Source organism: Rhinoderma darwinii, chromosome 4, assembly GCF_050947455.1.
Source record: "Rhinoderma darwinii isolate aRhiDar2 chromosome 4, aRhiDar2.hap1, whole genome shotgun sequence".
In the NCBI taxonomy this organism is placed as follows: domain Eukaryota; kingdom Metazoa; phylum Chordata; class Amphibia; order Anura; family Rhinodermatidae; genus Rhinoderma; species Rhinoderma darwinii.
In genome coordinates this window covers 48973749-49045837 of record NC_134690.1, presented here as the reverse complement: position 1 = coordinate 49045837, position 72089 = coordinate 48973749, and positions in this window count along the sequence as shown.

Here is a 72089-nt window from a genome sequence, read left to right as displayed (position 1 = left end):
AGAGGAGATGTGCCTTTGTGTACCTTGGTACACTGTTTCTGGGGTTGATAACTTCACTCAGAATGCTAGTCTCTATATCGATCGGATCCTTAGTCCATTTGTATTGGCCCTCCCATCGTACGTTCGCGATACGATGGATGTACTTAGACGCCTAGAGGGCATCAAATGTGACCCTGATGTACATCTGGCCTCACTGGATGTGCAGGCCCTCTACAGCTCTATACCCCACGCCACGGGATGTAGGGCTGTGGAGGATTTTTTGAAGGAAAGGGGAACACATTTCCAGGCTCATAACGAGTTTGTGGTCAGCCTCCTTCATTTTGTTCTCAAACAGAATTTCTTTTTGTTCGATGGCAAATTCTTCCACCAGCTAAGGGGGGTAGCAATGGGGACCCTCTGTGCACCCTCCTATGCTAACTTGTATCTGGGCTGGTGGGAGAAGATGATTGTATTTGGGGAGGAGATGGATCGATGGACATCTATGATCATCCTCTGGCTAAGATTTATTGATGACATCATGATTTTGTGGTCTGGAACTAAAGAGGAGTTCAGCGAATTTGTGAGCATCCTTAATGTCAACGAAATGGGGCTCTTTTTTACGTCTGTTATCCATGAGAGCAAAATAACCTTTTTGGATATTAATATACTTAAAGAGGCTCTGTCACCAGATTTTGCAACCCCTATCTGCTATTGCAGCAGATAGGCGCTGCAATGTAGATTACAGTAACGTTTTTATTTTTTATAAACGAGCATTTTTGGCCAGGTTATGACTATTTTTGTATTTATGCAAATGAGGCTTGCAAAAGTCCAAGTGGGTGTGTTTAAAGTAAAAGTCCAAGTGGGCGTGTATTATGTGCGTACATCGGGGCGTTTTTACTACTTTTACTAGCTGGGCGTTCTGACGAGAAGTATCATCCACTTCTCTTCAGAACGCCCAGCTTCTGGCAGTGCAGACACAGAGCGTGTTCTCGAGAGATCACGCTGTGACGTCACTCACAGGTCCTGCATCGTGTCGGACGAGCGAGGACACATCGGCACCAGAGGCTACAGTTGATTCTGCAGCAGCATCGGCGTTTGCAGGTAAGTCGATGTAGCTACTTACCTGCAAACGCTGATGCTGCTGCAGAATCAACTGTAGCCTCTGGTGCCGATGTGGCCGACACGATGCAGGACCTGGGGCAGGAAGTGAGTGCCGTCACAGCGTGATCTCTCGAGAACACGGCTGTGTCTGCACTGCCAGAAGCTGGGCGTTCTGAAGAGAAGTGGATGATACTTCTCGTCAAAACGCCCAGCTAGTAAAAGTAGTAAAAACGCCCCGATGTACGCACATAATACACGCCCACTTGCACTTTTACTTTAAACACGCCCACTTGGACTTTTGCAAGCCTCATTTGCATAAATACAAAAATGGTCATAACTTGGCCAAAAATGCTCGTTTTTTAAAAATAAAAACGTTACTGTAATTTACATTGCAGCGCCTATCTGCTGCAATAGCAGATAGGGGTTGCAAAATCTGGTGACAGAGCCTCTTTAAGACTGAACAGGGATACATACAAACCAATATCTTCAGGACGGAGACAGCAACCAACAGTCTCCTTCGATGGGAAAGTTGGCATCCCGCACCCCTGAGAAAAGGCATACCCAAGGGTCAATACCTGAGGGCACGTAGGAATTGCTCCACCATGACTGACTTAAAATTAGCTGCCTCGGACCTAAAGAATAGATTTTGCCGGAGGGGTTATCCACATGATGTCCTTGGATCGGCCTATCGCAATGCATTTCATCGTAATAGAAGTGAACTCCTTAATCCCAAAAAACGTACGACGATTAGAATCCTACAGACCTATTGGGGGATTCTGAGGACTGACCCAGATGTAGGGGACCTTGTAGGCGACAGACCCTCTGTCACCTACGGGAGGGGTAGGAACATTAGGGATCGTGTAGTTCATAGCCACATGCTATCTATTCGCCCCACAACATGGCTCACACACAACATTAAGGGCACATTTAGATGTGGGTCCTGCAAAGCTTGCGAATCCATTTCGTATGGCAAGAATTTCAACAGCCATGCGACTGGTCGGACATATGACAACAGATCCTTTATTAATTGCAAAACGAAGGGCATCGTCTACCTGATCTCATGTGTCTGCGGACTGCAATATGTCGGCAAGACAATTAGAGAATTCAGGAGACGAATAAGGGACCATATAGGCGACATTCGTCGTAATGTGGATACTTCGGTGGCCCGACACGTTTGGGAACAGCATGGTGGTGACACCCATGTTATTAAATTTCAGGGGATCGAGCATATAAGGCCATCTGCCAGGGGCGGCAATTGGGATAAGAGGATTTTACAAAAAGAGGCCCAATGGATTTTCCGCATGCATACCATGAAACCGGCGGGTCTCAATGAACAAATATCGTTCAATTGCTTCCTCTGAATTAATTGCTGTGACCCTGACTGGGTGAATCCCTGTGTGTACACCGTACATATTATCTCTATCTGCATCCATTGCACTTCTGTCACTCTAATACATCCATCCTCAAATTCTGCCTTTCCCCTTGCGAGACCCTTCATGGTGACCTATACCGCTAGACTATATGGTGAATGGGCAGTACCCTCCCCCCTCACCTTGGCTTCCCCGGAGACACACACTTCGATCGAGGGTGCCGTTTGTATCGGTTCAAGGACTGCTGTGTCTCCCGTTTATCGGATGGCGATCGCTGTGTTCCTGTCTTGGGTCCTCTCCCCAGCCACTTATCGTAGGTCAGTGAGACATGGCCGCCTTGTGATCCCTGGTTACTAGGGACGCTTCTGTGTTCCTCCCCCCTTTGGTGACAGCGAACGCCCAGGGGCCGGCCCTGTTCGGGCCGCGTCATGCACGCGGCTCGCCACGGGTTGGCCGCCTGGCCGCCGCGTCACTCCGGGGTGGGAGGGGCTAGTACTACTTATGTCCGGCATCTCACTCGGCTCGTGTTCGACCAGCTGACTAGTGTCGTGCACGAGCCGGGTGAATGTTATGAGACACGCAATAGGTGTCTCCCGGCCATACAATTGAATTAGATGTGTTGAAATCACATCAGTGTACCCCTGATGAAGCACTGTGACCAATAACGGTGCGGAAACGCGTAGGAACACGTGTTAGTGGCACGGATTGACCAGGTGTTATATTATAATACAGATAGGGGGGATCGTTGTTTGGCAGCAATGGTGCTAACAACAGTACCATAACCGCTCCTCCTCTGTATGGTCTACCGTGCTTAAAGGGAATGTGTTGCCAGAAAAACATGTTTTTTTTTTTTAAATTAAACATTTAGTGTGTGGGTGATTAAACATTGTTCAAATTTTTTTTATTTTTTTCACGAGTCAGGAAATATAAATTAATTCTAATTTATAATACTACCCATTTTTGGTCACTAGATGGAGCTATTCCCAAAATTGCAGCATTGCAACATTGGGTTAAAAGCCCTCGCTCTAGTGAGCTCTCAGCATCCCCCCCTCCTTTATCCTGGCTAGTGCCGGGATAAACGAGGGGTTTGAACGGTGTAACCTCCTACACTGTGTGTCGCCATTTTTTGAGCTAACACACAGTGTAGTAGGTTTACATACAGTAGTAAACACACACAAACACGAACATACATTGAAATCTCTTACCTGCTCCTGCCGCCGCGGCTCCCTCCGGCCCGTCCGCTCCGTTTGCTGCCGCTGGTCCAAGTGCACAAATCCGGAAGCCGCGACCGGAAGTAGTAATATTACTGTCCGGCCGCGACTTCCGGTCCACAGGAAAATGGCGCCGGACGGCGCCAATTTCGAATTGGACTGTGTGGGAGCGGCGCATGCGCAGTTCCCACACAGACGCCGTACACGGAAGTCAATGGGACGGGAGCCGTTCGCAGTCCCTATGGGACTGTGGCTGCCGTATTCCATGTCTGTATGTGTCGTTAATCGACACAGACAGAAATGGAACAAAAAATGGCAGCCCCCATAGGGAAGAAAAAGTGTAAAAATAAGAAAAAGTAAAACACAAACACACAAATGAATATAAACGTTTTTAATAAAGCACTAACATCTTTAACATATAAAAAAATAATTTGTGATGACACTGTTCCTTTAAGCCTTTATAGTACAATTGGCTATTTAGCCCTATTTTTAGTAAGGTTTTCTACAATAAAAATCGTATTTTAATCGTTCATTCAGGCAGTGATACTAAATATCCCATAAATTCATTTGTGAATGCCAGGAGTAGTGTAAAGGATCTGCCAGACACAACTTCTGTGTCGACGCCCATAGGTAATCAGTCTGCACCTGCTTCTATGTCTGTGAGACTGACTCCATCTTCCCCACCCAGGATGGCAGGCTTAGGAGTGGGAGAGCCTATCACAGCCTGGCCAGACGGCGCTAGCTCCCGCCCTCTGTCTATTTATACCTGCCTTTCCTGTTCCTCCTTTGCTTGTGATTCTTCTCTGTTTGTTTCCTGGCCCTGCTGCAGCTTCTTGTACTACTGATCCTCTGCTTGTGATTGACCTTGGCTTTTCTGACGACTCTTCTGCTCTGCGTTTTTGTACCTCGCTCATCTCCTGGTTTGACTCGGCTCGTTCACCTCGCTTGTTGCTCACGGTGTTCCCGATGGCAACTTCCCCATTTCCCTGGCTTCTTTGTACCCTTGTCTGTTTGTATGTCGTGCACCTATTGAGTGTAGGGACCGTCGCCCAGTTGTATCCCGTCGCCTAGGGCGGGTCGTTGCAAGTAGGCAGGGACTGAGTGGCGGGTAGATTAGTCCTCACTTGTCTGTTTCCCTACCCCGACATTACATAATCACAAGCCCATATATCTACCCTGGTCCCTGACACTACTATGGACCCCCTTGAGACCCTGGCTCAGCAAATGCAGGGCCTCTCCCTACAGGTCCAGGCCCTGGCTCAGAGGGACAACCATCCTGATGCTACCCTGGTAGTGCCCCTCACCTCACCTCTTGAACCCCACCTCAAGTTGCCTGACCGGTTCTCAGGGGACCGGAAGACTTTTTTCTCCTTTCGGGAGAGTTGTAGGCTCTATTTTCGCTTAAAGCCCCACTCCTCTGGTTCTGAGAGCCAGCGGGTGGGTATAATTATGTCCCGGCTCCAGGACGGGCCCCAAGAATGGGCCTTCTCCTTGGCTCCTGACGCCCCTGAACTTTCCTCCGTTGATCTTTTCTTTTCTGCTCTCGGGCTCATTTATGACGAGACTGACAAGACTGCCTTTGCCGAGAGTCAGCTGGTGACCTTATGTCAGGGTAAGAGACCTGTTGAGGAGTATTGTTCTGACTTTAGGAAGTGGTGCGTAGCTTATCCGTGGAATGACCCTGCCTTAAGGTGCCAGTTTAGATTGGGTCTGTCGAACGCCCTGAAAGACCTGCTAGTTAGCTATCCCTCTTCTGACTCCCTAGATCAGATTATGGCTTTAGCGGTACGACTTGACCGACGTCTCAGGGAACGACGACTTGAACATGTTTGTGTTTTCTCCTCTGACTCCCCCATGATGCCTCCCGAGGTTCCGTTGCTTCATTCTTCCACGGAAAACTCGGAGGTACCTATGCAACTCGGGGCCTCCGTGTCCCCCCAACAGCGTAGAGAGTTCCGCAGGAAGAATGGTCTCTGCTTCTACTGTGGGGATGACAAGCATCAAGTGAACAACTGTCCTAGGTGTAAGAATAAGCAGGCGGAAGAACTTCCGCGCCTAAGTGACCATCGGGGAGGTCACTTGGGCGCACAGGTATTTCCCGTAAATATGAAACATAATAAAATCTTGCTTCCCTTTCAGGTCTCTTTTGGTGGTAGGTCTGCTACCGGCAGTTCCTTCGTGGATTCAGGGTCTTCTGCTAATATTATGTCAGTGGAATTTGCTATGTCTCTAGCTATGCCATTGATTGATTTGCCTAAACCTGTCCCGGTAGTGGGTATCGACTCCACTCCTCTTGCTAATGGTTATTTTACACAGCATACCCCTGTTTTTGAACTCCTTATGGGCTCCATGCATTTGGAGCAGTGCTCTGTACTGGTGATGCAGGGATTATCGTCCGATTTGGTTTTAGGCCTTCCCTGGCTGCAGTTGCATAATCCCACTTTTGACTGGAATACTGGGGATCTTACCAAATGGGGTAATGAATGCATGACATCATGTTTTCCTGTTAATTCTATTTCTCTCCCTGAGGAGGTGAACACTCTACCTGAGTTTGTTCAGGACTTTGCTGATGTTTTCTCTAAAGAGGCCTCCGAAGTGTTACCACCTCATAGAGAATATGATTGCGCAATTGAATTGGTACCAGGAACTAAGCTCCCTAAGGGTAGGATATTTAATCTCTCTTGTCCCGAATGTGAAGCCATGAGAGAGTATATCCAGGAATGCCTGGCCAAGGGTTACATTTGCCCCTCTACTTCTCCGGTAGGTGCTGGCTTCTTCTTCGTAGGGAAGAAGGATGGTGGTCTTAGGCCATGCATTGACTACCGAAACTTGAATAAGGTCACTGTAAGGAACCAGTATCCCCTTCCTTTGATTCCTGATCTCTTCAATCAGGTTCAGGGGGCCCAATGGTTCTCTAAGTTTGATCTACGGGGGGCTTATAACCTTATCCGCATCAAAGAGGGGGATGAGTGGAAGACTGCGTTTAACATGCCCGAAGGTCATTTCAAATACCTCGTCATACCCTTTGGGTTGTGTAATGCTCCCGCGGTCTTCCAGAATTTCATAAATGAGGTTTTAAGAGACTACCTGGCGGTATTTCTTGTAGTGTACCTTGATGACATACTTGTGTTTTCCAAGGACTGGTCCTGCCACATTGAGCATATCAGGAAGGTGCTCCAGGCCCTTCGGGAAAACAAACTGTTTGCTAAGACCGAAAAATGTGTGTTTGGGGTGCAGGAGATACCGTTTTTGGGTCAAATCCTCACTCCTCATGAATTCCGCATGGGCCCCGCCAAGGTCCAGGCTGTGACAGAATGGGTCCAACCTGCCTCCTTGAAGGTGTTACAGTGCTTCTTGGGGTTCGCTAATTATTACAGGAGATTTATTGCTAACTTCTCGGTCATCGCTAAGCCTCTTACGGATCTCACTCGCAAAGGTGCTGATCTCCTCCACTGGCCTCCTGAGGCTGTCCAGGCTTTTGAAGTCCTTAAGAAGTGCTTTATCTCGGCCCCAGTGCTGGTTCAGCCCAACCAAATGGAGCCATTTATCGTGGAGGTTGACGCGTCCGAGGTGGGAGTGGGGGCTGTCTTGTCCCAGGGTACCAGGTCCCTCACCCATCTCCGCCCCTGTGCCTACTTCTCCAGGAAGTTTTTGCCCACTGAGAGTAACTATGATATTGGCAACGGCAAACTCTTTGTAAAGGATCTGCCAGGCACAGCTTCGGGGTTAACTCCCTTAATTAATCAGTCAGCACCTGAATCTACATCCCTGAGACTGACTCCAGCTTCCACCACTCAGGCTGGCAGGCTTAGGAGTGGGAGAGCCTATCGCAGCCTGGCCAGACTCAGCTAGCTCCTGCCCTCTGTCTATTTATACCTGCATTTCCTGTTCCTCCTTGCTTGTTATTCTTTTTCGTGTGGTTTCCTGGCCCAGCTACAGCTCCTTCTATTTTGTTCCTGCTCCATACAGACCCTGGCTTACTGACTACTCTTCTGCTCTTCGTTTGGTACCTCGCACACTCCTGGCTTGACTCGGCTCGTTCACCACTCTGGTTGCTCACGGTGTTGCCGTGGGCAACTGCCCCTTTCCCTTGCTTGTATTCCCTTGTATGTTTGTCGTGCACTTACTGAGTGCAGGGACCGCCGCCCAGTTGTACCCCGTCGCCTAGGGCGGGTCGTTGCAAGTAGGCAGGGACAGAGTGGCGGGTAGATTAGGGCTCACTTGTCCGTTTCCCTACCCCCGGTCATTACACTCTTAGCCATTAAATGGGCATTTGAAGAGTGGCGCCACTTCCTGGTGGGGACTAGGCACCAGGTTACGGTCCTTACCGACCACAAGAATCTGGTTTTCCTAGAATCTGCCCGGAGGCTAAACCCGAGACAAGCTCGATGGGTGTTATTTTTTACCAGATTCAACTTTTTGGTCACCTATAGGGCTGGGTCTAAAAATATTAAGGCTGATGCACTGTCGCGTAGCTTCATGGCCAGCCCTCCTTCGGAGGAAGATCCTGCTTGTGCTTTGCCTCCAGGTATAATCATTTCCTCTATTGATTCTGATTTAGTCTCTGAAATTGCGGCTGATCAAGGTTCAGCTCCCGGGAACCTTCCTGAGAACAAGCTGTTTGTTCCCCTGCAATTCCGGCTAAGGGTACTTAGGGAAAATCATGACTCTGCACTATCTGGCCATCCAGGCATCCTGGGTACCAAGCACCTCATTGCCAGAAACTATTGGTGGCCTGGGTTGCTCAAAGACGTTAAGGCCTACGTCGTGAAGTTTGTGCTAGGTCCAAGACTCCCAGGTCCCGACCAGCGGGCCTACTATGTTCTTTGCCCGTTCCCCAGATACCTTGGACCCATATCTCCATGGATTTCATCACCGATTTGCCTCCATCTCAAGGCAAGTCGGTGGTGTGGGTTGTAGTAGACCGCCTCAGTAAGATGTGCCACTTTGTGCCCCTCAAGAAACTAACCAATGCTAAGACGTTAGCTACCTTGTTTGTCAAACACATCCTGCATCTCCATGGGGTCCCTGTCAATATTGTTTCTGACAGAGGGGTACAATTTGTTTCATTGTTTTGGAGAGCCTTCTGTAAAAAGTTGGAGATTGATCTGTCCTTCTCCTCTGCCTTCCATCCTGAAACTAATGGTCAAACTGAGAGGACTAATCAGTCTCTAGAACAATATTTAAGGTGTTTTATCCATGACTGTCAATATGATTGGGTCTCATTCATTCCCCTCGCCGAATTTTCCCTTAATAACCGGGTCAGTAACTCGTCAGGGGTCTCCCCCTTTTTCTGTAATTTTGGGTGTAATCCACGGTTCTCCTCCGTTTCACCTGGTAGTTCCAACAATCCTGAGGTAGATGTCGTTCATCGGGAACTGTGCACAGTCTGGGCCCAGGTTCAGAAGAACCTAGAGGAGTGCCAGAGCATACAAAAAACTCAGGCAGATAGAAGACGTTCTGCTAACCCCTTGTTTGTAGTCGGGGATCTGGTGTGGCTATCGTCAAAGAATTTGCACCTTAAAGTCCCGTCCAAGAAGTTTGCTCCCCGGTTTATAGGGCCATACAAGGTCATTGAAGTCCTTAACCCTGTATCCTTCCGACTGGAGTTGCCCCCGTCTTTTCGAGTACACGACGTGTTTCATGCCTCCCTCCTTAAACGCTGCTCCCCGTCCTTGGTTCCCTCGAGGAAACCTCCGGTCCCTGTTCTCACCCCTGAGGGGGTAGAATTCGAGGTGGCCAAGATTGTGGACAGCAGGATGGTCCAAGGCTCCCACCTGTACCTGGTCCATTGGAGGGGATACGGGCCTGAGGAGAGGACTTGGGTACCTGCCTGGAATGTTCACGCTGGGGTATTGCTCAGGAAGTTCCCCCTTCTTTACCCCAATAAACCAGGTCCACCTAGAAAGGGTCCGGTGGCCCCTCATAAAAGGGGGGTACTGTAAAGGATCTGCCAGACACAACTTCTGTGTCGACGCCCATAGGTAATCAGTCTGCATCTGCTTCTATGTCTGTGAGACTGACTCCATCTTCCACCATCGAGCAGGCTTAGGAGTGGGAGAGCCTATCACAGCCTGGCCAGACGGAGCTAGCTCCCGCCCTCTGTCTATTTATACCTGCCTTTCCTGTTGTTCCTTTGCTTGTGATTCTTCTCTGTTTGTTTCCTGGCCCTGCTGCAGCTTCTTGAACTACTGATCCTCTGCTTGTGATTGACCTTGGCTTTTCTGACCACTCTTCTGCTCTGCATTTTTGTACCTCGCTCATCTCCTGGTTTGACTCGGCTCGTTCACCTCGCTTGTTGCTCACGGTGTTCCCATGGGCAACTTCCCCATGTCCCTGGCTTCCTTGTACCCTTGTCTGTTTGTCTGTCATGCACCTATTGAGTGTAGGGACCGTCGCCCTGTTGTACCCCGTCGCCTAGGGCGGGTCGTTGCAAGTAGGCAGGGACTGAGTGGCGGGTAGATTAGGGCTCACTTGTCTGTTTCCCTACCCCGACATTACAAGTAGACTGCCCATTCGGGCAAAGACGCATAGCCAGAAGGCCACCAAAGCCCTTAAGTCATATTAATTTATGTTTACGGTCTGAATAAAAAATAAAATTTAGTTAGTAAGGGGCCATAAACTTTTTTGCAGGGGCCCAGACCACTCTAGCCAAAGATAAAAGTGAGCTCCTAAACAGTGCACGTTGGATAAACAAAGTCTACAAAATTGCTATTTGACATCCCCTGCTAAATCAGAACAGTATGTATTGTGTCCTATATTGGGCCTATGAGACGGGTATGCTCAATAGTAAGATGGCAAGGAAGCAGAACAGACTTTGACCTCATTTCCAGGGAATCATTAGAATTTGCATTCTTGATCTTACTTTTGAGTATTATTTTCAAATCTTTTTCCAGGTTTAAGATTTACAAAAAATGTTCAGTAACCAAATATTTCACTTTACATATACTTTTACCAGTTTTGTTTTACATTGTGTTGTCTTCTTTATTTTAATACGAAGCTAAATTAAAAATTCTATTACCGGAGTGCAATGTATTTTTGAAGCTGGGATGACAGCTATATTATATTCAGAAATAAAGAGTTTACAAAGAAAACAGAACTCTTCTTCAATTGAAGCTGGCCCCGTGATTAGCCAACCTCCGCAAGCCCAGATTTCAGAATCCCTTGGCGATGAGCTGTAGGGTATAATATACAGAAGTAGTACATGATAATCTATCACATCCATGAAATGGGTTGTTAAGATGAAATAACCCCTTCTAAATATTATGCAACATGACAAACCACAAACACTTTATATATAGCATTTAACATTTCTATTTTTCTATCTTTGATTTGAATGTAACAGGAGAAGAAACATTATGTAACTTACTGTATGTAAAGTAGATGATATGCAAAGTTACTCAACTTTGTATGTAGACTTAAACTGTGAAATATTCAAGCAAAGGGAGATACACTTTAAACAATAAAGGTTTGTGACCATAAATGATTGTATTATGGATCCATGTTGTGCAGATTTGTAATTTTGCACCTAGAAATCTGTGGACATCTGTGTTCCTCTGATTTAATATCACGCAGATTCCACATGAGACAGAGGAAATAAATGGCGGTGGTGCCATATGGTAACACACGGGATGCCTATGGGTGTTCCACCTTTCATAAAGCAGGTGCCCCTACAGTAGTCAAACCATGCTTTAGAATGTATGAAATTGGTATTCTTGATGGTAAATCCTCTATCAGAAAAATAAGATGTGGAATCATCTTATTCCAAGGGATTAAGCAAATCCCTAAACTAATTATGAGCATCAATTAAAAAAAAATCTTGCTGCTTAGGTTATTGAATATTTTCATGTACCTAACATATAAAGTAATTATAAAATAATACTTCAAAGCGTATAAAGCAGACACATTTGTATCACTACTAGATAGGAAGATCCAAGAAAAAGAAAAAGCCCTTTGACAAAACAGGGCAAGTAATCTTCACAAGCAATCAAAGGATTTATAAATGTCACTGCACTTTCTCATATTCTTTCAGCTGGCAGCACAACGGTAAACCGCTGCTTTGCTGCTAAGATTTTCTATGGCTGACCTCTAAAAGTTACAGAAGGAAGATAAAAGGAAGCTTAAAATTGTCACTATACCCTGAACATGTTTATTCAAGCTTATCAGATGTGTCCTTTATTGGGAACACCATTCTAGAATAATGTGCTCCTTTTCATTATGGTCATTAATGTTTGCTGTTTATAAAATTGTTCACAGCTTTTGACGCAACAACAAAGGCTCAGATAAGGCTTCAAAACCAATGAGGCATATTTATATATTCATGGGTATATTTTGTCATTTTACTGCTGGAGGAGCTCTTAGGGCACACGTCTCCTTCCTTACACAATCTAAAGTGTGATCCCAATGCATTACATAAACATTTATATTTAAATAATTGTTACTACTTAAAGAGGCTCTGTCACCAGTTTCATACTTCTCTATCTCCTACTGTCAGGGATCATTACCATGTATATTGTTTGCAAAAATATTATCCTCACACATATGTATATACATTTCAGTTCTTTGTGTAATATACTGATATATAATAAGTTCTTTGTTCATGTCGGACACACCTATGGAAGACACCGCCCCCTGGAATGCAAGAAGAGTGAGTCTGAGAACTTGCAGCTGAGAAGCCGGTGGGGGCTGGGGCACTCCCACATCTCTAGGGAGGAGGAATATGTATTTTCCTGTGTTTCTTTGTTCTGAATAAAGTTTCAGTGCTCCTCTTGTCTGATGAAGGGAAAGCTGTGTACCAACATCTTTGGCTGGTTTACTTCTTTCCAGGCATGCCTTCAGCTTTCAATTTACAGAGGTGGTTATTCGGTGTGAAATAACAGAGAGAAGGAAGACACCCTGAAATACAGACCTGACACTACCTAATCTAATAAATGCTTTGATGCTGATAACTACTGTGTTTTTTATTTAGAAAAAAACATTTATTATTGACAAAGTTCTGATCATTTTTACATTTATGCAAGTTTTTTCTAAATGCCCAACTGGCATTTCTAAAGTATAGAGTTAAAAGATAAAACTTTAGCTTCCTGCAGTCACCAATAGGGGGCACTAACTGTATATGGATGTATACAGCTACTACTGAGCTCAAAAGTTTTCTATGCAATAACTTCTCCTTAGTGGTGGCTGCTGGAATATACAAATGTAGCCGTCTTTATCTTGACTCTTAGCGCATTAAATACACAGTGGCGAGGAACTTCGAATTTACTTTTTCAATGCCTTTTCAATGGATTTTGTTGTGTGATATCACGCTGCAGCAAGTTATCAGAGTCAAGATAAACTGCGCTACATCTGTAATAAGGCTGTGTTTTCAGTAAGTCGGCAAAGCAGTTCAGTGCCAAACCCCCTCTCAACATTGGCACAATACTGTAGCAGTCAATGGATCTGCCTCTTAGAAGGTGCACCACTGGTTATAACACGAGTTAATACTTTGCCTTAACAGTTTACGAAAATTTCAAAACAATATAGGCTATAAAGTGTGACATTCTTGAGGCAGAACGTTTTCCAGGAGTGGAAATACTGCTTGTGTAGCTTGTGCAGCTGCACAGGGGCCAGAGGGAAAGTCCTCTGTCTGATACAAAGGAGCTTGTACAGGTTGTCACAGAACATTCTGTGGCCTTCATGGGTGTGTGGCTTAAATCAAAATGTGCACGTGGCGTTCTGATATCAGTGAGTGTGGCCACGCAATAATGGTTGCCGTGGTTTGATGCCAGCCAGAGATGTCTCTCTTAGTTATAGCTTGACAAAAGCTATGTGAGTTTCAGTGACTGGTGTGTAATGTGAGAGCATGTGATTGGAATATGTGTGGCATGGGTCCTTGGGGATGTGTGGCATGTGTCATATGTGTGATTGGTGCGATTGAGGCTTCTACCCTATGTGTGAAGCACATGGACGGCTTGTTTCCAGCATGTGAGTGGAGCAGGTGTGGCACCGCTCCGACACATGAGTGGTCCCTGTTTGCAAGTTTCCTATGTGTAAATGATGTGTGTGTGTGTGTGTGTGTGTGTGTGTGTGTGTGGCATGTATCTAGCATGTGAATTATTTGAGTGTGTGGCATGTGTCTTATGTGTGAATGGCAAGTGTGTGGCATGAGTCCTGCGTGTAAATGGAAAGTGTGTAGCATGTATCCTCTATGTGAGTAGTCAGTGTGCGGCATGTGTCCTATGTGTGACTGGGCATGTGTCCAGTTTGTGAGTTATACATATATATTTACAACACACTGGACAACACATTACTGGACCACCAAACATAGATCTGAACTGCTAAGTAACCAGGGATTGTCAGTTGTCACCTCTAGAATACTGGATGGTCACCACTGGATTACCAAGAACACAATGCTATTCGGTGGCTAGGTTCTAGGACAGACATGGGCAAACTACGGCCCGCGGGCCACATACGGCCCGTTAGGCTTTTTAATCCGGCCCGCCGAACTTGTCCAAATTATAGTAAAAACCTCCTTTTTTTTTCCCCTTTCCCTGCAATGCCCACGTTTTCCCAATAGATGGCGCACTCAAAACACATTGACCGTTGTTAATGTGGCGCGTATTTCTCTTTATTTCACTTTAATTTTCACTTCGTTTCACGTCACCATTAAGCCCTTCTGTGAAAATGAGCGGACCAAAGAGAAGGAAAGTGGACAGCGAATGCCGAGTGTTTAATAAGGAGTGAACAACAAAATACTTCTTCACTGAAGTCCGATCAACGGCTGTATGTCTGATATGCCAAGAAGATGTTGCGGTTTTCAAAGAGTACAATATCAGCCGTCACTTTGCCACGAAGCATGCAAACTATGCTAGCAAGCAGTCAACACAAGAACGGGCGGCTACTGCTCAGAGGTTGGCAGCTAATTTACAGAGTCAACAGAACGGAGGAGCTTTTGAGCATGGAATCACTGAAAGGGAAAACGCGATGTTGATTTCTTTAACTTTTCACCTTCGATTGAAACTTATTAAAAACAGACGCAATCTTGATAAATCACAGTGCGTATGTTATTTTAATCTATTTACATTTCCTCCTCCCAGTATCTGCGAAATAGTATGTAAATGCCATATCTTGCATATTCCTTGAGACAAATTTATTAACTGATAAGGGCTATTTTTCACATTTGAAAGACAGTTAATAAATTGGGTTGTAGTGTTCTTACTGTGCTATGAGGTTTGCACACACTACATTTAATGCTTTAGTATATCCGGCCCAAACACTCCCTCCAAATGCTCCTGGCCCGGCCCCTCTGTCAAATTTTAGAACCCATTGTGGCCCGCGAGTCAAAAAGTTTGCCCACCCCTGTTCTAGGAACTACAGGATTGCCAGGGCTACATCCAGATGTTATTAATTATTTGCTTTTGGGCCTGCTGCAAAATACCTTCTTACCAAGATAAATAATTAATAGAAAATTTGAACTACCAAAACACTATAAATAAAGACACAAGAGTCGCTTGTGTTTTGATGCTGAGGTCGGCCGCAGCATTTATGAAAACTTCTTTATGGGTTGTTCTTGCATAGAACAAAATTGTACATGACTTTCGATCTGAATTAATCAAAAATTATCTTACCGAAATATCATTACCACCCTATAAAGGTGAGCATTGGTAAACTTATGGCAAAAACTTTCCTGCCACTAGCAGTAGTGCATAGGCCTTTGTGATACTCCACCCCCCACGCAACAAAAATAAGACCCTGCCTATGCCTCCCTAAAGACCTGACTACAGGATGTCCAAGCCAATATCAGTTAGCTGATTGCCATCGGGCAACAAAAGGGGCCTTTTATTGCCTTCCTACTGCCGATGACGCACAACCACCCCACTCTGTGAGCTAACAAAGCGAGACATTCTAGTATTAAGCAGGGCCTAGCTCACTCGCACCCAGATGCATCACAGGCACAAAACCAGGGAGCGCGAGGGACGACTTCCGACCAAATAAACACAACATTTTAAAAAAAGCAAAGAAATTGATCCAGATCAGATATGATAAAGGCTAAAAGCTCCCCTACCCGGAACTGACACAGATCATTCTCCCCGGCATGAATAACCAAAACCGTGGGCATTGAATCCCCCTTAGGAAAAGAAAGGTGGTGAGTGAACTGAAACTTGCTATAATTCTTTTTGGGAACAATGCCCAAGGGGGAAACACACAAATTTGAAAAAGGCAATTAAAAAAAGGGGGCCAGTCTGCTATGTGCACCAACTGTATCTCCTTAAAGCAAACCTAACCTTTCAAAAAAGGTCTGTTTCTGGTCATTATATAACTTGTATATCGCATTTTTTCTTTAACAGTTTTTACCCTCTGCTGAGTCTATCTCTAATTCTCATTTTTCACTGAGCAAGTGGACAGAGCCTAACTGCTATAATGTCCCCTATACAAAGCACACATATAGAAGAGAACATCCTGCTTACAGGAACCATAAAACTGGCAACAGCTTTTATTGAAGAGCCAATAAGAATGGTTGCGGGGGCCAGAGGTGGCACCCGAGGACACGGATCCGGTAGAAGCTGTGGAGAAAGTGGTGGGAAAGGTTCTGACTAGGATTGTCACGATAACAGAATTTGGACTTCGATAACGATACTTTGTGTAGTATTTCAATTTTCGATACCAAAACGATACTTTGACGACAATAATAAATAAAAAAAAAGTTGCATTTTGAATGTGCCTCACATTAATAGTAATGAACCCCAACATGTTTCTCAGTCATAATGGACAACATTGGGTTAATGTGCGAGGTAAATGATGGGATTCATTACTATTAATGTGAGGCACATGGAGGTTAAATTCATCACACCTCGTGCCTTACATTAATAAGTGAAAGATTTTTTTTATTTTATTTTTCTATAGCGTACACATCACAAATGTCGTAAAAAAATTGTTGTGCAGGTTATTACGGCCACGCCAATACCGAATATGTGTATATTTTATGTATTGAGACTTATTTAAATGTTTATTGTAAAAAAGGTGTATGTGTATTTTTTTTATTTAACGTTACTTTGTTTTTACTTTTTTATTTTTAAACTTTTAAACAGTCATTGCCCCGCTCCTGAGTCCTGACAAGTTCGCGCACGGTCAGCATGAGGTGATGCGGCCAGCGCTGCACGAATGAGCGGTGGTTCAGGCACTGAAGACAGAACATGGGGGTGTATTGCAGTGCGTCTGCCATGTCCGCTCATTAGTGCAGCGCTGGGCGCATCACCTCATGCTGACGGTGCGCACTTGACTGGACTCAGGAGCGGGGCAATGACTGTATTACACAGCTGCAGCCCCGCTCTAAGTACATTCATGTGTTACAATGCTAAGCTGTGCGGTGGCAAAGCTTAATATCGAAATACATGAAATAACGGTATTGAACCGTTTGAGGGTGCACGGTATCGAAACAGTATCGAAGTTTCAATGCATCGTGCATCCCTAGTTCCGACATCATAAGGCCAACCACACATTGGCCTTAGTATTCCAACCAATGTCAGGCTTGAGAGCAAGGTGCCTCCCAAACTTCTTGTCATACCGCCACCACGCAGAGCTGCCATGAATTTTCTAGGCACTAAAAATACAGATGTAGCCGTCTTTACCTTGACATTTAACGCATTAAATAAACAGTGGCTAGATCCCTTATCTTGACTTCTTCAATGACTTTTCAATAGCTTTTGTTGTGTGATATCACGCTACAGCAAGTTATCAGAATCAAGTTGAAGATGGCTACATCTGTAGTGTCCAGGTACATAAACAACTTAGCCAACCTCTCCGGATAATGCTTGTATAACTACCAGCCGAGAAGACCTATAACAAGTTGTTACATTTCTTAACAAAAAGGGTTTCTACTCCATATTGCTCTCAAAACAGCACTCAAGGCCCTCTAAGTAGAGGTCCCCAAGACGGAGTTATGGCTATCAATGTTATGCTGGTAAAAAGAACAGTTGATCATTGTCTTTCCATCCCTAAATTTTTTTCTATGTTGAACAGAGTATTCATCATTATCAAGATTATACTTTTCTGCTGACACAACCTTTATAGAAAATTGGAATATCTGTCCTACGCTTATAAAATGTGCATTCATTGTAGTAATAACCTGTGCTTTGAAGCACATATACATTTCTGCTTAAAAATGTGACTTGAGAAATAAATGATATTACTATGTAGCATTATTGCTCTGTGTCACACATTAGGATAGAAAACCTCTACTTTTCTTCTAATCTTCCTTTAGATTCTCTTTTCCATATAAATGCAAGGATCCCAGTGTGGCAATTTGAGTGTTTTTATTGATGATCTAGCGAAAGATAGGATATTCCTTTGCTACATTGCTTCTGTTTTCATTTTGTTCTTTTGCTCATTTTGGCAAAATGATTCATTTGACCTTGGATACTTTTGAATGTTCTTTTGCAGTTAAGATGTATTTTGAAGACAAAATCACATCACAAGTCAATAAACCTTAACATTCCATATATTTTCCTTTTACACATTTATGATAGACAATTCTCTCTGTAGTTTTCTTTGTTTATAATGTGTGTTGCTTCTAAAACACATACTCCAATTTTATCACATAGGCGGCAATTTGCAGAATGTCTCACTGATTTTAGTCTTTAAAGGGGTTTTCCAAAGAGGGACATTTATGACATATCCACAGGATATGTCATAAATGTCAGATAGATGCGGGTCCCACCTCTGGGGCCCGCATCTATCTATAGAACGGGGCCCCGTAAACCCCGCTCTAGCTTTTTATGTTCACTCTGACTCCCGTCCACTTCCTGAATACAACTCGCTGAGCTCTGCTGTTTCCGCATCTCCTTTAGTAGTGAATGGTAGTTACGGAAGCAGCGCATCATGCGAGCTACGCTATTTCTGTAGCTACCATTCAGTTCTATGGGGCTGATGGAAACAGCGTAGCTCAGCGAACTACATTGTTTTCTCCTTCATGGTCATAAATCAGCTGGAACACAAAGAGGTAGAACAGGGCTTAGGGGGCCCCGTTATAGAGATAGGTGAGTATCCCGGAGGTTGGACCTGCATCTATTTGACCTTTATGACATGTCCTCCGGATATGTCATAAATGTTCTTCGTGGGAAAACCCCTTTGAAGATGTTTTTGAAAATTTTTTGGGCTGTGCTTTATAATTACACCGATGTGTGCTAATGCAGTTCCCTATTATTTTATGTAAAGTACCTTTATCATCTTAACGTAGAATGACGTACATGCATGTCATCTGCAGGTTTAGGTGTCGCTGAATGTGCCCGAGCAATTGTTGCGAAAACCTCGCTGTGAAAAAAAAAGTGTTCACAAAAAATTATTTTTTGTAAAAGTGTAAAAACATAAAAATGGTATCGCCACCTTCAAAACGACCAAAATAATAAAATTGACACATTATATAAGCCATATATTGAAAAAACCAAAAAGAACATTGTCGGAATGGCTTTTTCTTCAACCCCCCCCAAAGAAAAAATTTACCCACTAAGTCCCATGTACCCCTAAATGGTATCAATAAAATATACACTTTGTCCCACAAAAAAACAAGCCCATAAAACACTACATTGAAGGAAAAATGTAAAAGTTATTGCTCTTGGAAAGCGGCAATGCAAAAACTATTTTTTTCCCGCAAATTATTTTCTTTTAAAAGTGGTTTTTATTGTGTAGTAGTAGTACTCAAGTAGCAAAACCTAAAAAACATATTTGGTACAGCTAAAATCGTACCAACCCATAGAATAAAGATCACATGTTATTTAGGCTGCACAATGAACAGTGTGCATTTAAAACACAAAAAAACATAGCAGTTTTGCTGTCTTTTCTCCTTTTCCACCAAAATGGTATGTACAAGTTAATCAGTAAATTATATGTAACACAGAATGGTGCCATTGAAGAATACAACTAGTTATTCACTCACTGAATTTACTGATTGTCTTGGACCATCAGCTCACTGAAGGGTCAGGTTACAGCTGCCCATAGAAGACTAAGGGGAGGGTAGGAATGAGGAAGGAGGAGAAGAAGAGTGAGAAAGAGTCAGACAGAGATACACAGAGACGCTGCTGCAGCTTCTAGTAAGTGTTATATCTAACCCAGTGCTGGATTTACAGCTAAACTGCTTATTACTGCTGTATAATCTCCTCCTTGTTGCTGCTGCTTCCATATATGTAATAGATAGAGATAGACAAAGCAGGTTTCTCTTCTTTCTATGTGCAGTGTATAGAATACATGATTGCCATTAGGCTCAACCCACTTGCTCAGAGCAAACGGAGAATTAGTGAAAAAAATCTGCAGAAATTGAAAACTGCTGAAAAATGCAGAATGGGCCGGTGCTAGCGGCAGCCACATTCACACATCAATGAAAAGTTACTATAGTAACTGGGGCCTATGTAATAAACTACACGGGCCCCTGTTACTATAGTAACTGACAGTACTTACCCCTCCTCTTCCTAGAGCGCATCGGATGTTGTGACATCACAGCGCTGTGCGCAGCGCATAACGTCACGATGCTATGCGCCGTGCACAGCGTTCCGACAGTTGATGCAGTGAGGACCTGTGGCCGAAGAGTAGGTAAGTTTAGTTTTATTGTTTTGCTGATGGGTTGGGGTCAGACACCCGGGACCCCCGCAAACCAGCTGTTTTGAAGGGGTTGAAGCCGCTCGTACGAGCGCTACTTCCCCTTCATTCCGGTCACTTTCTCACACTGAATCGCTGACACGGACGTGTCAGCGATTCACAGTGTGAGCAAGTGAGGGAAATGAAGGGGAAGCAGCACTCGTACGAGCGGCTGCAACCCCTTCAAAACAGCTAATTGGCGGGGTCCCGGGTGTCTGACCCCAACCCATCAGCTATTGATGGCCTATACTTAAGGTAGGCCATCAATGTTTAAACCTTTAAAGCCTGTATCTAAGCCTAAAGTGTGTTAGGTTTAGATACAGGGCTCAGCTTATACTGCATAAGAATACTGTCTGCTGGACCCTGTATCTAAGCCTACATTTGTTTTGTTTTTTCATTCTGTTTACTTTTCAGTCTGCTACTGTTTTGTCTAGGAATTTGAAGTCTGCTTCGGAATTTCCGGCTGCTATTAGAGAGAAGGTTGAGAAGGAAGTGGCACTGGGTCGCATGGCTGGCCCGCTTATTGATTTACCCTTCTCCAACCTTTGTGTGTCCCCCTCGGTGTTGTCCCTAGAAAAGATCTTTGAGATGTTGTTCTAGCCAAATTCTGGGAGAAAAAAGGTGTTTTTAATATCTCAATATACAGAGGGGGTAAAATGTGAGAATTGGGAGAGATCCTTGAAGGCAAAGTAATTACATGGAATACCAAATTTAGGTTTAAACAATTATCCCATGCACTTAATCACATTATAAGAGAAAAAAAAATAATTAGTATATTAGTAGCTTGTGAAACTTTAGTTGCACGGGCTAATATGGGTTTTATTTCTGAGCTATATGACTGTTTGATTAAAAAATCTCTATTATCTATTAGTTCACGCCCTAAATGGATAGAAGATTTGGGCACTGTCTCAGATGAGGAAGAGGAATTTACACGAATCTACAAAATCTCACACAAGGTTATTTTAAATGTGGCACATAAAATTACAACATTTTTAATAACACCGCCATTATTACTCAAAATACTTTTTACACAGAATAGGTTATTCTCAGTCTTTGAATTGTCCTAAATGTGACTCCCCTGATTCTAAATGGATACATTTAATATGGATATGTCCCAAGTTGGTCAGATATAACACATGAAATGAGCCGGATTTATAAAATGAATCTCTGTATGAGTCTGAAAATCTGTATATTAGGCGATCCAGATCAGCCCGGAGTTATCACTCTAACGATTTTGGGGATATTAAAACATTTGTTTGTTTCCAGAAAATTAATTGCTAGATTCTGGCTTAGTAAGAAAGCTCCAACTCTTAAATTATGGAAATCCGAAACTTCTAAGTTAATGTCATGTGAGTTTTATATATATATATATGTATATATATATATATATATATATATATATATATATATATATATACACAGGGTGGGCCATTTATATGGATACACCTAAATAAAATGGTAATGGTTGGTGATATTAACTTCCTGTTTGTGGCACATTAGTATATGGGAGGGGGGAAACTTTTCAAGCTGGGTGTTGACCATGGCGGCCATTTTAAAGTCAGCCATTTTGTATCCAACTTTAGTTTTTTCAATGGGAAGAGGGTCATGTGACACATCAAACTTATTGAGAATTTCACAAGAAAAACAATGCTTGTCTTGGTTTTAACGTTACTTTATTCTTTCATGAGTTATTTACAAGTTTCTGACCACTTATAAAATGTGTTCAAAGTGCTGCCCATTGTGTTGGATTGTCAATGCAACCCTCTTCTCCCACTCTTCACACACTGATAGCAACACCGCAGAAGAAATGCCTCCCGATCTGACCCCCTTAGACTTTTATCTTTGGGGTCATCTGAAGGCAATTGTCTATGCTGTGAAGATACGATATGTGCAGCAACTGAAACTACGGATACTGGAAGCCTGTGCTAGCATTTCTTCTGTGGTGTTGCTTTCAGTGTGTGAAGAGTGGGAGAAGAGGGTTGCATTGACAATCCAACACAATGGGCAGCACTTTGAACACATTTAATAAGTGATCAGAAACTTGTAAATAACTCATGAAAGTATAAAGTAACGTTAAAACCAAGCACACCATTGTTTTTCTTGTGAAATTCTCGATAAGTTTGATGTGTCACAAGAGTTGAAAGAATTCGGCGATCAGGCGCGAGTCTCGGTGGCCGATGTCTTTTTCTCATTTAAAACAATTGATTGAAGCCATCTGGGTATTATGTTCTTCATCTTATGAGACATCTTTATTTACCATGGCGTTTACATTGTGTTTTTTCAGTGCCCTTCGTATCTCCGAGCTGGTTTCCATGGGTTCTTCTCGTTCCGGAGGACTTTTGCTGGAAGATGTAGTTCTGTCGTCTGTAGGGGTTCTACATCGAATTCATCACTCTAAAACAGATGTTTTTGGTGGAGGCTGTTGAGTTTCCTGCGTCCCATCCCGGGTGTTGCTTGCCCAGTGTCACGAAGGGTCTGTGGACCCAGTGGGCCGTACCGCCGTGGCGGTAAGGCAGCTGGCCAACAGGGAGCAGGTGATAGTCTATAGTTCTATAGGTACCTGTGGCAGCTCAGACAGCGGCAGGGCAGGTTCAGCTTGGACTAGGTAGTAGGCAGACGTCAGGCGATGTGAAGCAGGTCAGACGTGGATGCAGCACGACACTACTTTGGCACGGCTCCGTGCTAGACCAGGAAGGTATGGATTGCTAGGAACAGGAACTGGAAACAAGTATAGGTATATGGACAGGAATTGGAACAGGGACTGGAACAGGAACAGGAAACAACTAGGAGGCTATCACATAGACAAACTTAGGGAACACAACAATGCTCAGGCATCGAACTAGGGGGCTGGACCCCTCTTATAGTCCAGGGTACTCACGGGTCATAGTTCATCCATGAGGATCCGGCAGAGGTGAGTGGATGCGAGCGCTGGCGTCTCCTGAGGAGGAGGCTGGGGCCAGCGCTTGCCGACTCGTGGCTGTGGCTGTCAGGGGGAGGTTGGAGTGGACAGCCCGCAGCCACGGACATTACACCCGGTATCTTAGGTGATGGCCTTTTTGCAAGTGCAACGTCTTGGCGTGCAATTTTTAGCACATGTTGACGGTAAAGCACTTTGCCCCCCTCACGATTTTGGTACTCATTTGTTTTGAATTGCGCAGCCAGGATAGCTAGCGAACTTGGGCTGTCTGATGCGGTTGTTTGTTGTATAGGTCATTGGCATTCAGATTGTTTTGTAGGTTATGTTCCTCCTGATTTGATTTTAAACTGATTTGTTATGTTTTTTTAGGTGCTCGTCCCTCAGTTTGGATTCTGCGGAGCACAGAGCGGCGATGAGACCCGGTGGTCTTTCATTGGGTTTCTCCGATGCCAAAGTTTATTGGAGGGGTATCCGGAGCTTGCGCTGGCTCCAGGCATTGCCCGAGGTGGTGGAGATAAGCCTGCACCGGCTGGTGCATACAGTATTGGTGGTACATCTCGGGGGGCAATGATCTGTTCTCGGTACGCTTGGGGGAACTGATTGTGCTGATGCATTTGGACCTGTAGAGATTTTGTTTGTTATTTCCTCGGATGGTGCTAGTGTGGTCCGAGATGATCCCAATAACGGTTTGGCAAGGTGCGAGGAACGTTAATGCGATAGGGAGGAGTAGACGCCTTTTGAATATTTGGGTGTCCCATTTAGTTAGTTCCCGGGGTGGAGTAGTGGTACGGCACTGGTAGTTGGAAGGGAACAATCTGTGTTTGTTGCTGCATGACAGTGTTCATCCTACCGATATAGGTTTGGACATCTTTTTTCTGGGATTCAGGATGTGATAGAGCAGGCCTTATTTTTGTTGGCTGTGGGTCGGAGGGACATGTAGTAGGGAATACACGTTCTCCTTATGGCGGGTATTTTAAGGTTACTTGTATTACCTACATGTCCATAGTCATAGGCCGGCATTCGGGTTATGTTGACCACGGTTAAGGTCAACTAGTTTATTGACGATATTTATATTTATGTATTTACTTAATTAAGGTAATTATTTTAAATAAAGCTGTGGCCTACCCCTGGGTCAACCCACTTTAAAATAGCATTATGTGCTATGTGCTTTATTTGGTTAAGGGGTAAGTAATTTTCTAGTCTATGGGCTAGTTGATATGTTTATTTGCATACAGTCCAGCTGTGCGGGTCAGATAAAATTTGACCCTTTCTGAGGAGTCCACTTTCTCTTTCCTTTATACAAGTTTCAGACTTAAATGTGACTTATTCCTTAAATCTAAACTGGACAGGATGGAATATTCACAATATGAGAAAGTTGAATTTCGACTCTAACCCCATATATCAGATTTGCACTAAAAATCGGATACCCCTACAGAGATCTCTTTAGAACTGGCACAGACTCACAGGGTATCTTTGCAAAATAGAATAGCAGATTATTTTTTTACTGGCTGTGCAAGTTGGTGTGAGTGTGTGTGTGTGTTGGTGGGGAATAAATGCTGTTCTTATATTTCTGATAGTTCTGATATTGTAGCAGGGCATTTACAGAAGGTAAAAGAGCATCAGGGGTTAACATGAACGTTTGGCAAACTAGAGTGGGAACTGTTCTTGTGGATGGATTTAATAGGAGCTTGGTTAAGTGTTATTTTTGACTCATTCCTCAAACCAATAGTTGTGATATTTATTCTTATATTTTAACATTTATGTCAGATTTCGTAATTTTTCTGTACATTTGTTATCCGTGTGATTCCAAAAGCTTATAAAGGCAGCATTACGATTGTGTTAATAAAGGTGTTTATTTAATAAACAAACGGGAGGCGTTAATAAAGAAAAAATAATCAGTATAGCTTTTGCTAATAATCAATTGCCAATATTATTTGGTTATGCTACATATAAATATACTTTGTTTCTGAAATGTATTCTATGTAATCTTGCCAGCTAAGGTTTGTTCTTACATGATATTCTCTAATGTCAGACTGCTGGCCTCCTTACCAGGTCTACAAGACCGTTCCGAGATTAGATACCATACTAACTAGAGACAGAGCTGGTTCTCTAGACAACTTAATACTTGTAAATTGCTGATGTGTTATGTTAGTTCTTAATACTCTATTCTGTTATGAGAGACCCTAATGTAAATTGGCCGGAAATGTCGCTTAAAAGATGATGTTCTGATTTTATCATCAGATCTTTGATCTACTGACATTCTGTGGAGATCTCATATGGCCATGTATTTTTTTTTTTTTTTTTTTAACTCTTTCTTAAAGTTTTTTTTACTGTAATCTTACTTTTAAATATACTTTCCATTTATTTTCTCTGTGAGACAAGAGAGTTTGTTCAAGATTTCCTTATAACAGCCTAAAGGTCCTTTTACACGAATCAATATGGGCCATGAAAATAAGCGCCGATCAATGAGACAACTACTTGGTTATGTACGGGGATGATCCATCATTACTATGATCATTAACCACAATACATTTCCATCATGTCGGCAGCACATCTCCCTGTTTACACAGGGAGATGTGTTGCCGACTAGCGACCATTTTATTGGAAACTAAACGAGCCGATAAGCTGATGAACAAGCGTTTGCTCGCTCATTGGCTGATTGTTGCCCTGTTTAGACAGTGCAATTATCTTGAACGAGCGCTCATATGAACGCTTGTTTGCCCGATCAATGGCCCTTCTAAAAGGGCCTTATCTTTGTAAGCACTGATTGGACATTATCAGACTGTGTAGAGACACAACCAGTTGACAAGGGGAGTTGTAACACCCAGTTGTCAATTGATTAATTCATTTCCAGAAAGAATAACAGAGGAACATGCCAATGCAGAGTTTGAAGAAAAAAATGCTCCAGAATTGTTATTTCATGGGGCAGACAAGTATTTACTAAAATAGACATTTCAGGAGAGCTGGCAGGTTCTTTTAAGTAGTTTTTTGTTTGTAGTGTCCAATTTCAAGTATGTGTATAAATTTCTTCAAGGAGTCTGTGGAATGGCAAGGTAAGACCGTTCTCGTGATCAGCGGGGGTCCCAGCGGTCGGACATATTTATCACCTTCTCTGTGAATAGGTAGGAAATAATGATTATGGGAAAACCTTTTTAAATGTTTTTATCTGTATTTGTACAGGCAGAGTACAGGCAGAGTATTTGTACAGGCAGAGTAATTTGAACATTATATTATTTTTACGACTTATCTCTGGTAATAGTCTGTTTATCTCAACATGTCCTTCAGCAGGTATATTTTAGATGTGTAAGCATTTATCTTGAGCTCTAGCTAAGATGGAAAGCACTGTAAAAACGCACACAATTGTTCTACTAGACAGTGCATGGGCTTTTTATTCAATATGAGAATGTTCCAAGGCCAGGCATAATGACTTTAATGATATAACTCTGAGTAAATATGGCTGAATTGGTTAAGAGCAGAGAATGACTGGCTTGAGAGGATTAGAGATGCACTTGCCTCAATGTAATTCTAATTATATACCTTAAACTTTTACCGAGAATAACATCCAGTATTAACTTAAAAATAAATAATTCTAACAACAGTTGCAAAAATGCATAAAGATCATATTTTCTTGAAAATTATATAAAACAAATAAACACAAAATAATTGGCACAAATAAACGCAGAACATATAATACAATTCTCCACTATGGCTGAATTCACACACACAGCTTTTTTCTGCATTTTTGTGCGTTATCTGTGGCCTTTTTAATGGTGTTTTTAACTGCTTTCTTTTATGTGGTTTTGAGTTTGGTCAGATGTTACATTAAAGTCTATAGTAAAATATAAAATGCACTACACACAACTGCAGTTTGGTTTGTGGCATTTTTGTGGCAATTTTGTGGTGAGTGATGTTTTTTTTCTAAATATGGCATGCTCTGGGTATCATGTTTTTCGAGTGTTTTTCTTATAGGCTACACTATAGGTTTTCAAAAAGGCCAGAAAAAAATGTGTGTACAAAATTAAACTAAATGAAAAATTACACTAAAAATTCCGTAAAAAGGCATGTTACATTTTAATACAGCTAGCGATTCTGATGCAGTTTAAATTGCCAAAAATTCTGTGTGAAGGTGGTCCCTACAATTATAACTATATTTATATATATATATATATATATATATATATATATATATATATATATATATATATATATATATATATATATTGTGAGACAGTGACAGGTAAAGTCATTGAGGGAAGGTACATTTCCCCTAGAATCCTGTCATATGTATCCTAGGCTCGAGGCAATGAGTAGTTCTTGCAATAGAAAGCTCTAGCTTTCCAATCTCGGCTTAAGGAAAATCCGGAAAAAGGGTCTGGAGTTGGATTGGAGTAGAGCAGGGCGGGTTCCCCAATCCCTAGTCCATCTCTGTTTGTAGGACAAGGCTGCTGCTCAATTAGCTGCACCTGTAGCCTGTGTATAAAAAGGTGCAGACACAGTGTGTGTGTGTGTGTGAGTCTCACCCTGACTCAGACTGGAGACTACTAAGGCTGGAGTAGCCTGTATTCTATGTGAGTAAAGACCTGTGTTACTTTGTGTCCAGTGCCTGGTAGGAAGGCACTCGGTATAGTTAGATAATATCTTGTTTAGTTAGTGCTCAGACGAGCAGGATTTATTTTGTATTTTGCCTTGTTGTACAAGAGGCTGTTTCTTTGACAAAAATAAAAACACAGGCAAAGCCCTGTTATGACTTTTAATGCACGGTGTCCCTGTCTCTGGCTACAAAGAAACCGCTGTACCAACCTCTCCTGATGCTAAACCCTCACATATGGTGGAGAATACGGGTGCGATCTTAAAGAGACATACACCTATTTAAAAGGACTTTTGCTGCTCCAAGTAGAAAATCGTTGCTAGGGGCAACAACACAATTTTTTCTCCCCGAGAGTGCTTGGAAGTGTATGTCTTGGGTGAAGGCGGCAACAGGGCTAAAAGAGACTGTTAAAATGGATGAAATACTTAAACAGCTGATTGAGGCTAATATCAACCAGGGGAAGATAAGCACAGCTCTGCAAGAAGCCAGCGCGACTCAGCGAATGGTGCATGAGGAAGCCATGCGTGCACAGGCTGAAACCAATATTCTGCTGGGTGAAGCCCACAGACTGGCCTTAAAAGAACAGCAGCAAATTAATCGCTATTTGCAAGACCAAATTCAGGCCTCAGTGGAGAGGTCAGCGGGGCCTCATGGTTTGCGCCAAACCACTCGTGCAGCGGTACAGACATCTCTGCAGAAGATGACATCCACCGACGACGTTGAGGCCTATCTCATGGTGTTTGAGCGAGTGGCAGAACGAGAGAAGTTACCTTCAGATCAGTGGGCAGCAGTAGTGGCACCTTTCCTAACCGGAGAGCCGCAAAAGGCGTACTTTGATCTCAATGAGCAGGATGCCAAGGATTACTCCAAGCTGAAGGGTGAGATCCTTGCCCGTCTGGGTGTTAATATGAATGTGCGTGCTCGACGGGTGCACAACTGGACTTTCGTGGAACACCTACCTGCGCGATCACAAATGTATGATCTTGTCCATATTGCAAGGAAATGGCTACAGCCAGAGGAATCAACCCCTGCGCAGATCGTGGAGAGAGTGGTGCTTGACAAATACATCCGCTCCTTACCACAGAATGTTCAGCGTTGGGTCGGTCAAGGAGATCCTACAGATGCAGAACAGCTGGTGAACCTGATTGAAAGGTACAGAGCTACTCAGGATCTACTCCAAGAAGTACCGCCTGGATGTTCTAACCCCAGGAACAGCAAATCGTGCGGAGCACCCGGTAAGACTGTTCCATTTACTAGAGGGGTGAGAAATGTCTTTAAGGGAGGTGGCTCAGAAGGGGAGCAGACGGAGGGAAGAAATCCCAGAGAGACACTGAAGGCCAGACCAGGATCTCAAGTTGGGGACCGGGGCCGCATACAGTGCTGGCGGTGTTATGGACCTGGGCATATTGCTGCCAATTGTCCCCTGACTACTGAGCCAATGGACTGTGATGCAGCAAGGCGAATATCCTTGTTTGCACGTCCTGTTTGTTCTGCTGAGACTGTTTACGAGACTGAGCAACAAATGTGTGTCGTAAAAGTGGAAGGGTGTACTGTGAGTGCCTTGCTGGATTCTGGGAGTCTGGTTACCCTGGTGCATGCCAGCCTGATAGACCCTGGAACATTCAGCGGACATAGTATAGGGGTCCTGTGCATACATGGGGACACTAAAGAATACCCCACCGCTTTGGTCACTCTAGAGACTTCCTGTGGAACCGCTTGCCATGAAGTGGGTGTGGTCAAGTCCCTGATGCACAGTGTGATCCTGGGGAGAGACTTCCCAGTGTTCTGGGACTTGTGGAGGAAGAAAGATGTAACCTCCACTGTAAATGTTAATGATGGTATTAATGTGTGCGCTGTGATTAGCCCAGAACCCTTTAACGAAGATGCTGAGGTGCCAGCAGTAGGGGTGACCACTGAGCCTGATAAATTTCCTCTGGCTGTTTTTGCTGGTGAAACAGATGAGCAGGAGGAAATTTCTGAGATACCAGAGTTAAATTTATCACGTAACAATTTTGGGACCACTCAACTTAGCGATCCCACATTGGTAAAAGCCAGGGAAAATACTAAGGTATTAAATGGAGTGCCTCAACATCCAGGGGCTGATAAGGTGTTTACACACATGGCGGTTAACCAGGATTTGCTGTATCGGATAGATAACGTACATGGGGAGGTTGTTGAACAGCTGGTGATACCCCAACCGTATCGTAGAACGGTGTTGGAGCTGGCTCATAAACACGTGCTGGGTGGACATCTAGGTTTGCGAAAAGACCAGAGAGCGTATCTTACAACGATTCTTCTGGCCGGTGGTATATACGAAAGTTCTGAGGTATTGCGAGTCCTGCCCGGAGTGTCAGATAACGGCTCCTATGCCACATTTTAGGAGTCCGCTGGTGCCTTTGCCTATCATTGGGATCCCTTTTGAAAGAATTGCCATGGATCTGGTCGGCCCTTTAGTCAAATCCTCTAGAGGACATCAATATATCCTAGTGGTGTTGGACTATGCCACACGCTACCCTGAGGCAGTCCCTTTGCGAAATTCCTCTTCAAAAGCCATTGCAAGAGAATTGTTACATGTTTTCCCATACTGGTTTACATAAGGAAATCCTTACCGATCAGGGAACTCCCTTTATGTCCAAAATCACAAAGGAATTATGTAAACTGCTGAAAATTAAACACCTGCGTACCTCTATATATCACCCTCAAACTGATGGTCTTGTCGAAAGATTCAATAAGACATTAAAAGGCATGTTGAGGAGGGTGGTTAGTAAGGATGGGAAGGATTGGGACTGTCTTCTGCCCTATTTGATGATCGCTGTACGTGAAGTTCCTCAATCATCCACAGGGTTTTCTCCTTTCGAACTTGTATACGGCAGACAACCCCGTGGTCTCCTGGACATAGCCAAGGAAACCTGGGAGCAAGAGTCCACACCTTATAGGAGTGTAATTGAGCATGTCACGTTGATGCAAGACCGAATCGCTGCGGTCATGCCGATAGTTAAGGAACACTTGGAGCAAGCTCAGGATGCTCAGACTAAAGTTAGAAATTTTAACTCTGGTGATCGAGTGTTGGTCTTAGTGCAAACCGTAGAAAGCAAATTTCTTGCTAGATGGCAAGGGCCGTATGAGATAATTGAAAAGGTGGGGGATGTAAATTATAAAGTTTACCAACCAGGTAAAAGGAAGACAGTGCAGTTATACCATGTAAACTTAATTAAGCCATGGAAAGAAAGAGAGACCCTCGTGGCAGTAAGGACCCCCTATAGTCCTAACCCAGATGTGTATGTGTCAGAATCCCTCGCAAAGCCACAGAAACAGGAGACAAAAGAGTTTGTGCAGAGAAACACAGACGTGTTTTCAGAACTGCCAGGACAGACCAGTATAATAAAACATGACATTGTGACCGAGCCTCAGGTTCGGGTCCACTTGAAACCCTACAGAGTCCCTGAAGCTCGTAGACAAGCCATATCTGAGGAGGTCAAGAAAATGCTAGACCTTGGGATTATTGAAGAGTCAAAAAGTGAATGGTCAAGTCCCATTGTATTGATTCCGAAACCAGATGGGTCATTGCGTTTCTGTAACGACTTCCGCAAGTTAAATGAGATGTCAAAGTTTGATGTATACCCAATGCCAAGAGTTGACGAGTTAATAGAGAGACTGGGCCATTCAAGGTATTTTTCAACACTTGATTTAACCAAAGGCTATTGGCAAGTACCCCTCACGGAGGGCGCCAAAGAGAAAACTGCGTTCATCACCCCGGATGGTCTGTTTCAATATATTTGTTTACCATTTGGGCTACATGGGGCTCCAGCGACCTTTCAAAGGTTAATGGACATAGTCCTCAAACCCCATCGTCAGTATGCTTCGGCATATCTGGACGACATTATAATCTTTAGTGATGACTGGGAAAGCCACTTACCAAAAGTACAAGCAGTACTAAACTCCCTCAGAGCCGCGGGGTTAACAGCAAACCCAAAGAAATGTTCCTTAGGCTTGGAGGAAGCACGGTATCTGGGGTACATAATTGGGAGAGGGGTGATAAAGCCACAGGTCAACAAAGTTGAGGCTATCCAAAACTGGCCCCAGCCCTCAACCAAAAAGCAGGTCAGAGCTTTTCTAGGAATTGTAGGTTATTACCGCAGGTTCATTCCAAACTTTGCCAGCACAGCAGCGCCCCTGACAGATCTTACCAAGGGAAGTAAGTCTGTCATGGTCAAGTGGGTCACGAAGGCTGAAAGCGCCTTTCAAGAGTTGAAACTGGCCCTGTGTAACCAACAAGTCTTAGTCACTCCTGACTTCAAAAAGGAGTTTGTTGTCCAAACTGATGCTTCTAATGTGGGGCTCGGAGCAGTTCTGTCACAAGGGGTGGGTGGTGAGGAACATCCTGTGACCTATTTGAGCAGAAAACTTACCCCGGCTGAGAAAAACTATAGCATAGTTGAACGGGAGTGCTTGGCAATTAAGTGGGCACTTGAGTCCCTGAGATATTATTTATTGGGTCGTCGGTTTAGGTTGGTTACAGACCACTCTCCTCTTACGTGGATGTGTCAAGCTAAAGAGAGAAATGCAAGAGTTACACGGTGGTTTCTTACTTTGCAGAACTTCAAATATACTGTGGAACACAGAGCAGGAAAACTGCAGGGCAATGCTGACGCTTTGTCTAGGACACACTGCCTTGTAGCTAAATGTGTCCGATCCCACGGGCTCGAACAGAGGAAGAGGGTATGTGAGACAGTGACAGGTAAAGTCATTGAGGGAAGGTACATTTCCCCTAGAATTCTGTCATATGTATCCTAGGCTGGAGGCAATGAGTAGTTCTTGCAATAGAAAGCTCTAGCTTTCCAATCTCGGCTTAAGGAAAAGCCGGAAAAAGGGCCAGGAGTTGGATTGGAGAAGAGCAGGGCGGGTTCCCAAATCCCTAGTCCATCTCTGTTTGTAGGACAAGGCTGCTGCTCAATTAGCTGCACCTGTAGCCTGTGTATAAAAAGGTGCAGACACAGTGTTTGTGAGTCTCACCCCTGACTCAGACTGGAGACTACTAAGGCTGGAGTAGCCTGTATTCTATGTGAGTAAAGACCTGTGTTACTTTGTGTCCAGTGCCTGGTAGGAAGGCACTCGGTATAGTTAGATAATATCTTGTTTAGTTAGTGCTCAGACGAGCAGGATTTATTTTGTATTTTGCCTTGTTGTACAAGAGGCTGTTTCTTTGACAAGAATAAAAACACAGGCAAAGCCCTGTTATGACTTTTAATGCACGGTGTCCCTGTCTCTGGCTACAAAGAAACCGCTGTACCAACCTCTCCTGATGCTAAAACCTCACAATATATAAATAAATTATATATATATATATATATATATATATATATATATATATATATATATATATATATATATTCTATTCCTTCTCAATGGATTAGAATATCATAAAAAAAGTTAATTTATTTCAGTACTTCAATTCAAAAAGTGAAACTCATATCATATAGATTCATTACACACAGAGTGATCTATTTCCAGCATTTTTTTATTTTATGTTGATGATTATGGCAACAGTTAAAGAAAACCCAAATTTTAGTGTCTCAGAAAATTTGAGTATTATATAAGTCCAATTTCAAAAATGATTTTTAATACCGGACAGGTGCCAAGTCCTGCTGGAAAATCTCCATAAAGCTGGTCAGCAGAGGGAAGTATGAAGTGCTCGAAAATTTCCTGGTAGACGCTGCACTGACTCTGCACTTGATATAACACAGTGGACCAACACCAGCAGATGACATGGCTCCCCAAACCATCACTGACTGTGAAAACTTCACACTGGACCGCAAGACACTTGGATTGACGCCTCTCCACTCTTCCTCCAGACTCTGGGACCTGGATTTCCAAATGCAAATCTAAATTTACTTTCATCTGAAAACAGGACTTTGGACCACTGAGCAGCAGTGTTGGTCCACTGTGTTATATCAAGTCCAGAGTCAGTGCAGCATCTAGCAGGACATTTTCGAGCACTTCATGCTTCCCTCTGCTGACAAGCTTTATGGAGATGCTGATTTCATTTTCCAGCAGGACTTGGAACCTGCCCACACCACCAAAAGTACCAATACCTGGTATAATAACCACAGTATCACTGCGCTTGATTGGACAGCAAACTCGCCTGACCTAAACCCCATAGAGAATCTATAGGGTATTGTCAAGAGGAAGATGAGACACCAGACCCAACAATGCAGATGAGCTGAAGGCTGCTATCAAAGCAACCTGGGCTTCCATAACACCTCAGCAGTGCCACAGGCTGATCGCCTCCATACCACGCCGCGTTTATAACACCTCAGCAGTGCCACAGGCTGATCACCTCCATGCCACGCCGCATTGATAACACCTCAGCAGTGCCACAGGCTGATCGCTTCCATGCCACGCTGCATCGATAACACCTCAGCAGTGCCACAGGCTGATCACCTCCATGCCACGCCGCATTGATGCAGTAATTCATGCAAAAGGAGCCCGTCGAGTATTGAGGGCATATACTGGACATACTTTTCAGTAGGACAACATTTCGGTATTAAAAATCATTTTTGAAATTGGGCTTATATAATATTCTAATTCTCTGAGAGACTAAATTTAGGGTTTTCATTAGCTGTTGTATCTATGTATAGTGAAATTGTTTGTGTTTTTTACTTTCTAGTTATGATAGCTAAAATATAAAAAAATATATGTATGTATATATAATAATAATAATAATAATAATAATAATAATAATAATAATAATAAAAAATATGAAATTTATGTATAATTTACTGTCCCTTTGGCAGGTAAATAAAAATCATTTAAAGATATTTACACACTTGAGAAAAACCGCCATGACCTTATACTTTCCCCACCACTGGTTCTGTTTTTAGAACGCTGGGTAGCGACGTGATGTCACATGATGATGGCAACCAATCATGGAATTTCAGTGGCCAATTATAGCACAGCTCTGTGGCCATGAAGTCGCAGGCATTAGAAACATAAGAACTGCAATAGAGAAGCAGCGAACGCATGGTGAAAGGTGGTCGGAAGAGCTTCATAAAGATTTGGAATTCTACCTCAGCTTAAAGGGGTTTTCCTATCAGGAACATTTATGGCATATCCACAGGATATGCCATAAATGTCAGATAGACTCAGGTCCCACCTCTGAGACCCGTATTTATCACTAGAACTGGGGCCCCTATACCCCATTCTCTTTCTGTTTTCCTGCTGACGCTTGTAATTTCCGGCCATGTAGGTGCAACTATCCTCAAGAGTCGCATAGTCCTGCCTCCAAACCCACCTTTTCATGCTTGATTGACATCCCCCTGGCTTTTATACATCACTACTGTAGCGTCCATGGCCGCGGGCCGTCGGGTTTACTCACCTCCCGACGCCCGCAGCCATGGATCAGTGAGCGCTGGTCCCCATCTCCTTTCTAGGAGATGCTAGCGCTCACTTCCGCTGCTCCGGTCCGCTGTGTCCCGTAGGGTGCGAGCACACGCTCGTGCCTGGTCATTAAGGGACAGCGAGCGCACATGAAAACAATCATCATCATCAACTCACATGATTTCCTGGACTATAAGAAGGTCCCTGCCCTTCTGATCCTTGCCTGAGCATTGTTAGTGTTTCCCAAGTCTGTTTTGCAAATGGTCCCTTAGTGTTTTCCCGTTCCAGTTGTTACCCGTGCCCTGTTACCTGTTCCTGTATCCTGTGCTGTGTTCTTGTTCCTGTGCCTACTAGTGTTGGAGTCGTGTCTACTGCACCTGCTGATGTCCGCCACTTCCTGTGTCATTTGCCACGTCCAGTGTCATCTTCCACGTCCAGTGTGATTCGCCACGTCTGGCGCAACCTGCAGCACCTGCTGTCATCCGCTGTCACGAAGGGTCTGTGGACCCACTGGGCCATACAGCCTTGTTGTTAAGGCAGCTGGCCAACAGGGAGCAGGTGAGAGTCTATAGTTCTATAGGTACCTGTGGCAGCTCAGACAGCAGCATGGCAGGCTCGGCTGGGACTATGTAGCAGGTGGATGTCAGACGAGGTGAAGCAGGTCAGACGTGGATGCAGCATGACACGACTTTGGCACAGCTCTGCGCTAGACCAGGAAGGTATGGAATGCTAGGAACAGGAACAGGTACAGGTACGGGGACTGGAACAGGTAGCACACTAGGAAGCCATCACATAGACAAACTAGGAAACACAACAATGCTCAGGCATCGAACTAGGGGGCTGGACCCCTCTTATAGTCCAGGGTACTCATGGGTCAAAGTTCATTCACAATGTCCGGTGCGCACGCTGCCCCTAAGGGATACGGCTGAGGTGAGTGGACGCGAGAGCTTGCGTCTCCTGAGGTGGAGGCTTGGGCCATCGCTTGCCAACTCGTGGCTGCGGCTGTCAGGAGGGGAATGGAGCTGACAGCCCACAGCCACAGACATTACAGTATCCCCCCTCTTACGCCCCTTCTTCTTCGGACCAGAGTGGGAGAGAAACTTCTTCAGAAGAGCAGGATCATTTAGGTTCTCCTCTGGCTCCCAAGACCTTACTTCAGGACCAAACCCCCTCCAATCCACCAAATAAAAGGTCTTTCCTCTCACTCTCTTGGCGTCCAGGATCTCTTGAACCTCAAAGGTGTCTGAAGGACCGCTGGAGGCAACCACAGGGCTAAGAGTCTTGGTGTAGCGGTTCAGGACCACATTGGAGAACCTCTCCAGAATTCCAGTCCAGGACTGGGGCATGCAATCGGAGCCAAGGCAGGCCCAGCAACACAGGGTTAACAGCTTTGGACAGGACATAGAAAGACAAAAGTTCGGAGTGAAGGGATCCCACTTGGAACCTGAGCGGCTTGATCACAGCTGTAACAAGATCCAGAGGTAGTCCATTCACTGAGGCAACTGTCAACAGGCTCTCCAGAGGGGTAGTGGGCAATTGCAGATGGTCCACCAGATCTCTGTGGATGAAATTAGCAGCGAATCCAGAGTCCATATACGCAGAGACCTGATGTGTTTTCTCGCCGGACACTATGGTCACAGGTATGGACAATTTAGACGGAAGTCCATCATTACCCAAGGTTGTCACTCCAAGCAACCCTAGGTTTTGGGATCTTTGGGGACACAGGCGCACAAGATGGCCATCGAGACTGCAATAAAGACAAAGTCCAGATGTGCGTCTGCGTTGCTTCTCCTGGATGGATAACTTATGCTGGTCCATTATCACAGACACTTTAGGAGGATCGACATCTGAGAACAGCTGGGGTTGCTGCAAGGTAGGAACCAAACTGGAGCGGGCTCCCTCCCGTCGAACCTCTTGGAGGCGTTCCCGGATCCGTATATCAATCCGAAGCGACAGAAGGATGAGGTCGTCCAGGGTAGATGGCAGATCTCGGGCGGGAAGTTCATCCTTAATTCTGGAAGTCAGTCCATTCCAGAACGCCGCCACCAAATCCTCATCGTTCCATAACAGTTCTCCAGCCAGGGTGCGGAAGTGGATGGCGTACTCACTCACAGAGGTGTCTCCTTGGCGTAGGTCAATCAAAGATGCTGCTGCAGATGAGACTCATCCAGGCTCCTCAAACACCATGCGAAAAGACTCGAGGAAGACTTGGAAGTCACGGGTCTCTGGGCCTTGTCTCTCCCAGATAGGATTCGCCCATGCAAGAGCCTTGCCGGTGAGGAGAGAAATTATGAAAGCGACCCTTGCGCCATCGGATGAAAATGTCTTACTCTACAGGCTGAAGTGGATCTGGCACTGGTTAAAAAATCCATGACAGGTACTTGCTTCTCCATTATAACAGTCAGGAAGTGGCAAAGAAACACGCGGGTCAACACTGCGAAGAGGTGTAGTAGGAGTAACAGCAGCTTGTGTCTCCTGCCGACGTTCAAGCATGTTCAATGCCTGGAGGAGTTGGTCATGTCGAGACCGGAGGTCCAGCATATCCGCTCGCATCTCTTGTGATGTTGTCATGGTCTTGAATCGACCAGCAGGGTCCATGGCCTGAGCGTACTGTCACGAAGGGTCTGTGGACCCACTGGGCCGTACCGCCTTGGCGGTAAGGCAGCTGGCCAACAGGGAACTGGTGAGAGTCGATAGTTCTATAGGTACCTGTGGCAGCTCAGACAGCAGCAGGGCAGGCTCGGCTGGGACTAGGTAGCAGGTGGACGTAAGGCGAGGTGAAGCAGGTCAGACGTGGATGCAGCATGGCACGACTTTGGCACAGTTCAGTGCTAGACCAGGAAGGTATGGAATGCTAGGAACAGGAATAGGTACAGGTACTGGGACTGGAACAGGTAACACACTAGGAGGCCATCACATAGACAAACTAGGGAACACAACAACGCTCAGGCATCGAATTAGGGGGCTGGACCCCTCTTATAGTCCAGGGTACTCACGGGTCAAAGTTCATCCACAATGTCCAGTGCACGCGCTGCCCCTTTAAGAGTGGGCACGAGCGTGCTCGCGCACTCTACGGGATCCGGCTGAGGTGAGTGGACGCGAGCGCTGGCGTCTCCTGAGGAGGAGGCTGGGGCCAGCGCTTGCCAACTCGTGGCTGAGGCTGTCAGGAGGGGAACAGAGCTGACAGCCTGCAGCCACAGACATTACACCCGCCACATCTGGCATAACCTGCTGCACCCACCTCCATCCATGTCAGAGCTGCGTTCACTGTCTGGACTATCCAGGTACCCTAATGCGGGACTTTGTGTTACTGGGGTGCTCTGTTGTTTGGCCAGCCACATACCCACAAACCGTGACAACTACCAGTCTTCTCCAACTTTCTCGGATGCGCCCTTGCATGGGCACAGACCGTGCAGCGAGATATACTCTGCACGGCTTCATCGCTGTACCGCGCATGCCAGAGGAGTACAAGGCAACGGCACATCCGCAAGAGTTGGAGGAGGCTGCTAGTGATGTAGAACAGCCAGGAAGATTTAAATCAAGACCTGGGGGGTGCCATTTAAATTTTCGCCTCAAGCAGCAGAAAAGCTAGAATCGGCCCTGATACCATATATGTGCAAAATGCAGCGTTTATACATAAATGTAATATATAATAATAAGAATAAATGAGACTTTACCTCTATATGTTAGTGCCCATCACTGACGGACATGTCCACTCCACTTCTTGAAGACCACCATGCCACACGTGTTTTGCTAGGGGACGGTCCTCTTTCCTGGTGACGTTACCAATATGGTCCAGGACACATCTCCTAAGTTGACGAATCGTCTTGCCCACATAGTTGAGTGGACGGGAACTCGTATACACCTGCGGTTCTACAGTTGCGAAAGCACCATCCCTCCAGTTCCCTTAATAGCTCTCTAAGGTCCTGTCCTTTGTCGCTACAGCCAGATTAGACCTGTTTTCATGGGTAAAAGACTTGGCTTTGTTCACAAGAAAACTAAGATGGCAAAATTTATGAAAGTTGCGGACCACAGGAAATGGGCACTGCGGAAGAGGATATTGGACTCCTTTAAAATATGTGGAAGAGGGACAACGAGATACCCATTACATCAACATTTTTTAAGAAATAGTGGTAGATGGTCTCTCCAACTTATCCAAGGTTAAGAAACGAGGTGGCAATTGAGTAAATTACACATTAAATCACTACTGGAACTGGAAAGAAATAATAATTCAATAATAAGGAGGGCAAAATCGTTATTATTGATAGGCCCCAGTATAAACAAATGTGTCTGTATATATTGTTCCATAGAGATTGTTATAACATAACATAAATAACAATAATAACAATAATATCTTAGACGCTGATCCCACTGTACCATTCTTGAGGGTGTTGGATGTAATTTGATACACTTCATTACAGGAGAAGCTCATTACTAAAAGGAAAAGGAAATTTTTAAGACCCACGTTTTACTGCCTACCAAAAGTACACGAGGGATATAGTCCGTTAATGGGGCGCCCCATTGTCTCCAAAATTCGGAGTATTACACATGGTATTAGTACATACGTTGCTGTCATTCTGCGTCCTTTGTAGTGATGCTTCCCTCTTATGTTTGTGACACGATGGATGTTTCAAAACATATTGAAGACAATCATCTGTCCCCAGGCACACATTTGGCTCGTCTTGATGTAGAACCGCTATACAGCTTCATCCCTCATGATGTGGGCTGTTAAGCTGTGCGTCACTACCTCAGCATGCGGGTTAGCATCTTTCTCGTCATAATGAGTTTATCATGGAACTTCTGGAATTTGTCCTTACCTGAAACTATTTTCTGTTTGAGGGGCGCTACTACCATCAGCTCAGGGGCACCGCAATGTGGAGCCCTGCAATCCCGTCATATGCTAATGTGCTCCTGGGTTGGTGGGAGGAGTGTAGGGTGTTCACTGATGAGATGGATGACTGGACGTCGTCTGTGGTCCTCTGGCGATACATCGGCGATGTCAGGGGCATAACTAGGAAAAACTGGACACCATAGCAAGCTTTTAACTGCAACCCGCAACAAACCCCACTCAGCCCCAACATCCCTCACCCTCCCGGCGATGAACATTAATCAGTTCTGTGTGCAATGTAAAAATACAGACTGTGTACTCTTATTAACCTTTAGTTATAGGGTTACAAAAATTGTATTAAGCACGAATATTATAACATTTGTTATTACTCAATTATGTTATTTCATAGTCATAATAGTTATTGAAAAAACTGATAGATACATATGTAGATAGATAGATAGATAGATAGATAGATAGATAGATAGATAGATAGATAGATAGATTGATAGTGCCATATACCCCCTCTTGTAGATAGTGCCACACACAACCCCCTTTGATGATAGTTCAAGGGGTTTTACTGAGATACTCAATACATACTGGTGCATCTTATGTCTTGACTCTGACTTGGGTACTTTCAGTGGCATCGCTATAGGGGTCGCAGCGGTCGCAGTTGCGACCGGGCCCCTAATCCTGGGGGACCCACGGGCCCCCGTTGCCAGACAGCATGCTTGTTAAATACATTTTCTGTGCCGTGAAGCCGGCACTTCCTGGTTAAGGTCACATGGTACACTTTGTGTACCATGTGACCGTGTTGTCACGTGACACGTCTTCCAGCCAGTGCAGTGGAAGAGCCGGTGCAGAGGACTCCAGGTGAGCTGCAGAGTCTGTATTGTAATGTATTGTGTTGTGTTGTATTGTGTTGTATTATGTTGTCTTGTAATGTAATGTATTGTAAATTGTAATGTAATGTATTCTATTGCCTTGTAATGTGTTGTGTTGTGTTGTCTTGTAATGTGTTGTATTGTGCTGTTTGCGGTTGAGGGGGGCCAGTTAAATTACAGCCCCCCCCCCTCTCTCCACCGCAAACTGCACAATATATTACAAACGGTGGGTCGAGTCCCCCTGGGTGGTCATGTGAAGACCTCTGGGGGGTCGCGAGTCACTCACCGAGGTCCCGGTTCCATTCAATGCTGGAGCAAGGAGCTGTTGTCTCCTTGCTCCAGCATTCACTGTGCCCTGAGCGGCTCGACGCAGGCAGGCGGGATGTAGCGACATCATCGCGCCTGTCTGCGCCGAGTCACTCATAGCACACACCAGAGGAGGCGAAGGAACGGGGATAGGTAAGTAATTATGCTATTTTTCTATTATGCACATATGGGGGCATTATACTGTATGGGGGGCTAATATGGCATGGGGGCTGATAAGATGGGGGCATTATACTGCATGGGGGCTGATATGGGGGAATTATGCTGTATGGGGGGCTGATATGAGGGGGCATTATACTGTATGGGGAGCTGATATGGGGGGCATTATACTGTATGGGGAGGTAATATGGGGGGCATTATACTGCATGGGGAACTGATATGGAGGCATTATACTGTATGGGGAGCTGATATGGGGGCAATATACTGTATGGGGGCTGATATGGGGGCACTATACTGTATCGGGGCTGATATGGGGGCATTATACTGTATGGGGAGCTGATATAGAGGGGCATTATACTGTATGGGGAGCTCATATGGGGGGCATTGTACTGTATGGGGAGCTCATATGGGGGCATTATATTGTATGGGAAGCTCATATGGGGGGCATTATACTGTCTGGGGGGCATTTTACTGTATGGGGCAGCTATGTGGAGCAGTATACTGTGGGGGCTGATATGGGGAGCATTATACGGTATGGGGCTGTTATGGGGGGCATTATACTGTATGGGGCATTATACTGTGTGGGGCAGCTATGGGAGCATTATACTGTTTTGGGGCATTATACTATCGGGGCTGTTGGGCAAGGCGCCTGGGCATAGGCGTGATCAGGGGTCTGATGATGGTGGTGTTGGGAAGGGTAGGGGGGCCCAAGCTAAATTCTTGCACCCGGGCCCATGAGCCTTTAGCTACGCCCCTGGGTACTTTGGTTGACAGTAGACCAGCAATTACTTTCCGTCGTGGTCGCAATTTGAGGGACCGTCTTGTACATAATATATGTAAAGAGAAAAAAAGGGGGGGAGGAATGGAATGTATAGAATGAATTACAACAGTATTAGAAAGTGAGTTGAATTACTCACCTAATAGCTTTGTGCGAGTGTAGGCACAATGCTACTGCTTTGCATCGATACTGAAAACGACCTTTTTTTTCCCAGTGTCGGCTGCCACCCACTGCTATCCCACGGGTGAAATCCTCTGTATCCGGGGAGACGAAAATAAGAACTTTAAGAAAGATTGCAGTTTTCGGGACACGGCGCCTAACTTATCCGGTCCTGATAAAAGTAGTGTCTTTTATAATAATAAAAATACTGCAAATCTTACACATCGATTTGATTACTTACTAGTCAAGCACCGTGTCCCGAAAACTGCAATCTTTCTTCAAATTTCTTGTTTTCGTCTTTTACATAGTCATATTGCGGTCCCCGAGGCACAAAAGACATGGTTATGTCGTACTTATATTATCGGTACCTTCTGCTGTGGCTCCTGCAAAGCCTGTCAGCATATTCAGAAAGGCATGTCTTTCACCAGTGTGAGCACCAGTGAGACTTTTTATAATCGTGAATTTATCAACTGTAGAACCACAGGTCCCATAGCAAAACACGTGTGACAGTGGCATGGCATTGATCTCATCTAAAATTTCGGGTGTTGAGAAAATCCACCCCTCTCCCAGGGACGAAAGATTGCTTCAAAAGGAAGCCCAATGGATTTTCAAATTAAAGTGTTAAACCTCTGGGCCTTAACAATGCAATTTCTTTTGCTTCCATTATTTGAATTCTATCTCTCTTTAGTCCATAGATAGTTTACTCCTCACATGGATAATTACATTTGTATACAACAGCTTATTATGGTTTCTCTGTCGGACATAAACGTACATACATACTTCAAGAAGTGGATTGGACAAGTCCGTCAGTGATGGGGACTAACGTATAGAGGTGAAGGAGGTACTAGCAATCTAAATAATGGTGGCCCACTATTTACTATCTAATCTCCGTATATATGCAAGAATTTTTTTTTGTTCATACCGCACTTATTATTATTGTATATCATGTTTATGTATAAATGCTGCTTTTTGCGCATATATGGTATTCAGCAGTGCTATACGATATATCATTGGAGTTTGCATCATCAGCGCTGTGTGTTTTATCTTCACATCGCTTTGTTTGTCTTCGGTCTTCTTTTTTCTACTGTGTCTCTGGGAAGTATCAGTGTCCTATTACTATAGCAACAGGCACGCCCCCTGCTCCCTGACGCAGCCAATCTCTGCCTCGCTGCCACGGTCCGATCAAAGGACAGTTGGGGCGGGGTGTTGGAGGGGCGGTGCTTAATGCATAAATAGTCAGCATTTGATCAACCGTGTGGCAGATTGATCGACCGTGTGTCAGAGTCCACCATCAGGGCTCAGATACATCAGATGTCTCTGCTCACCGGTGTTATTTTTGGTCATACAGCTCTGTTTGTGCGTATGAGCTGAACATAGGGACTACTCCATAGCAGTCCTCACTGTTCAATCATATTATCAATGGGTTTAGTGTTGGAGCGCAACATCAGAGCTCTGTCATAGCAGTTCTAAGAGCTTCATTTGTAGATACTCTATGATAGGTGTATAATCACATCAATAAGCTTCTTGTATCATATTGTGCCTGAGTTCACCATCAGAGATCGTTGCTTTTTATAATAAGTTTTATATTACAATTGTTAGGACCACATATTGCAGATAGACTGAACAATAGGGTCAAAAACAAAGACTCTCTTCTGACTTTGGCTGTCTCCCTGCATATCGCACATACACATCTTTCTGTCCTCCTCCTATCCAGCGAGAGTATAGAAATAAAGCGAATATATGTGCTCCATATTAGCATGGTGTGAATTATACTAAAAGTTCTTAATTATTTAGGGCCACTCAGGTTTTAATATATATATATATATCCATAAAAGTAATTTTTTACTTTGATTTCTCATTGTTCCAGTGATTTGTACTTATACGTGTGGGAATATGCTGAAATAGTTTGCAATATCCTAAGCTTCAGATGTTGGCTTAAATTCAACAGGAAATGTAAAATGCACTACATCGATGGCGTTCTTTTAGGTGGTTTGTTTTTTTTGTTTTTTTTTAAGTAGTAGAAAGGCTGCCTTTTGACTTTTTGTTAAGCATTGAATGGCATTTTTCTCTCGTATACCCCCATAGGATTTGTTTGCCACTTAAAAAAAGGCAAAGTTCAACGTGTGTTGTATTTTTATATGGCGCCTTTTGTGGCGTTTTAAAAAAAATAAATCATGTGTTGCAAAGAGGAATCTCTGCATCACATGAACTTTGAATCACATGACTTGCAATTATTTAAAACGCAACATAAAAAAAATGCAGGTACTAAAACGCACAATTTGCAAAAAAATACCACTAAAAACGACATGAAAAAAGCATGCATCATTTTACTAAGAAACGTGAGTTTTTTTAGAAGCATATTTTTGCCCAAAAGACGCCACACAAAAAGTGTGTGTAAGGCTAGGATCACACACAAACTTTTGATTCAGTTTTGTGGCAGTTTGTGGTGCAGTTTTTTTTTTTTAGCTAAACACAGGAGTGGACAGAAAAAAAGAAGATGCATCAGTTTTTTCTTTAGGCACTTTTAGGGCTGATGCCCCCGATAACGCAGCTTTTCTGCCCCAAAAATCGCAAAATGTGGTAATTGTTGCGGGTTTTACCTCCCCATTGAATTCAATAGGGAAAAACTGCAACCGAAATCCAGCGATTCCACAACATAATTTGACATGGTGCGGATTAAAAAAACGCACCGCAGGTCAATTTGTGAAAGTTTTTTCGGTGGGTTATATATGCAGCGTGTGGATGATATTTGTTCAAATATCATCCACTCTACTGCTACTGTATTATGCTGCGATTTTTCGCAACGAAATCCGTGTTGTCATACTCTAAAAAAAATGCTCAGTGCTGCTTAACATTCCCTCCCCTGGGGCCCATTTACCCTATTATTGATCGGGTCACAGTTTATTACTTTTTAGAAAAAAAAACACTCCTGCAGCGGCTCCCCTTCCTGACTGGAGCGAAAAACGGCCTGCCAGTTATCTCAGTGCATTGTCCTACCTTTAAAAGCGGGCCAATGAACGGAGGTAACCTGGCACCATGTGATGTAAACTAACCAATGACAGCTTAGCGCTGTCATTGCATAGTTTACTGTCACAGACCCAGGAAGGTAAGTCTCATAATGGTTTTGCTTTTTTAGTTATTAAGGTATATTCACATGCTAAACAAAAGACGTCTGTAAAATACGGAGCTGTTTTCAAGGGAAAACTGCCTCTGATTTTCAGCCATTTTTTAAGCATCAAGCGTTTTTTGATGCGTTTTTTACGGCCGTTTTTAGAGCTGTTTTTCTATTGACCCAATGAAAAACGGCTCCAAAAACAGCTCAACAAGTGACATGCACTTCTTTTTACGGGGTTTTTTTTGCGCGCCGTTTTTTTCAAATGGCTCTGTAAAAAAATGCCCCGTCGGAACGAAAACGCAATTGCAGATGTTTGGAGGCGTTCAGCTTCCATTTTTTCAGTCGTTTTTCGGGGTGTTTTACGGCCAGAAAAATAGCTGAAAATAAGTTGTGTGAACATATCCTCAGTGTTACTAATGTGGTTTTATTTTGTGTGTTATTTTACAGGTTTGGTTATTGGAATACAACGAATTTGAAGACTATTTTGATGATGGCGTTTTTATTTTCAATAAAATGGTTAACGAGGGTTGTGTGGGGGCTTTTATTTCTATAAAATATTTTTTCTGTGTAGGTATTTGTTTTTAACTTCATTACTACTGACTTAGTAATGCGGCTGTCTGAAAGATAGCGGCCATTACTAAGACAGGGCTTAGTGTTAGCCGGTGAAGAGGCTAACACTAACCCCCCATTATTCCCCCGGTACCCACCGCCACCAGAGGTGCTAGGAAGACCTGGGTACAATCCAGTACCTGACCATCTGAAGTGATGGTTGGGTACTGGGGCGGATGCAGGCTGGTATTATTAGCCTGGGAAAGCCCAAAAACAATGACCCTTCCCACCCTGGTAATGCTAGGCTGCTGCTGTTTTATTGTATCTAACGGTTATGAAATATACGGGGACCCCAAGTTGCTTTTTCAATTATTTAATAAAAAAAAAAAAGATGTAAGGTCCCCCACATATTCATAACCAGCCAGATACAACATAGCAGCAGAAGCCTAGCATTACCAGGCTGGGAAGTCTCATTGTTTTTGTGCTTTACCAGCCTAATACTACCAGCCTGCGGCCGTCCCACTGCCCGGCCATCACTTCGGATGGTCAGGTACTGTAAACAAACGCCGTCATCGAAGTAGTCCTCGAATCCGACGTAGTCCAGCAACCAAACCTGTGAAAAAAAAATTCAAAAACACTATTAGTAACATTAACCGCTTCCCGACCGCCCACAGTAAATTCACGTCTGCACTTGCTGAGCTCTGTTCAGCGACAACGTGAATTCACGGTGGGTGTTAAAAGCGCGATCCGGGTGTCTCAGAGTAGGGCTGACACCCGGATCGCGCTTTTATCCCCTGCCTCTGGTCCCGGAGACATGATCGGGACCTAATTGGTTCAGGTCCCGGTCATGTGATCACAGGGAAAGTTTGTTGTAGCAACGAACTAGAAAGTTTGTTACTATAACAAACTGGAAAGTTTGTTGCTACTACAAACTTTTCCTGGCGACCGATTGCGGGTGCTGCAGTCAGTTATAAGGCAAAACCGGAGGTCATACAACAGCCCCCGGGTCTGCCATGCACGGCAGCCTATCAGAACCAGCCGAAGGCCGGTCCTCATAGGCTTCCTGTCAGTGTGACTCTCAGCGTCACACTGACAGATTATAATACGTTACACTACCTAGGTAGTGTAATGTATTATAGCAGCCATTAGTGCTGCAGGTCTTCAAGTAAAACAAGTAAAAAAAAAAAGTAATAAAAATGTTTTATAAAAGCGTAAAACAAGTTATAATTTACAAAAGCAAAAAATGCTTTTTTTCCTATAATAAGACATTTATTATAGGAAAAAAATTAAAATGTTAAAAAAAGTACACATATTTGGTATCACCGCGTTCATAACAACCCAAACTATAAAACTCCAATATTATTTTTCCTGCACGGTGAACAGCGCAAAAAAAATAATTAAAAAACAATGTCCGAATCACTATATTTTGGTCATCAACCCTCCCAAAATATAGAATAAAAAGTGATCAAAAAGTCGCATTTACCCCAAAATAGTACCAATAAAAACTACAAACCGTCCCGCAAAAAATAAGTCCTTACACAGCTTTTTTAACTGAAAAATAAAAAAGTTATGGCTCTCAGAATATGGTGACACAAAAAATAAATTATTTTATCTAAAAGTGATTTTATTGCGCAAACGCCACAAAACATTAAAAAAAACAATATACATATGATATCGCCGTAATCGTATCGACCCGCAGAATAAAGTAAAATGTAATTTATAGCGCATGGTGAACACTGTAAAAAAAAACAGCCAAAATACATTGTCAGAATTTTCGTTATTTTGTCACTTTGCTTGCCAAAAAAATCTAATAAAAAGCGATAAAAAAAATTACATGTACCCTAAAATGGTACCAATGAAAACTACAGATTGTTCCGCAACAAATAAGCCCTCACACGGCTCCGGGGGAGAAAAAATAAAAAAGTTCTGGCTCTAAGAATATAGCGACAGAAATTCTGCAGTGTCCAAAAGAAGATAAGATCGGGCGCCATTTATCAGTGCGACATCGGCCACATATCTGCGGATTATTATTTATTTAACCCATTATTATAATCTCTTATTATATCCTGATTAGAGATGAGCGAACTTATGAAAAGTTCGGTTCGGCTGGTTCGCCGAATTTCATGAAAAAGTTTGTTCTGACCGAACCTGTAATACAAGAAAGCCCCTAAAAATCGTGTATAACACTGTTTAAAAGCCCTAGAAGCCCTGTATAACACTCTTAGGTCACCCATGAGGGCATCCAAGTACTTTTGAGCTGTCTTTAAGGCAAAGTTAGTGTCAAAGTTACACCAACATGTATGGCTATAGGAAAACGGATGGGACACGGTGATAACTAACAGAAACCACTGCACTTGTGCATGTTGTATGCTTAATGCATTGTTAAAAAAGGTACAAAAATTAACCATTTTTGGCGGCAGATGCCTGCCAGGGTTCATACATATAAGGTGGTAAAAGAAGAAGCAATGGCTTTTGACAAGCCCTCCAAAAATTTACCCTTTTTATTGGCAGATGCCTGCCGGGGTTCATCCATACATGGATGTAAAAGCAACAAGCAATGGCTTTTCACAAGCCCTCCAAAAATGTACCCTTTTTATTGGCAGATGCCTGCCGGGGTTCTTCCATACATGGATGTAAAAGCAACAAGCAATGGCTTTTGACAAGCCCTCCAAAAATGAAAATGTACCCTTTTTATTGGCAGATGCCTGCCGGGGTTCATCCATACATGGATGTAATGTAAAAGCAACAAGTATGGCTTTTGACAAGCCCTCCAAAAATTTACCCTTTTTATTGGCAGATGCCTGCCGGGGTTCATCCATACATGGATGTAAAAGCAACAAGCAATGGCTTTTGACAAGCCCTCCAAAAATGTACCCTTTTTATTGGCAGATGCCTGCCGGGGTTCATCCATACATGGATGTAATGTAAAAGCAACAAGTATGGCTTTTGACAAGCCCTCCAAAAATGTACCCTTTTTATTGGCAGATGCCTGCCGGGGTTCATCCATACATGGATGTAAAAGCAACAAGCAATGGCTTTTGACAAGCCCTCCAAAAATGTACCCTTTTTATTGGCAGATGCCTGCCGGGGTTCATCCATACATGGATGTAAAAGAAACATTCAATGGCTTTTCACAAGCCCTCCAGGCCTGCTTGTAGCAGACGGCAGTGGAGGTGTATTGGTGGTAGTAGAGGTAGCCAATAGACAGCAAGGGTGGTGGTAGTAGTAGTAGTAGTAGTAGTAGTAGTAGTAGCAGCACATTAAAAGAGACTGGCCAGTCACAGGACAAAGACCTCTGGTGGGGCAGGCCTCAGGCATGCTTGTAGCAGACGGCAGTGGAGGTGTATTGGTGGTAGTAGAGGTAGCCAACAGACAGCACGGGTGGTGGTAGTAGTAGTAGTAGTAGTAGTAGCAGCACAATAAAAGAGACTGGACAGTCACAGGACAAAGCCCTGTGGTGGGGCAGGCCTGCTTGTAGCAGACGGTACTGGGGGTGGATTGGTGGTAAAAGTAGTAGCAGCACCAACAGCTGCACATTAAAAAAAGAGTGCACAGGACAGAATCCCGTAGTAGCAGGCGGCAGTAGCAGGCGGCAGCGGCAGCAGCAATGTCAGATCTAATCAGTGGCATCAGGCACAGGGGTTTTAAAATCCTCACCGATCCACGCTTGATTCATTTTAAGAAACGTGAGATTTTCCAAGCTGTTGGCGGACAATCTTGTTCGCTTAGGGGTGACGAAGCCCCCTGCCGCGCTGAATACCCTCTCTGAAGCTACACTGGAGGGTGCACAAGACAGTACACCCATGGCAAACTGGGCCAGTTCTTGCCAATGATCCAATCTGCTGACCCAGAAGTCCATGGGGTCTGGGATCAGGATTTCTGACGGAGAAAGGGCACAGTCCAGGTACGAGTGAACCTGGTTGTTTAGGTGCTGGACCTGGTGATGGTGAACATCCCTTTGGTGACTACGATGTGTGTCAGGTCGGGGTATTGGATGTAAAAATGTTGTTATTATATTTTCCAAACTGAATTGGCTGCTGCTGCTGCCGCTGCCGCTGCTGCCGCCTATTGCAGAGGTATCTCTGCCAGAGGCGGTGGAACGATGAGACAGTGGGGAGCGGAGAGTGGCACCCCGGTCAGACATGCTTGCAGCAGGTGTTTGCCGTTTGAAAGCCGTGACAAGCTGTCTGCATAGCTTCTCTCGATAATAAGCAAATTTTGCCTCCCTCTCGGAAGGCGCAAAAAACTCCCCCATTCTGGCTTTACACCGAGGGTCTAAAAGTGTGGCTATCCAGTACTCATCTCTTTGCTTCATGCTAACAATACGACAGTCAGCGCGCAAGTAACGAAGCATACAGCTTGCCATCCTAGCCAGCGTTTCAGAGGGCCCGGTTGGTTCCATCTCCGCCCCATACTGCCATGGTTGTCCATCATCAAGGTCGTCGTCAGACTCGTCATCACCATCACTAACATGTTGTGCGGCTGCCTCGTCCCCTATCCCTTCCTGTGATTCCATCTCCAAATCCAGCTCCTCTTCAGGTCCTGTTTCCTCATCCTCATCCTCCTCCTCCTCCTCAACATCCATAGCCAGATGTGATCCTTCCTCCATCCTTTGCTGAATCATCGCTGTGAGCGTTTGCTCCATAATGAATATCAGCGGCATAACATCGTTCATTCCGCTAGCGTCACGGCTCACAAATCGCGTGGCCTCTTCAAAGGGCCTCAAAACGCGACATGCGTCTCTAACCAGCTGCAAGTGCCTGAGCTCGAAATTACACTGGCTCCAAACGCTGCCCGTCTGCTGCATCAGGAAATCATTCACGGCTTTCCGCTGTTCGTACAGACGGTCCAACATGTGCAGGGTGGAATTCCAGCGTGTTGGAACGTCGCAAATCAGGCTGTGTTCTGGGAGATTGTTTTGACGCTGCAAGTCCAGGAGGGCGTGCTTAAATGCATACGAACGTCTAAAGCGAACGCAAACCCTCCTGGACATGGCCAGCACACCCATCAAACCAACATATGACTTTAAGAAGCGTGTTATGACCAGATTGATCACATGTGCCATGCAAGGAGCGTGTGTCAGGTGACCTAGACGCAGTGCAGCCACAACGTTCTTCCCGTTATCAGAGACAACATTGCCCAGTGTGAGTTTCAGAAGAGACAGCCAGCGTGCGATTTCCTCCTTGATGCACAGCAGCAGCTCCTGCCCTGTGTGGCTTTTCTCTCCCAGGCTCAGCAGGTGTAAGACAGCGTTGTGGCGCTTCACCTTGCACCTATGAAAAGAGGAGGGAGGAGGAGGGGAAGATACGCTGTGTCCTGTCGGGGACGGGAAGACCTCCATTGAGGAGGGCAAGGAGGAGGAGGAGGAGTAGGAGGAGGAGGATGGTAGGCGCCTGGTGTCCGGAGTTCAACCAGATAGATACAAGCGTGGAGGTGGTAAAGCCTGGCATTGCTGCGGTGGTGCATCGGACTGAAAAATATTGACCCAGTGGGCCGTGAAAGACATGTACTGTCCCTGCCCATAGTTGCTGCTCCACGTGTCGACGGTGGCATGTACCCTGCTGCACGCGGATAATTGCAAGGACTGGCCCACCTTTTCCTCCACGTGCTTGTGCAAGGCAGGGACAGCTGTTTTGGAGAAGTAATGTCGTCTAGGTATTCGCCACCTAGGCTGAGCGCACGCCATCAATTGCTTGAAGTCGGCGGAGTCGACCAGGTGGTACGGCAGCGACTGCACCACCAACAACTTAGCCAGGTGTGAATTAAGCCGCACGACAAGTGGATGACTGGGTATATATTGTTGCTTATTGGACAACGATTCCGTAATGGATAACTGACGGGACGTAGGAGGAGCACTAGATGACAGTGATGATGATGATGACAACGACATGGTGGATAAGGCCTGGCTACTACTTAGATGACAGGGACTCGGAGCAGCAGCAGCAGCGGCAGAGGGGTCTTCATTAGATGTACATGATGGTGGGGCATGTCGATTGTCCCACATGGCCTTGTGATGCCGCTCCATGTGTTTACGTAGAGCGGTAGTTCCTACATTGCTGCCCTGCCCACGCCTTACTTTCTGCTTGCAGATACAGCACTGTGCCATGTTTTCGTCCTCCGGGAAGGTACAGAAAAATTGCCACACGGCAGAGTACCGTAAAGAGGTAGTACCACGTCCTGCCTGTATTGCAAATTTGATGCAACGGCCGGGGATGAGCCCCTTCTAAAAGCGTATTCACACACTGGCTTGGCAAATGTCAATTAATGAGAATTTCTATCAGCCACGCCGCTGTGCACTCAGGGAATGCTGGGCGTTGTAGTACTACAAAGGCTGCCTGTATTGCAAGTTGGATTGTTATGTTAACGGTAACGGGGATGAGCCCCTTCTAAAAGCGTATTCACACACTGGCTTGGCAAATGGCAATGAATGAGAATTTCTATCAGCCACTGCACTGACTCAGGGAATGCTGGGTGTTGTAGTACTACAAAGGCTGCCTCAGCTGCCTGTATTGCAAATTGGATGCAACGGCCGGGAATGAGCCCCTTCTAAAAGCGTATTCACACACTGGCTTGGCAAATGTCAATGAATGAGAATTTCTATCAGCCACTGCACTGACTCAGGGAATGCTGGGCGTTGTAGTACTACAAAGGCTGCCTCAGCTGCCTGTATTGCAGATTGGATGCAACGGCCGGGGATGAGCCCCTTCTAAAAGCGTATTCACACACTGGCTTGGCAAATGGCAATGAATGAGAATTTCTATCAGCCACGTCGCGGTGCACTCAGGGAATGTTGGGCGTTGTAGTACTACAAAGGCTGCCTCAGCTGCCTGTATTGCAAATTTGATGCAACGGCCGGGGATGAGCCCCTTCTAAAAGCGTATTCACACACTGGCTTGGCAAATGGCAATGAATGAGAATTTCTATCAGCCACTGCACTGACTCAGGGAATGCTGGGTGTTGTAGTACTACAAAGGCTGCCTCAGCTGCCTGTATTGCAAATTGGATGCAATGGCCGGGGATGAGCCCCTTTTAAAAGTGTATTCACACACTGGCTTGGCAAATGACAATGAATGAGAATTTCTATCAGCCACGCCGCGGTGCACTCAGGGAATGCTGGGCGTTGTAGTACTACAAAGGCTGCCTCAGCTGCCTGTATTGCAAGTTGGATGCAATGGCCCGCGATGAGCCTCTTCTAAAAGCGTATTCACACACTGGCTTGGCAAATGGCAATGAATGAGAATTTCTATCAGCCACGCCGCGGTGCACTCAGGGAATGCTGGGCGTTGTAGTACTACAAAGGCTGCCTGTATTGCAAGTTGGATTGTTATGTTAACGGTAACGGGGATGAGCCCCTTCTAAAAGCTTATTCCCACACTGGCTTGGCAAATGGAGAATTTGTATTGCAATTTGGATGTTGAGAGTAGACTCCCGCTGTAGTGGATGAGCCCCTTCGATTGCTGGATTCCTGGCTTTTAGATTCCTAAAGCTTTCCCTTACTGCACAGAGATGCTATCCCTACAGCTCCTGTCTGTAAAATGGCCGCTGAGCTCCATGCATAGACTTTTATTGCAGGCTTGAGCCCGCCCCTATGCTGCCTCCCGATTGGCTGGGAGAGCCGTTTGCAAGGCATTATGGGGTAGCCTCATGCCAGGTGATATTGTGAAATCCTCCATTTTACATCTAACATGTGGCAGGCGCCAAAATGTAGCCGGGTTCGGTCAAAACGGGTTCGGCCGAACCCGGTGAAGTTCGGATTCGCTGCGAACCGAACTTTTCACGATGTTCGGACCGAAACCGGGTTCGGTTGTCCCGGTTCGCTCATCTCTAATCCTGATGTACTCTGCCCAGTTCACACATACACCCACATTATAAACTGAAATATAAGCAAAATCCCAAACAGAACAGTTACCAAGCAAAATCTGCGCTCAAAAAGCCAAATGGCGCTTCCTCCCTTCTGAGCCCCACACTGTCCCCAATACCAGTTTACGTCCACATATATGATATTTTATATCCGAGAGAACCCGCTCAACATTGTATGAGGTATTTGTCTTCAGTGGCACAAACTGGGCACAACATACTGTATTGTGCATTAAAATGGCATATCAGTGGAAAATTTAAATTTTCACTTTGCACCATCCGCTGCACATTAAAGCCTTTGCGCACCACGACTTAATAGCAAGTCGTGGTGGGGGGTTTATATATGGAGCGGGCTCATGCACTGCAGGTGTCAGCTGTGTATTACAGCTGACACCCGGGACTAACGGACAGGAACAGCGATCGTGCTGTTACAGGAGCCTGTAAAAATGATATTATACTGCAATACATTAGTATTGCAGTGTATTGTACGAGCGACCTAATGATCGCTCGTTCCAGTCCCCTAAAGGGACTTTTGGGAGGTTTCCACTGTTTTGGTACCTCAGGGGCTTTGCAAATGCGATATGACACCAGAAAACCATTCCAGCTAAATTTGAGCTCCAAAAGCCAAATATTGTTCCTTCCCTTCTGAGTCCTGCTGTTGGTCAAAACAGCAGTTTATTACCACATATGGAGTAGTGCTGTAATCAGGACAAATTGCTTTACAAATTTTGGCGTGATTTTTCTCCTTTATTCATTGTAAAAATTAAACATTTCTATGTTTTTTCAGAAAAAAGTAGATTTTCATTTTCACAGCATAATTCCACTAAATTCAGCAAAAAAAAACTGTGGGGTTAAAATGCTAACTATACACCTAGAAAAATTCCTTGATGGGTGTAGTCTTCAAAATGGGGTCACTTTTGGGGGTTTTCCACTGGTTCGCTCCCTCCAGGCCGTTGCAAACGCGACATAGCACTGAAAACCAATCCAGCAAAATCTGCGCTTCAAAATCCAAATGGCGCTCCTTGCCTTCTGAGCTCTGCCGTGGGGCCAAACAGCAGTTTAGTACCACATATGGCATATTGCCGTAATCGGGAGAAGTAGCTTTACAAGTTTTGGGGTGCTTTTCAGTCTTTATTCCTTGCAAATATTACTTTTTTTTATATTTTTTCATAAAAAAGTAGATTTTCACTTTCACAGACAAACTCCAATAAATATAGCAAAAGACCTGTGAGGTCAAGATACTAACTGTACCCCTAGATAAATTCCTTGAGGTGTGTCATTTTTGGGGGATTTCCACTTTTTTGGCACTACAAGACCTCTTCAAACCTGACATGGTTCCTAAAATATATTCTAAAAAATGGAGGCCCCAAAATCCACTAGGTGATCCTTTGCTTTTGAGGCCTGTGTTTCAGTCCATTACCATACTAGAGCCACATGTGGGATATTTCTAAGGGTATGTTCACACGGCCAAATTTCAGACGTATATGAGGCGTATTATGCTTATACTTATTTCCTTCACTGTATGTGACAAGCATTAAGGTAAAGTATGGAGTGCGCTCACTGGTTGAGCATGCTCCATACTGGCGGGTGTTGGCTGTACGTATGTTAGGCTGGGTTCACACAACCTATTTTCAGGCGTAAACGAGGCGTATTATGCCTCATTTTACGTCTGAAAATACGGCTACAATACGTCGGCAAACATCTGTCCATTCATTTGAATGGGTTTGCCGACGTACTGTACAGACAACCTGTTATTTACGCATCGTCGTTTGACAGCTGTCAAACGACGACGCGTAAAAATACAGCCTCGTCAAAAGAAGTGCAGGACACTTCTTTGGACGTTTTTGGAGCTGTTTTCTCATAGACTCCAATGAAAACAGCTCCAAAAACGGACGTAAAAAACGCCGCGAAAACGGCGTGAAAACGCCGCGAAAAATGCGAGTTGGTAAAAAAACGTCTGAAAAGCAGGGTCTGTTTTCCCTTGAAAACAGCTCTGGATTTTCAGACGTTTTTGTTGACTACGTGTGAACATACCCTAAAGACTGCAGAATCTGGGCAATACATATTGAGTTACGTTTCTCTGGTAAAAACTTCTGTGTTACATAAAAATTTTATTACAAATGAATTTCAGCAAAAAAAAATGAAATTTGGCAATCTCCCCTCTACATTGCTTTAATTCCTGTGAAGCACCTAAAAGGTTAAGAAACTTTCTGAATGCTGTTTTGAATACTTTCAGAGGTGCAGTTTTCAATATTGTGTGATTTATGGGGTCTATCTAGTACATAAGGCCTTCAAAGCCTCATCAGAACTGAACTGGTCCCTGTAAAAATAACCTTTTGAAATTTTCTTGAAAATGTGGGAAATTGCTGCTAAAGTTCTAAGCCTTGTAACGTCCTAGAAAAATAAAATAATGTTCAAAAAATTATGCAAATATAAAGTAGACATATGGAATATGTGAAATAGTAACTATTTTGTGTGGTATTACTATCTGTTTTAACAGCAGATACATTTAAAATTAGAAAAATCATAATTTTTGCTAATTTTCTTTACATTTTGGTATTTTTCACAAATAAGCAATGAATTTATTGACCAAATTTTTCGACTAACATAAAGTACAATATGTCACGAGAAAACAATTTCAGAATCGCTTGGATAGGCAAAACCATTCCAGAGTTATTACCACATAAATTGACACATGTCAGGTTTGAAAAAATGCGGCTAGTCCTGAAGGCCAAAATGAGCTCGGCCTGAAAGGGTTAATAAGTTAAAAAGCAAAACCTTTATCATACTTGCCTTCCTGGGTTTGTGATAGTTAACTATGTAGTGACAGCTCTTAGCTGTCATTGGTTTATTAACATCATGTGGTCCCAGGTTACCTCAGTTCCTTGGCCTACTTTTCAAATGGGTGTGTGTATTTTTTAAAGTTTTTTTTTATTTAACATGAAGTTATTTTTACTTTTTCATAAACTTTAAAGGGGTATTCCAGTTACAACATGTTACCCCCTATCCGTAGGGTAAGGGGTAACTTGCTGATCGGTGGGGGTCCGACAGATTGGACCCGCCATGTTTATGAGAACAGGTGTCCCATACCCCTCATTTGAACCGAGCGACAGGTCACTCATGCACACTACCGCTCAATTCATTCTCTATTGGAGCGCCAGAGATAGGCAAGTGCAGCGTTCGGTTCTTTCTGGCGCTGCCATAGAGAATGAATGGAGCGGCAGTGCGCATAAGCGACCTGGGGCTCGGTTTAAACAAGGAGTGCGAGACCCTATTGTCTTAAATGGTTGGGGTCTCAGCAGTTGGACTTCCATCGATCATCAAGTTACCCCTACCCTACGGAAGGGGGGTAACTATTGTATCCAGAATACCCCTTTAATGTACTGGCATATATCTATATGCCAGTACATTAGCCTGTGTGAACAGGCAGTTATTAGGACATACTTAAGGTTATGCCCAGACGTGGCGGAGTTCTGCATACACTGTCCGCATCAATGCCGCACAGAATCTGCGTTGAAGATTCTGTTGCGGCTTTGCCTGAAATGGGCATTATATTGATGCGGACTAGCAGTTGCGTATTGAGGGGAAGAGGTCTTCCCTTCTCTCTATCAGTGCAGGATAGAGAGAAGGGACAGCCCTTTCCCTAGTAAAAGAAAAATAAATTCATACTTACCCGGCCGTTGTCTTGGTGACGCATCCCTCTTTCGACATCCAGCCCGACCTCCCTGGATGACGCGGCAGTCCATGTGACCGCTGCAGCCTGTGATTGGCTGCAGCCGTCACTTGGACTGAAACGTCATCCCGTGAGGCCGGACTGGAGGAAGAAGCAGGGAGTTCTCGGTAAGTATGAACTTCTATTTTATTTACAGGTTGATGTATATTGTGATCGGAAGTCACTGTCCAGGGTGCTGAAACAGCTACTGCCGATCGGTTAACTCTTTCAGCACCCTGGACAGTGACTATTTACTGATGTCACCTAGCAACGCTCCCGTAATTACGGGTGCACACACGTAGTCACCCGTAATTACGGGAGCCCCATTGACTTCCTCAGTCTGGCTGTAGACCTAGAAACACATAGGTCCAGCCAGAATGAAGAACTACCATGTTAGTAAAACCAATACGCTTCGCAGCACACATAACAGCTGCGGACTTCATTGCGGAATTTTGACTCTCCATTGACTCTCCATGGAGAAATTCCGTAATGAGTCCGCAGCAAGTCCGCTAAAAGTCCGCAACAGTCAGTGTATGCTGCGGACACCAAATTCCGCACCGCAGCCTATGCTCCGCAGCGGAATTGTCCGCAACGTGTAAACGAACCCAACTAAAAAGCTGTGGAAAGCTATGGAGAAACGTGTACGCTGCGGATTTCCGCTGCGGACTGTCCGCAGCGGAATTCCAGAGCAATTCCGCCACGTCTGGTCATGCCCTAAGTATGCCCTAACAACAGGAAATATGGTCTGACAGCCCTGGGGTCCTTCAATGGACCCTGAACTGTCTGCCCATATATGGTATGTCCCTCAGTCGCGTCACAGGGATTCCTTGTGACGTGATCCAGGGGGCATCCCCCTCGCATTTTCCCCTTGAATGCTGCGGTCAGATTTTATCACAGCATTCAGGGGAATAGCGGCGGAGATGAGTGTTTTTTCTGATCTCCGCCGTTAGAGCCGGGCTGCGTCTGTGTAATACAGCCATTGCCCCACTCCTGACAAGTGTGCGCACGCGGTCAGCATAAGGTGAAGTGACAAGCACTGCACTAATGAGCGTCGGCCCTGAAGACAGTGGACATGGGGGTGTTTTAGTGCGCCCACCATGTTCCATGTCTTCAGTGCCGACAATCATTAGTGCAGCTGACCGTGCACACACTTGTCAGTTGCGGGCAATTACACAGCCGCAGCCCCGCTCACTACATTCATGTATGACAAACTAAAATGTGCGGTCGCACAATACATTAATGATGGTTCAATACATTAATTAACGGTGTTGAACTGTTTGAGGGTGCACGGCATCAAAATAGTATTGATACATCATGCAACCCAACACTACACTACATTATATTACATTAAACATGTAGTAATACTTACCTGACCTGCTGCGCTGCCGTCCGCTCCCCCTACAGCGCTTCTTAGACTGAGTGTAAGACACGCCCACTGTTATCGGATTGGCCAGCTGCTCTGGTCAATCCATTAACAGTGAGCATGTCTTAGAGACTAAGGAGCGCTGGTGAAGTGCACAACCCCCCTGTCCTGTGTGTGAGTGACCTGACCGCTGGCCGGTCAGGTCACGAGTTAAGTTTTTAGTAAAAAATAAATACGATCCTCCAGCCGCCCCCCCCCCCTGCTGGACGCTCTAGGCACTGCACCCCCAGTGCCTAGTGGTAAATATGGCCCTGCTAATAACCGGTTCCTCTCATGTGTGAATCATGCCTTGAAGGTATTTAGGTATATTGCAGTTTCCTAATAAATGAGCTTAAGCCAAAGAAGAGAAAGGTTGAAGTTTTAGAGTATGTTTACATAAGGCGTAAACGCTGCGGATTATTCATTCTGATTTGTGGCAAAATTATGCAGCAAATAAGTACATAAATTGACCCACGGCGCGGATTATAAATTTACAGTATGTCAATACCGAATTCGCTGCAAATTTGTTGTGGAACTTCCCCTTTGCGTTTAACAGAAAAGTCAAATTCTGCAACAAATGCCATTGTTTGCGGAATTTGCTGCGATTGCGCTGTGTATTTACAGCAAAATCCGCAGGTTAAAAAAAAAAGCTTATACTTACCTCTCATGGTGCTGCCATAGTAACGCTTCCCTGCTCTACCGGCTGCTGTGTGTCCAGGTGGGCTGCTGTGATGACGATTTATTACATGTGACCACTGCAGGCAATCACAGGCTGCAGCAGTCACATGTAATGAATTGTCATCACAGAGCGCAGCCTGGACACAGAGCACCCAAACAGCAGGGACATGTTGCTATGGCAACACCTGGAGAGTTAGAAATAGACCTTTTTTTTCTTTTTCTAACGGACATTTTCTGCAGTGGAAAATCCATCCAAATATACGCGCACCATTTGCTGTGAATATTTGGCCTTCTGTGGGTGTTCTGGGTCATATACGCTGTGGATTTAAATGCGATTGAGGATGTGTAGGCGGAAACAAACATCAGGCCCTTCTGTCCTAGGAGGAAAAAATAGCACCATAAGGGCATATTCAGATGTAGTGGAATTGTTGTTGAATTCCGCTGCGGACAGTCGCTGCATCAGCCGTTTTTTCCATTGTTTTCCATACCTTTTTAGGTGACTTAGTTCAGACGCTACGGAAAATAACACTGCGGATTTTAGGCTGAATTTTCATTCCGCAGCATGCATGGCCACCAGCGGAGAAGCACTCTGCAATGCAAAAACTGAAATCTGCGGCAACTCCGCAGTGTTATCCATAATGTCTGAATTACCTGTCAAATATGAAAACGTTGCTGCAAATTCGCAACGAATCTGCAGCAACATTTGCAGCAGAAAAATTCTGCCACGTCTGAACATGCCCTAAGGCCCCCTGCAGATTTTGTTGCAGAAAATTCTGTGACTAAACATCAGTTCAATCCATCTAAATAGGGTTGTTTCTGCAGCATGCACAAAATCTGCAGCGTGTGCAGAGGGCCTCAGACTCCCTTCACACACACACTTTTTGTGTGACTTTTTTTTTGCCCAAAACTCACGTTATTTAGTAAAACGATACATGTGTTTTTTTATGGTGTTTTTGGTGGCCACTGAGCCAAGAAATGCAAGGCAAATAGGGAAAAAGCCACAAAGAAAATGCACGTATGTTTAACCCCTTAGTGACCAAGCTTGTTTGGACCTTAATGACCAAGCCAAATTTGTCAAATCTGGTATGTGTGACTTTATCAGAGAATAACTCTGTGAAAGTTTTGAATATCCAAGTAATTCTGACATTGTTTTTTCGTCACATGTTGTACTTTATTTTAGTGGTAAAAGTAGACTGATACGATTTGCGGAAATAACTTAAAAAATAGAAAAATTGAAGAAATTTTGTAAAAATTATCATTTTTCCCTATTTTTAACTGCAATATGTCACATATGTACACACATACTGTACAATTTTTTTTATTAAATATATATTTCCATCTCTTTACTCTATTTTGGCAGCACTTTTGAAAAAAAAAAGTAATTTTTGAGCAATTTAGAGGACTTACAAGTTAAGTAATAATTGTATAAATTTTGTAGTACATTTTGTTTTCCTGCACCAAGCCAGGTTTTCATAGGCTCATAGGTGTCAGAATGGTGGAAACCCCCACAAGTGACCCCATTTTGAAAACTAGACCCCTTAAGGTATTTATTAAGGGGTGTTGTAAGTATTTTGACCCCACAGTTTTTTTGTAAGAATTCATGCAAAGCAGGCATAAAAAAATATAATTTAACTTTTTTCATAAAAGTATCACTTTGAAGACCGATTTCTTTGTAAAGCGACCATGAGAATGAAGAAACACACCCAAAAATCTATCACCCTGTTTCTCCTGTTTTCAAAAATGCCCCCATTGTGACCCTAATGCGTTGCCTGGACACACGACAGGGCCCGAAAGGGAGGGAGCACCCGGAGGCTTTCAGGACTCATATTTTGCTTGAAAATGTTTTAGGCCCCACTGTACATTTGGAGAGGTTTTGAACTACCAGAACGATAGAAACTCCCCATAAACGACCCCATTTAGAAAACTAGACCCCTTAAGGTATTTATCTAGGGGTGTAGTGAGTATTTTGACCCCACAGTTTTTTGCTAAATTTAATGCATAGCAGGTGAAAAAAAATAAAAATTCACTTTTGTAATAAAAGTATCACTTTGAAGACCGATTTCTGTGTAAAGCGACTATAAGAATGAAGAAACACACGCCAAAATCTATCACCCTGTTTCTCCTGTTTTTAAAAATGCCCCCATTGTGACCCTAATGCGTTGCCTGGACACACGACAGGGCCCGAAAGGGAGGGAGCACCCAGAGGCTTTCAGGACTCATATTTTGCTTGAAAATGTTTTAGGCCCCACTGTACATTTGGAGAGGTTTTGAACTACCAGAACGATAGAAACTCCCCATAAACGACCCCATTTAGAAAACTAGACCCCTTAAGGTATTTATCTAGGGGTGTAGTGAGTATTTTGACCCCACAGTTTTTTGCTAAATTTAATGCATAGCAGGTGAAAAAAAAAAAAAAATTCACTTTTTTCATAAAAGTATCACTTTGAAGAACGATTTCTGTGTAAAGCGACCATAAGAATGAAGAAACACACCCCAAAATCTATCACCCTGTTTCTCCTGTTTTCAAAAATGCCCCCATTGTGACTCTAATGCATTGCCTGGACACACAGCAGGGCTTGAAAGGAAGGGAGCACCCAGAGGCTTTCAGAACTCATATTTTGCTTGAAAATGTTTTAGGCCCCACTGTATATTTGGAGAGGTTTTGAACTACCAGAACGATAGAAACTCCCCATAAACGACCCCATTTAGAAAACTAGACCCCTTAAGGTATTTATCTAGGGGTGTAGTGAGTATTTTGACCCCACAGTGTTTTGCTAAATTTAATGCATAGCAGGTGAAAAAAAATAAAAATTCACTTTTTTAATAAAAGTATCACTTTGAAGACCGATTTCTGTGTAAAGCGACTATAAGAATGAAGAAACACACGCCAAAATCTATCACCCTGTTTCTCCTGTTTTCAAAAATTCCCCCATTGTGACCCTAATGTGTTGCCTGGACACACAGCAGGGCCCGAAAGAAAGGGAGCACCCGGAGGCTTTCAGGACTCCTATTTTGCTTGAAAATGTTTTAGGCCCCACTGTACATTTGGAGAGGTTTTGAACTACCAGAACGATAGAAACTCCCCATAAACGACCCCATTTAGAAAACTAGACCCCTTAAGGTATTTATCTAGGGGTGTAGTGAGTATTTTGACCCCACAGTGTTTTGCTAAATTTAATGCATAGCAGGTGAAAAAAAAAAAAAATTCACTTTTTTAATAAAAGTATCACTTTGAAGACCGATTTCTGTGTAAAGCGACTATAAGAATGAAGAAACACACGCCAAAATCTATCACCCTGTTTCTCCTGTTTTCAAAAATTCCCCCATTGTGACCCTAATGTGTTGCCTGGACACACAGCAGGGCCCGAAAGAAAGGGAGCACCCGGAGGCTTTCAGGACTCCTATTTTGCTTGAAAATGTTTTAGGCCCCACTGTACATTTGGAGAGGTTTTGAACTACCAGAACGATAGAAACTCCCCATAAACGACCCCATTTAGAAAACTAGACCCCTTAAGGTATTTATCTAGGGGTGTAGTGAGTATTTTGACCCCACAGTTTTTTGCTAAATTTAATGCATAGCAGGTGAAAAAAAATAAAAATTCACTTTTTTCATAAAAGTATCACTTTGAAGACCGATTTCTGTGTAAAGCGACTATAAGAATGAAGAAACACACGCCAAAATCTATCACCCTGTTTCTCCTGTTTTCAAAAATGCCCCCATTGTGACCCTAATGTGTTGCCTGGACACACAGCAGGGCCCGAAAGAAAGGGAGCACCCGGTGGCTTTCAGGACTCCTATTTTGCTTGAAATTGTTTTAGGCCCCACTGTACATTTGGAGAGGTTTTGAACTACCAGAACGATAGAAACTCCCCATAAACGACCCCATTTAGAAAACTAGACCCCTTAAGGTATTTATCTAGGGGTGTAGTGAGTATTTTGACCCCACAGTTTTTTGCTAAATTTAATGCATAGCTGGTGAAATAAAATAAAAAAAACACTTTTTATATAAAAGTATCACTTTGAAGACCGATTTCTTTGTAAAGCGAACATGAAAATGAAGAAACACACCCCAAAATCTATCACCCTGTTTCTCCTGTTTTCAAAAATACTCTCATTGTTGCCATAATCTGCTTATTAGACGTGTGGCTGGGCCAAAAAGAGAGGGAGCACCCTTTGGCTTTCAGGGCACAATTGAATAAATTCTAGGCCCCATATCATGCATTTAGAGGCATTGAGCTGCCTGAACAAAAAAAAACCACGCAGAAATGACCCCATTTTAAAAACTAAACTCCTAAAGGTATTCATCTAGTGGTGTAGTGGGCATGCGGACCAAAAATTTTTTAAAGGAGGAAATAATGGGTATCATTTCAGACACTATGGGTATATAATGTTTTCTTCAAGCTTTTATTACGTTTCCACATGAAATAGAGGAGACGTGGTAGAAGGTTATTTTGTTAGAAATATGCCACATTAATAAATTTGTGCGGCACAGAATAGAAGTGAAGCCGTGTATTCATAACGGATACATGTTGCTATAGACGTATTTGCCTGTACTTATGACTATGTCTTGCTGAAGAAGCAGTTGGTGCCATTATGATGTCATTGTGGACAGAATTCTGTCCTAATATAAAATCAGTCAGAGAGGAAAAAATAAACTGTACTGGAGTGACGGGCAATATCTTCAAACAAATGGAGGAAAATGTATCCAACTATGTTGCAAACTCGAGTCTGTTCACTAGATAGAAGAACACCTGCAGGGCTGTCATGACAAGGATTTTTTTTTTCAGTGACTGGTTGTACAACGTCTCTTTAGCTCCATCAATCCTTATGAGGGACGAATGTGCCAAGTGACGCGGTACACCATAACAGACCCCTGCCCGGCAAGGTAGGAACCGCTATGTGCACAAAACAACCAATCACCTACAGAATATATAAAAGGACAGTGTCCAAAACCATCTATAGGAACAGTAAAGGATCACTAATCCCCAAAATGAGTATTTCCAGAAGAACCGTAACAAAGCCCATGGTGTATTGATAAGGAACAGCTCGATTATTAGAGATCCTCCAAATAAAAAAAAAAGATCATGCCCGTATCACGGTACAGAATTAGGAATGTAACAGCCGTATGTGGCAGGACATAGTCATAAGAACAGTCAAAATAAAAAAATTGTGGATGTGGGATTTTGTACTGGACAATTAATTCCAGCACTTGATCACCCACAAATAAATAAAAAAAATCATAAGGGGTAAAATTAGTTTCACGGTCTGAAAAAAATGTGCTCTACAACCTCTCCCACAAGAAATAATCCCTACTTGGAAAGCCCACGAACTAAAAAGAAAATATAAAGAAATTGACTCCCTAAAAAGGCCCCCAACCCATTATTTTTTTTTGTGTTAAATTCTAGTAATTTGCAACCGTGTGAAAGGTTTCGAAACAGGGATAGTTACAAAGGGCTGGTTTTGATGGACACATGGGGCAATAAAAGCGGGTATCCCTCCTCCTGCCATGCCTGCTACATACCCGACACCTTTTTTGGGGATATTTTTGGGTCTCAGTGGAGGGAATAGGGTGTAAAAAGTGGCGCTCTGAAAGCCTGCGCACATCCTCAGATTCGCAGGATTGTGCCGGTATAGTGGACTCAAAAAGGAGATGCTCAATGACCTTCTCCTGAAATTGAAGGAAAGTGAGCGTTCCTTGGGCTTTTTTGAAAATAACAAAACTGTTATAGGTAGCAACCTGGATGAGGTAGATTGCTACCTTTTTGTACCAGGCCTTATTTTTGCGCTTCACCAGGTAAGGCTGAAGCACCTGGTCGGAAAGGTCTACACCCCCCATAAATTTGTTGTAGTCTGTTACACAGACCGGTTTCTGCTTTGCAGTGGTAGCCCCCCTCTCCGTAATTGCCACAGTGGTGTCCGTGTGTACGGTGGACAGCATGTAGACATCCTTCTTGTCGGCCCACTTCACTGCAAGCAATTCCTGACTTGCAAGGGCCATGGATGTTCCCTTTCCCAAACGCCTGGACACCAACTGTTGTGGGAGTCCCACTCTGTTCTTCCGTACTGTCCCACAGGCCCCTGTATTTGCAGCATGGAGGGCTTTATAAAGGGCAACGCTGGTATAAAAATTGTCTGTATAGACGTGGTACCCCTTGTGCAGAAATGGCTCCATTAGGTTCCACACAATTTTGCCAGAGGTGCCAATAGTTTCTGGGCAGCCTGGGGTATAAATTTGGCAGTCCCTGCCTTCATAGATTTTGAAACCGCAGGTGTAACCCGTTGTGCTCTCGCAAACTTTGTACAATTTCACCCCATATCTGGCTCGTTTGGAAGGGATGAATTGACGAAAGGAAAGACGCCCTTTGAAGCTCATGAGCGATTCATCTACTGACAAATTTTTGTCAGGGGTGTACAACTTTAAAAATAAATCATTTAGAAGGGTGATTAATGGCCTTAATTTATTAAGCCGATCATAAGCTGGGTCACTTCTTGGGGGGACTTGGGAATTATCAGTAAAATGCATGAATCGCATTAGGGCCTCATAGCGGTTTCTGGACATCACTGCTGCAAATACAGGGGTAGCGTGGACAGCACTACAAGTCCAGTAGGACCGGACAGAGGGTTTTTTAACCAAACCCATATTGAGGGTAATGCCTAAAAATTTTTTTATTTCTGGGACACTTGTGGGGCTCCACATTCTGGAGTACATAGATGCAGGCTTTTGTAGAACAAACTGCCTAGCATACAGATTAGTCTGCTGGACTATCAAGTCTAGGACCGTATCACATATAAATAAATTAAAAAAATTATAGGGGGTAAAATTTTGGACGTCGACACTAATTCCTGGGGTCGCTTCAAATTGGGGTACTTGGGGGGAAAATGATAGTGCAGGATCCCACATCACGGGAGGGACTGCAACACTCGGCCCTGCACTTGACACCTCTACAGCGACTGACGTATCCACCACCATAGGACTATGGGGTTCAGCGGTGGAATTAGAATCGTCACTGTCACTGTCTGGAACAAATTCTGAAGCGGTGTCTGTTTCGCTTTCAGAAGTGTCGGAACATAGCAAGGCGTAGGCTTGCTCCGCGCTGTACATACGCTGAGACATATTTATAGATGTGTATGTATATATATATATATATATATGCCCTATAAGTCCTAACCCTAAAGTAAACCTAAAATCCTAAAAACGACACAAATTTTTTTTTTTTTTTATATATATTTTTTTTTTATATTTTTTTTTTATTTTTATATAACAGACGTAAAATTAATTCTAAACGGCCCTAAACACGAACGCTAAACTAGCCCTAACCCTAAAGTAACGCTAAACTAACGGTAAACTAGCACTAACGCTAAACTAGAACTAACGCTAAACTAGCACTAACGCTAAACTAGCGCTGACGCTAATCTAGCGCTGACGCTAATATAGATTTGATATATTATATATATATATATGTATGTATATGTAACGATGATTTTTTATCACTTTTTTTCTTTCTTCACAGCACAGGACTTAGACTGATTTCTCTCTCCTCTCAGAACAACTACAATGGGAGGAGAGAGAAACACAGCCCATGTCCTGGCTGTGTTTTGAAAATAACTGTCAGTGATCTCTGTGATAGGTTTTATCACAGAGATCACCTGATCAGGGACCAGTCACAACGGTCCCTGATTGTTGCTGTGCCAGATGACGACACAGGTAAGTTATGCAAAGCGCACTCGGGCGCCATTTTGGGGGGGGGGGGGAATCGGACCGTGGGGGGGGGATCGGACCGGGGGGGGGGATCGGACCGGGGGGGGGGATCGGACATGAAGGGGAATCGGACGGGGGGGGGGCGCACTATTTACCCGTTCTCTCTCCTCTCTAAGGAGTTATTCCATGAGAGGAGAGAGAAATGGCGATTATCCGCCGGTTTAGCGTGAACGCCGTGAAATAGCGATTCACGGCGATCACGTGACCAGAGACCACTCGTTATGGTCTCTGGTCGTTGCCCCGAACTCTCAGCTACCTCCGGTAGCTGAGAGAACGGAGCCCCGATCATTAATTTCGGCGCTACTTTAGGCTAATGCGATCACGTTAAAAGGCGTCGCATTAGCCTAAAGCCCATTAGTGAGGAACGTAAAAAGGCGTACTGTTGGTCACTAAGGGGTTAATAATATTTGGCTACAGTGTTTTTTTTTTTTTAAATCAAAAAGTTTTTTATTAAATCCGCAAAACATGCAAAAGTACATAACACAGTAGTGAAATAGTTTACAGTATAGAAAGTGATTTACATACATTTGATTGACTATATGTTACATACTCATATGTTCACTGTGTTAATTATGTAAAAGTGAAACAGTACATCCTCTTTGTATACCATTATATGTTAATTTTTAATACATCTCATTAAATGTTAGATGGTAAAACTTATCTCGGAGCGTACAATACAATTCCTATACTCAGATCCTTTTCGTTATTTATTGAGTTTTTATTCAAAGAATCGCTCAATCCGAATAAGGTTCATTATAGTTTATACTGTTTATGCTTTTAGTATCACTGTGCGGAGCAACTGAAATAAGTAACTGATCTAAACCGGTTTTGACTGTATTAACAGGAATATTAACATTAGGTAAGTGTGCGTTCAGCAACTATAATATGAGCTATCTGACCACATTCCCCATCTTTTGGTGAATTGTACATATTTATGATTTTGATTGGCAACCATTTTTTCATATATGTATGTGGTATTTATAAGTAGTAGTATAGAAGGAAAAGGGAAATGGGAGGAAACCTCCAGCTCACCGATCTGACACTCCTGTGTTGATAATCGCCCGGGTCAGCCGCGACGGCACACGGCAGCAATAGCAGAAAAAACCAGAAATGATCCAGCGATAGTGATATCAAAAATGGGAAAAAACTAGGTTTCCGCTTTATTGAGATGCAAGCTGTCAGAGCTTGGAATGGAACATCAGGAGGAAAAACAAAGTGGTGATGCGGCAATAGATTAGCCTACGCGTTTCAAGCACTTAGGCTGTGCTCTTAGTCATGGCTGTCTCGATACAGCCATGACTAAGAGCACAGCCTAAGTGCTTGAAACGCGTAGGCTAATCTATTGCCGCATCACCACTTTGTTTTTCCTCCTGATGTTCCATTCCAAGCTCTGACAGCTTGCATCTCAATAAAGCGGAAACCTAGTTTTTTCCCATTTTTGATATCACTATCGCTGGATCATTTCTGGTTTTTTCTGCTATGTGGTATTTACTTGGGCTATAACTTCTTGTATATGTGGTTGTGTGGTTTGTTTCCAATGTCTGGTAATGATAAGCTTTGTTGACATAAGAAGATGTGCTATAATATATCTGGAGGAGGAGTCGAAGGAATTCAGATCTAGAAATAATAAAGCCATTCTTGGTTTGAGGTGAAACTCTTTTTTCAGGAGGATAGAGATTATCCGGCTGGTTGCACTCCAGAGGGGTTGTATTTTGTTACATTCCCACAAAATATGATATAGGGATCCTTTATATCCGCATAATCTCCAACAGTTGTTTGAGCAGGAAGGAAATATTTTATTTAATCTTGTAGGTGTGTAGTACCATCTCAGGTATGTTTTGAAAACCGCTTCTTGGTGAGTTACACATCTGAAGATTTTATATATATTGTTAAGTGCTGATTTCCATTCGATTTCAGATATATTTACCTTCAGCTCCTCCTCCCATTTAACCATATAGTGGTTTTTAATCAAAAGAGATTTGTTCCCAATATCATTGTAGAAAAAGGATATTCCTCTTTTTGCTTTAGTGATCATATTAAACATTGAAACTAAATCGGAGCTCTGATTAGAGTTCAATGGTCTTTTCAGCTGTATGAACTTATCAATACGTGAGAACTTGATGTGGTGGTTTGAAGGTATTTGATATTTTTCGCTTATTTGTGAGAAATCTTGAGCTATGATATCAGCTACCGATGTGATATTACTTAATTTCCATTCATCTAATTCTATGCCTGGAATATTATCTTCCAGAAAACCTAACGGAATCTGGTTATATGGGCACACCGTATTGTTTTTTGATACTTTAATGTAATTTTGCCACACTTTATCTGAGGTTTGTATAGATATCAAATATGTTTTCTTTAACGGTAACTTCCACATCACGGATATCATTCTGGCCTTTAAAGAGCTATAACCACTTATGTATCTTTCTAATTCCACCCAGCTTTTATCAGAGTTGTCATTCCACCAATGGCTAAGTTGGTCTAGAATACATGCAGAATAATAATCTCTCAGGTTAGGGAGTCCTAGACCTCCTGCTCTCCTATGTAATGTCATTATTTTGTATGCTGTACGAGATTTTTTCCCATTCCATATAAATTTTTGTAAGTGGCTATTAAGGATAGTGAAGAATGAGCTAGGAATTGGAGTTGGTATTGTCCTAAAAAGATACATCAATTGTGGTAATAACATCATTTTAAAGGTAGCTATTCTTCCGAACCATGAAATTATAGATTTAGAGTAGTCCTGCATTTCTTTTTCTAATTTCATTAACAGACGTGGGAAGTTTTGTTGATATAGTTTTTTAGTTGGACATGTAAGTTTGATGCCCAAGTAGTTGAGTTCTAGAGATTGCCAATCAAGATCATGCCTGGCCTTCAAATCAGAAAGAGTTTGTAATGCAATATTTATTGGGAGGATTTGGGATTTGGATCTGTTGACCTTGTAGAAGGAGATATCACTAAAGGTATTGAGCACTTCAAAAATTCTCTTCAAGGATCTCTCCGGGAGGGTATTACATAAAATAATGTCATCTGCAAACAAGGTTATTTTATGTTCCTTTTTATTGATAATAATGCCTTGTATCTCCTTGTCAAGTCTAATAAGTTCAGCCAACGGTTCAATAGATAAGATGAAAAAAATTGGGGATAGGGGACACCCCTGCCTGGTACCGTTAGTTATATCAAATTCTTGTGATAGAGTATTGTTGGAGTAGACTCTAGCTGACGGTTGTGAGTATAAGGCCTTAATTGCCGAGTAAATATGGCCTTGAATGCCAAATTTTTCTAATACAGAGAAAGCGTAGTTCCAATTTATCCTGTCAAACGCTTTCTCAGCGTCAATTGTAAGAAAGGTTGATGGAATATTGTTATATTCGCAATATTGCATAAGAGATATGACCCGTCGAGTATTATCTGGAGCTTGTCTGCCCGGGATAAAACCAGCTTGGTCATTAATTATTAGTGATGGGATAACTAATTTCAGCCTAGAAGCTAGTATTTTTGCATATATTTTGACATCTCCGTTCAGGAGAGAAATAGGCCTATAATTTGAAGTTCGTTCAGTTGACTTCCCTGGTTTAGGGATGGTTACTATCAATGCCGACAGCATTTCTTTTGGGAATGTTGCAGTAGTGGAGGCTTCTTGTAATACCGTAAGTAGTCTGGGTGCTAATATATGTATAAATTTTTTGTAATAATCGTTCGAGAGACCATCGGGTCCCGGGGCTTTGTGCAGTGGAAGCGATTTTATGGCCTTTGTGATTTCATTAAGCAATATCGGAGAGTTAAGAGATTGTAAGGATTTCTCTGAGATTTTTGGTAGGTTTATTTGCTTAAGGAATTTGTCTATATGTACTTGTGTAGGTTGAATTGTCTCTTTATCTTCTTTAAGATTGTATAACTTTTGGTAGTAATCTTTGAAGGCGTTGGAAATGCCTTTCGGGGTCATTATCATTTCCCCGGTCTTGGGATGTATAATTTTCTGAATTCTAGATTTTTGTGCTTGTTGCTTGATTCTTTTAGCTAATAAAGATCCTGCTTTATTATCTTGTGTATAATAATGCATTTTGGATTTCCTGAGTGTATGTTCGTATTTATGGAGTAATAGATTACGTAGATGAGTCCTTTCCTTCCCCAGTTCTGCCGAAGTGGAAAATGAATGGTTCTGTTTGTTTAGTGTTTCCAAATTTTGTATCTTTGCCATGGAGTTGTTAATTTGTAGCTCTCTCTCCTTTTTTAATCTGCTTCCTATTTTAATGAAGGACCCTCTAATATATGCTTTGTGGGCATTCCATAGTGTAAATGGATTAACTTCTGAGAGGTCATTAAAGGAGAAGTATTCTTCTATGTCTGAGGCAATATTTTTAGAGTGGATATCATGCGAGATTACATAGGAGTTTGCTCTCCAGATATAGTCATTTGTCTTCGGGAATTGTTCGGATATCGACATTGATATCGGTGCATGGTCTGTCCATTGTATATGTCCTATTTGTGTTTTGGTCACTCTCTCAATTAATAATTTATCAATCAAGAATAGATCAATTCTTGAATAGGTCTTATGCCGTGAAGAGTAATAGGAGTAATCTCTTTCTGATGCATGTTGGATTCTCCATATATCAAAGAGGGAATTTAGTCTTAGGGAGCTTTGGAGATCAAGGTTTTGGTTTCTGGAGTTAGCTGTCGAATCTAATGAGTGATCTACTATTGAATTGAAGTCTCCACCTATTATTAAGTTCCCT